The sequence below is a fragment of the Nothobranchius furzeri genome, chromosome 17 (genome assembly GCF_043380555.1).
Source record: "Nothobranchius furzeri strain GRZ-AD chromosome 17, NfurGRZ-RIMD1, whole genome shotgun sequence".
Taxonomy (NCBI): Eukaryota; Metazoa; Chordata; class Actinopteri; order Cyprinodontiformes; family Nothobranchiidae; genus Nothobranchius; species Nothobranchius furzeri.
In genome coordinates, this window is record NC_091757.1 from 28,964,357 (window position 1) to 29,036,445 (window position 72,089).

At 43.7% G+C, this 72,089-nt stretch overlaps 3 long non-coding RNA genes across 4 annotated transcripts; 2 read left to right on the plus strand and 1 right to left on the minus strand.

Annotated features, from left to right (window-relative positions):
- Positions 1–19,109: 19,109 nt before the first annotated feature.
- LOC139063782 (uncharacterized) lies at positions 19,110–19,875 on the plus strand. Its single transcript, XR_011517130.1, has 3 exons — positions 19,110–19,233; positions 19,475–19,581; positions 19,758–19,875. It is a non-coding gene; the product is annotated as an uncharacterized lncRNA (long non-coding RNA).
- An 833-nt stretch (positions 19,876–20,708) lies between these two features.
- LOC139063780 (uncharacterized) lies at positions 20,709–21,714 on the plus strand. Of its 2 annotated transcripts, XR_011517127.1 has the most exons (5): positions 20,709–20,842; positions 20,945–21,045; positions 21,270–21,437; positions 21,506–21,567; positions 21,638–21,714. It is a non-coding gene; the product is annotated as an uncharacterized lncRNA (long non-coding RNA). The 2 variants fall into 2 exon arrangements; XR_011517128.1 differs by lacking the exon at positions 21,506–21,567.
- A 490-nt stretch (positions 21,715–22,204) lies between these two features.
- Positions 22,205–23,494, minus strand: LOC139063781 (uncharacterized). The gene is made up of 4 exons (XR_011517129.1): positions 23,366–23,494; positions 23,018–23,124; positions 22,417–22,525; positions 22,205–22,340 (listed from the first exon to the last, which is right to left on the minus strand). It is a non-coding gene; the product is annotated as an uncharacterized lncRNA (long non-coding RNA).
- Between the last annotated feature and the right edge of the window lie 48,595 nt (positions 23,495–72,089).

Consider the following 72,089-nt stretch of genomic DNA (forward strand, 5'->3'; position numbering starts at 1 on the left):
TGCATGCATACATGTATCCATCCATCCTTCCATCTATCCATCCAACCATGCATGCATGCATGTATCCATCCATCCATCCATCTATCCATCCAACCATGCATGCATGCATGTATCCATCCATCCATCCATGCATGCATCATCCATCCATCCATGCATGCATCATCCATCCATCCATCCATCCATCCATCCATCCATCCATCCATCTATCCATGTGTAGCGGAGGCAAATGGATTATTAATTTGATATTCTGTATCAATATAAAATATTACCTTGCTTGATCTTTATTGTAAATATCAGAAGATTATATGGCTTAATCAGAAGATTCTAGGATTTTTGCTTTATTAAGTAATTATATACACTTCACTTTGATTCAGAAAAGAGTCAGGTTTATAAAAGTAAGAACTTATTTTATTACAATTATAATATGACAAGTGAACCAAGCATTCTCTGTGATTGGATGGAGCTAAATGTGATGAAGGCTATGTGTCAATGTGATGTTGGTCAGAACTTCTGAATCTCAGAAAGCGGCGTCTCCGGATGAAAAAGAATTAGGTTTGCTCTAAACCAGGGGTGTCAAACTCATTTTAGCTCAGGGGCCACATTGAGGGAAATCTAGTCCCAAGTGGGCCGGACTGGTAAATAAAAAAAAAACTTCAGATTGTTTTCTTTGTTTTAATACAATCAATATAAAACAAGGCTGGAGCCTGAGGACAGTGTAGTACAAGTACAACACCTGAAGTGTACTTGAAAATTTGAAAAAAAAAAAAAAAAAAAAACCCCAACAAATTAAAAAAAAAAACATTCCTTAGTGATTCAAAGAGCTTACAGACCACATGGCTAGATCAGTTTCATGCAGCACTTAAAGTATATTTGACTCATTTTACTTTACATCTTTTAGCTTTCACCAGCACATCAATATCAGAAGTCACATCCTGAGAGGCGGCCGACTTCAGGATGTGATTCAAGTTCTTGTGTGAGCCTTGAGCACAGCTTTGTTTTATTTATACTCGTTACAGAGAAATCTTGCTCACAAAGATAAGTTTATTTTCACTCTACATTGTAAAGTATGAAAATAAAGTTTACACAACCATCTCACGGGCTGGATTTAACCCGCTTGCGGTCCGGATACGGCCCACGGGCCGCATGTTTGACACCCCTGCTCTAAACTATGAAGTTGTTATCTTTCATAAACACATCAGACACAATCTGTCATGTCTACTTTACCCGTTTCAGAGAGACCCTCTTGGTGGACCCGAAAGTCACAGGGGTCGGCTGATCGATGGCACTGGAGGGCTGTAGAATACCGTGGTACCGCCTCTTCAGTCCAGAGATGTCTCGGGTCATGACAGCTGGATGGAACCGTGCGTCTGAAGGACTCTAAAGGAGTCTAATAATATCAGCTTTGTTCTGCAGGAACTATTTTGCTGTCTCAGCTTTGTAGGTGCAAAAAGGTTTTGACAACGTGTCAAAATCTTTGATGGTTAAAGAGGTTGCGACAGGTGACTGGCCTGAAGCTTTCTCTAGAACTACTGAATCACTCATGATGATCTAGTTTTAAGGATTTGATTTTATGATTTGCACAGCCATTCAGAGGCTGACAAGTTTGGAGATGTCTTACCAAGGCAACTCAGAAACACACCCTTTTTGATATCTGAAGTCCTGACAGGCAAAAAGGGCAAGTTATGTGTTGTAGTCTTAACTTAACCGTACTTGTTATTGAGTGGATGCAGGTGTGAGGACCTTGTCGTCAAAACATGTTGAACACATGGCAGGTTCTAGTAGACACATAACAGAACATCCATTCAGTGTGCACATATTAATGAATCATTTCATTGTACTATAATTATTATAAGTAGTAATAAACAAATGTTTATTTAATGATTGTTATTGTTTATCTTTCAGACTTGCAGAGTCTGTGAGCCCCAGCTGGTATGAAGGCCTGCTCATTTAAAGGGAACACATGCAACGTTGTGTCTCCTTTCTGACCAGATGTTGAATGTATGGTGAAAGGTCAGATAGGGCCTAAACTGACCATTGCTAGACGTTTCACATGCATGCATCCATCCATCCGTCCATCCATTCATCCATCCATGCATGCATCCATCCATCCATCCATCCATCCATCCATCTATGATAAATGATAAATGACCCGCACTTATATAGCACCTCTCAGAGTAAGGACTCCAAAGCTCTTTATTCCACAGTGTATCATTCACCCATTCACACACACATTCGCACACTGATGGTGATGAGCTACGATGTAGCCACTGCCACCCTGGGGCAAACTGACAGAGGCGAGGCTGCCAAGCGCACATCCATCCATCCATCCATCAGTACAAGCATCCTTCTACAAGACACCTTCACAAGGGTCCATGAAGGAGGGAGTCAGAGGCAATAATCCCTCAATATAGAGTTTGTCTTGACAGCACTTGTTCTGCTTTGGTTTTGCTTAAATGGTTGACCTTTTTCAGCTTCACTAACTGTACCAAATCTCAGAAAAGAGTCAAAGTTACAAAAGGTCACACACTTAGAGTGAACAAATTCAGTTTTTTGACTCTGCATTTTTGCTTTAGGCCTTCATTTGGGTTATTAGCATAATAAAATGTCAATACAAATGTCAATACAGCTAAGTAGCTCTAGATGTTGTGCAGAAGACAGGTCCTGAGCAATAGAGAAAGTGATCCAACCAGACCCTTTAGTTGTGTGTGTGTGTGTGTGTGTGTGTGTGTGTGTGTGTGTGTGTGTGTGTGTGTGTGTGTGTGTGTCTGTGTGTGTGTGTGTGTGTGTGTGTCTGTGTGTGTGTTTGGGTGTGGGGGTGGATAATGCATTGGCCTTGCTCACCTGTCCTGTGTAGAAAAGCCTGACAGATCTACATCACCCTGTAAATTAAAATTCATTGATTCACCCAACTTGACTCACAATGGGGAAGGCTTTTGTTGGTTTAGCGTCTGCGAAACAGCAGAGAACATCTCGGCTAGTGGAAGCTAGATGTTAGTATTAGCAACTCCACCACACGACAGAACTCCTCCTGTTATTTGTGGAGAAAAAACATCAGCATTGCAGAGCAAACAAAGTCAGTGGTAGTCTTGTTGTTGTTAACCAATCAAAGGTGGCATGTCCAAATATCAGGAAAGAAGTCTCCAAATCCTGTCGTCTAAAGCTCCCCTCTGATATGTCTCACTTCTAGTTCCTGAAATTATGAGCTCTTTTCCTCCCGAGAATGACTTAAAGATACATTTTGATGCCAAGTAAAGTGAAAGGATGAAAGGAGGAACATTAAAGCTTAAGAAAACCACTATAAATCTGGCCATGTGGTAAGTAGATTCTGCCGAGATGTCGTTAATGCAAAGTAGTCATTTTAATTACCAATTTTTACAAAGTAAGACAGCTTTATTTACAGAGCCCGTTTCAAACACAAAGGCAATTCAATGTGCTTTAGAATTATCAGGACATGATATGAAAACAGCATAAAAACACAAATTAAAATACACACAATAGAAATAGAGTTTAGAGCTAAAGGAGAAGACACAGTTACAGCGCAGATTACAGTGGAGACGACGCAGCATAAGGAGCAATTCATTTGAGGCAGCAGTAGCTCAACAGGTTGAGCAGGTTGTCTAGTAATCGGAAGGTTGTAGGTTCGATCCCGGCTCTGGACAGAGAATTCTGTTGTTGTGTCCTTGGGCAAGACACTTAACCCACCTTGCCTGCTGGTGGTGGTCAGAGCCTCGCCTCTGTCAGTATGCCCCGGGGCAGCTGTGGCTACATCGTAACTCATCACCATCAGTGTGTGAATCTGTGTGTGAATGGATGATTGATACACTGTAGTGTAAAGCGCTTTGGAGTCCTTACTCTGAGAGGCGCTATACAAGTGCATTTAAAGGCTGATGAATACATTAGGGTTTTAGTTTTGTTGTAAACAACACTAGGGTTGGGGCAGATATGAGGTCAAGGGGAAGCTGATTCCATATGTGAGCAGCATAATAACTAAATGCATCCCCACCTTGTTTTGTTCTGACCCGAGGTTCTACCAGCTGATTGCTTCCAAGGATCCCTATTGGGTTTATATACAGGAATGAGATCAGACATGTATTTTGGTCCCATGCCATTGAGGGATTTATAAACTAGTAGGAGCACTTTGAAATCCATTCTGTAGTTTACTGGTAACCAGTGCAGGGATCTAAGAACAGGAGTGATGTGCTCCATTCTCTTGGTTCTTGTTAAGACTCCAGCAGCAGCCTTCTGAACAAGCTGCAGTTGCTTCACAGCTTTTTTGGGAAGACCAGTTAGGAGACCATTGCAATAGTCCAGCCGACTAGAAATAAAAGCATGAATAAGTTTCTCCAAGTCTGGTCTGGACATGAGACCTCTGACTCTTGATGTTTGATGAAGGTGATAAAACGCTGATTTAGTTATAGCCTTAATATGTCCAGACAAGTTCAGGTCAGAGTCAATGATAACACCAAGATTTCTAACCTGGGACTTTGTCAAGCAAATAACTCTCAAATTATGTGACAGACATAGTCCAAACAAATAATTATTTTTCATTTAAACTGAAATAACATGTGTGATTCAGGGCGTAAGGCAAAGCGGCCAGAAAATAACTTTTATTGCCCCGTTCAGGGACGGAGGCTCCCTTTTCAGTAAATTCCACTCATCTACCCAGCTCTGTTGGTCCTGTTCCACTGTAACACTGTAACACCAATATGTGTTTTAACTGTATTATTTTCCTGCTATTTCAGCTGTTATTTTTTCATTAAGTGTTTTTCTCCCCAGAAGAAGCTACAATGATGTTCTGCTGAGCTGTGGTGACCTCATGGAGGGGGCCATCGGCTTGGACACTGTTGCTAACCACTTAAACATTCTCCCTCTCCTGATAATAACACTTTACTTTCCTTGACGTTGGATGTGCTAATACTAGTTTCCCCGTTTAATTATAGATTCACTAGGATAAATACAATAAAGTTTATTTCTCACCAAATAGAATATTTACTAAGAAATCACAATGTAACCATAGAAACACTACTTGGCATATATGTTCTGTGTGTGTGTGTGTGTGCGTGTGTGTGTGTGTGTGTGTGTGTGTGTGTGTGTGTGTGTGTGCGTTCGCGCTCTGTCTTCTCGATCCCCAGTGAGTCGTGGAGGATGGCTGCTTAAGCCGGGCGTACACTGTGCGACTTTTTCACTCGCAGCGTTCAGCTTCAGCTCAAACTGTACGACTTCCTCGCAGAGCAGATCTCACGAGTCGTGTGCTCACACTGCACGACCCAGTTCTCGCATGCGACCTGACTGCTCACACTGTACGTCTGGTAGCAACACGTCGGCCCTAAAAATATGCTAAAAATAGCCGTTTTTACTCAACACGTCAGACTTTTTTGTCTTGTCTTGCCTGTTGTCCTTCGGGATTGCTGCAGGAGGACACACAGGGATTTATGGGGGTTGGATGAGGAAAACGAAATAATGTAAATCTGTGTTTTGTGATCAGTTTAATTTGACATGAACACGACAAACACGCTTTCTTGACAATCTTTGTGAGTAAAAAAAACGTGTAGAAACAAAAACGAACAGCGTGTGTTATTAGGGAAATAGCGAGCGACCGGCGTTGATGCAGGATTGCGCGCACATGCGCCGTGAGCGGTTCTGATACTTTTTGGATCGTAGCTGCTCACAGCGCTGCTTCAACAGTGCGATACCCTCACGAGGGACGAGCGAAATATTAAACACACCCGAAGTCCCTGCGACCTCACGACTGCTGATCGGCAGCTGGTCACGTGGTGTTAATCGCCTCTCGTAACCCCCTGTACACTACACGACTGCTCGGCGCAAAACTCACCCCGATCTCGTGGATTCTCGCACGACTGGAAAATCGGCTCAAAAAAGTGAAAAAGTCGCACAGTGTACGCCCGGCTTTAGACTGAGCCAGGATTCTCTGGAGGTTTCTTCCTGTTAAAAGGGAGTTTTCCTCTCCACTGTCGCTAAATGCTTGCTTAGTATGAGGATTGCATCAAGTCACTGACACTAGTCAGTGACTTGATGCAATTTGCTGGGTTCCTTATATAGGAAACTTTTCTCTGATTGGCTTAATGAACTGACCTGTATTGGAATATTTATTATGTGACGTGCCTTGAGACGACTCTTGTCGTGATTTGGTGCTATATAAATAAACTTGAATTGAAATGAATTGAATTATGTTGTCACTGATAGTAATTAGATGGCCTCTGGACTTAGATCCCCTAACTTAGCCAGGTCCCCGGGGTGCAGTACTGACCTCTTTCTTCATCACTGACCTCTTCCCAGTAAAAAAGGCAGAAGAGAAAAACTCCCAGGAGTCTGATGCTTAAGTCACCTCAACATCCGCATTAAATGTGTTAGGAGGAGGAAATGAGGGGAGCAGAAGGAGGGGGTGTGGAGGAGGAAAAGAAGGGGCGGTTTGTCATAGGAGTCATCAGTAACTGTCGCCACTGTGCTGCAGGCTTAATTAACTAGCTTGCTCGTTAGCGTAGCTGTCCCCTTTTCTCCCCCTCCCTCTCTACTGGCTGCTCCGAATAGAAACGCCTGATTATTCTGTGCTCCAGTCGCGGCCAATTACAGGCTCCAAATGGAACAACATTAATCAAATCTTTAGTATGGTGGCAAACTTAGAGGTATCAGATTGCAGAAGGGCGCAAAACTAATATGTCACTGTCACTGGCAGTTGCATGGGCATTTAGCAGCTAGCATTATGGAGGTGCTATCACCCAGCTGTAATGGGGAGACTGATCTGGGCCCATTAGCATAACACAGCAGCAGAAATGCAAAGTCTGTCCTCACCCCAAAGTCATTTTTTATCCACCCCACCCTCGTTTTTTTCACCCTGTTCATTCTCCTCAGCTGTCAGACAAGTGAAGAGGCAAGAAGGATAAATTAGTAATAGAAGAGTGCAAAGTGAACAAATAGAGAAAGGGAAATGCGGAGGGGTAATGAAAGGTGAGCAGTAGGAAATGGAAGGGGTAACAGAGAGCGTTCCACCATGAAATCAGAAGAAAGGAAAAGATGTTTTCATCCAGCAGCTGTGGGCTTTGAAAGAAGCGAACACCCAGAACTGATGCTGCCTCTCAGAGAGGACTGTTACGCTGGATTTGGGACGGGACCAATCCACACCCATGGGACCATGACCCAGCAAACTCTTTACTGCCACCTCGGCTTCCCAGGACTCGGCCCAACCATCAAGCCACAGTGAGAGCCAGCCAGAGGACACCGCTGTATAATGGCCTCATTAGGACCAATGATTAAAGCCCAACTGAAATGCGCTAAATGCCTGTGACTCTGAAGTGGCCTTTAAACGGGCATAAATAAACAAGAGTTATGCTAGAGGTTTGGGTGTGCACCCTGGCAGCATAATAAATTACAGGGTAATGATATTAAAAGCACAGAGTCGTTAAGATGCCAAGCGGAGATGCCATAAATCCAGACGTGGGCTCCCACTGGTTGTCCCCAAGCAGAGTAATTAAAGCAGATTTATGAGGTGCATTACATCAGTGCTAGATAGTTCATATATCGGCCTCTTTTATTGGACAGCCTGACAGGCGCCAAAAAATATTGTTTCGAGTTCCCTGGCCCCTCGCAGCTGAGAGGCCTCTCCCAGCACTCCATCTTTTGTTGTGTCAGTTCTGTGTGGTTGTGATGGATAGACCGATCCACTCCTCCGCCGCTCCCCTCGCCTGTTCAGCTCCCCCATCCTTCCTCAATGGGAGACTTGTGGCAGTACCAAATGGCTTTATCGTCACTTGGCAGCTTTTATCACGCCCCCTCTGTCCTTCTCCCCGAGAAGAGACAAAGAGCACAGACTCCAGTGGAAAGCCTCAGATGGACAGCACGGAGGAGAGGATGAAGGGGGAACAAAGAGAGAAAAGGAGGTGAGGGAATTGAAGTCATAAATGCGAAAGAGCTGCATTCTAGTCATACATCCTGAACATCTAAACGGGTCAGACCAACAAGTGGATCTGACGGGAAACCAGATGCTGTACAGGTCACGCAGCAGGACTTGTGCTTTCTCACTTCTGTTCTCAAAAATGTGAATAATTTTGTGAAAATCATTAAAACAAGAACATTTCTCTCCTTTTGTAATCGGGATGAGATTTTCCCATCTCTAGTAAGAATTCATGGGTTTCTCTGGGAAACAAAACTCCAGTGCGCTTGTTTCACCTTAGGGGATTCAGCCGGAGGAGAGAGTAGCTTCACAAGACAAGATCTGGAGTCTTACTTCCTGATATTTGGACATCTCTTCTCTGATTGGCTAACATCAACACAACTCTACCGCTGACTCTGTTTGCTCTGCAGTCACTGTATGGATTTCAACAAACAAACAAACAAACAAACAAACAAACAAACAAACAAACAAACAAACAAACCAAAAAAAATTAAACATTAAAGTGGTTAGATGCAGCCTAAGGTGGCAAATATCGTTGATGCTGTTAATAAAGTGGCTCTATGATGCATGGGGTGGGGGGATTGCTAGCCTGACCAGCCTGGGAACTCTCCCATTCAAATAACCCCACCCCCCGAGAATTCTAACCAAGCCAATCAGTGCTAAGCAACGTACGTCACACAACGCAACGCCGAGTTTCTCATAAACATGGAGACTGAAGCGAAGTTCGCTGCAGCTCTTTCCTCTGTTATAAAAGACTTGGACATGTTTTGAAAACCACAACAAGTAGGAGCACTAAAAGCCTTTCTTCTAAAGAAAGATGTTTGCACCGTTGCCAGACGCCATTTTTGACTACAACTAAAAAACTACAGCGTCACGCGGTACAGTTGGCATTTCTGCCTTTTTTCTGATCGGTCATTTTTGAGCTAGCTAGTCCCGCCCCTCACGTGCCTTTCTGCCTGTGAGTTACCAGACTCTTTCTCTGTGTAGACTTAAACAGAGGGCGAGTCCGGCAGGCCAGGCCACGAGATCGCTGTCTTTTCCAGATCAAAGGGGAACATTTAATGCTACTTAAAGCAAATTTGGAAAACAAATGAGCTGAATTTTTTTTCATGCCTCTTAACATGAAACACAATACATACCTCGTTATCTCTTTTGTGGAGATAAAAAATAAAAATTGTTAAATGGTTCGCTCGCATTTGCCTAAAAACTTCTGCTAATATCACGTTTGAGACCAAAAGCAACTGCTGGACCATCCGGTTGTCGGTCTCACCGAGCTGCTGCACTTCCCTGGGTCCTCCTCTCATCACACTCACATATTTAGCATGAGAACACCACTGGTGTGAGAGGTTCTTCTAACACCAGAGAAGGAGAAACAGCTGGCTGCTACCACTTCAACTTTAGGACAAACTACCAGAGTCTCAAAAAGAAAAACACCAATTGAAGTCACGGACAACAAGAGACGTTTGGACCTAGGGTGTTTCTCAATGTGAAGGCGCCTTGCCTTGCAAGGTAATGTCTTGCCAGACCAGGCGCCTTGCTTACGAGGACACTGTCCTTCCATGGTCAAAGAAAACGGTTAAATGGAACAGACTTGCATCGCATGACCACGGCTTCCACGGCGGTCACGTAACGTCACGTGACACGAGAGACAATGTTATATTTTATACGTATTAGTTTCAATATACATATATAATGAGCCTTTTTACTTTTTAAATTGTGTATATGTGTATTAAATTAAAAATATAAGTGAGTTAATACCCATTAGCCACCAAAGCTGCAACTACTAAGCAACTAACCAACAATAGAAAACTTCTTTGGATCTAAAAAAAACATTTTAAATTAGCTGACTTACTTTTAAACTAGAAAATTGTCGCCGAAATAGCTGCCGGCTTCTGATCCTCCGTCTTTCTGAAAATACCGCGGTGTGTTGTGGGTAATTTTTGACCAAGGCTAAGCTACAAGACACCTCCCGTGTATCCTTGCTCAGCTAGCTAAATGGCTAACAAACGGAGAATACATGCCTCGGTAGAACATGAACATTGGAACACGTCTTGGCGGCTCCTGATGACGTATCTCCCAGGCAACCGGGGCGGGGCCAAGACATCAAGGCAAGGTTGCTTGACATTGAGAAACACCCCTAGAAAAATGGCTCCTGGTGTGTAGCGCTATTTTGTTTCCTCTTGCAACACGGATTCCTGGTTCCGACAGAAGCGTCTCAACAAGGACGATCTCATCCCAGTTTGCTGCTTCCAACAACTGGAATCAGCAAAAATCACTGAAGCTCACTTCATACATTCCTTTATCTACCTTCAATAATTAATTCAGATCAATAGTTTCTGATTAATGTGCCTGCTTATGACTGTTTAAGTCTGTTTTGATTGCTTGTATATATTGTAAATGAGAACAGTCCGTTGTCCTTATGTCTAACAGTTTTATCTTGTTGTTCTTTGGTATAAAACTACTGTGTGTCTGTTCCTGCCTCTTGGCCAGATCTTCGTTGTAAATGAGAATGAGATCTCATTCACTAAGGTAAAATAAAATAAAATAAATGAAATGAGATACTTGAGAGGATGGTGAGTGTTCTGTGACCATGTTTGCGTTCCAAACCTAGCTTGTTCTGTAGATCAGCTTTAATGAAAACATTTCCTTTACCCCAAAATGGCTTTAGGCAGAAAACATTGTTCAGATCAAACAAATATCAGCCCGACGGTCTGATCATCCCCGCTGGAACTGTTTAAGGAAATCCTGACAGGTGCACCTCTGCCCTGTGGTGCAGGTTTGAGTCACAGATGTAATTTGAAGACCTATGAAAATTACATTTGAAAAACGTCATATTTTAACTACAGACATAATTCTCAGTTCAGAGATGGGGGGTGATTGTTGGTTTTGTGTGCGCCATGGTTTACAAGTCTGAAATAGTATCTTAAGATAAACATTTTACCATCTCACCATCTCAAAAATGTGCGTACGCCAGGTCCAAACTATACTTAAAGTTGTGAACATTTTTCTGTCAAGTTTTCCTTTATAAATCACAAAGTCACGTATGCATTTCTCAGGCCCTGTTTGTTGCGTAAGCAATCGTTATAAACGAGGCTCCTGGCTTCTTGTGAAGGCTGCTTAATCATCCACCTTGAAGGCACCAGTGTGTTCAGAGAAATTAGTGAACACACCTCTGCCGCGAATCCTCATGAAAAAGCCATACAGACACATTTGTGTAGCTCTACATGCTGTAATAGCTCAGTTCTTTTAATTTTCTGTACACCTCAATAAAATCACTGTGTTCCTTAACTGGTGATGAACCTTAAATACCCCCACAGGAAACCAGCTCCAAGAGCCAGACAACTTCATCGGTTTGGCTGCATGTAATTTTAATAGCTCCAGTAATTAGATTGCTTTTTTGAAGGAATCAGCTCATAAATCACGCCAGACGGAGTGACATGTACATTTCCCGTTATTAAAAATGTTGCTCTGGCTACAAGTGTGCCTCACATGAGAGGGTGACATCAAGAGGAAACCAGAGACTTGTCTGAGTGAAGGAAAGAAAAATAAACACGATGTTAAAATCTCTGTTATTATCATTCATTTGGGTCTCTACACAAATTAGAGGCTACTCAAACATGGACTTAGTTTTGACTTGGGGGGGGGGGGGGGGGGCACCACCTGCATGAGGACCGGGTGGAGTCATTACAGTAGGTCGTCGTCGTCTTCCTCCGCTTATCCGGGTCCGGGTCGCGGGGGCAGCATCCCAATTAGGGAGCTCCAGGCCGTCCTCTCCCCGGCCTTGTCCACCAGCTCCTCCGGCAGGACCCCAAGGCGTTCCCGGACCAGATTGGAGATGTAACCTCTCCAACGTGTCCTGGGTCGACCCGAGGGCCTTCTGCCGGCAGGACATGCCCGAAACGACTCCCCGGGGAGGCGTCCAGGAGGCATCCTGACCAGATGCCCAAACCACCTCAACTGGCTCCTTTCGATCCGGAGGAGCAGCGGTTCTACTCCGAGTCCCTCCCGAATGTCCGAGCTCCTCACCCTATCTCTAAGGCTGAGCCCGGCCACCCTACGGAGGAAACTCATTTCGGCCGCTTGTATCCGCGATCTCGTTCTTTCGGTCATTACCCAAAGCTCATGACCATAGGTGAGGATTGGGACGTAGATCGACCGGTAAATCGAGAGCCTGGCTTTCTGGCTCAGCTCCCTCTTCCCCACGACAGATCGGCTCAGCGTCCGCATCACTGCAGATGCCGAACCAATCCGCCTGTCGATCTCCCGATCCCTCCTACCCTCACTCGTGAACAAGACCTCGAGATACTTAAACTCCTCCACTTGAGGTAGGACCTCTCCCCCGACCCGGAGGTGGCAAGCCACCCTTTTCCGGTCGAGAACCATGGTCTCAGATTTGGAGGTGCTGATCCTCATCCCAGCCGCTTCACATTCGGCCGCGAACCTACCCAGCAAGAGCTGAAGGTCAGAGCTGGATGAAGCTAGGAGGACCACATCATCCGCAAAAAGCAGAGACGAGATTCTCCTGCCACCAAACTCGACACACTCTACACCACGGCTGCGTCTAGAAATTCTGTCCATAAAAGTGATGAACAGAACCGGTGACAAAGGGCAGCCCTGGCGGAGTCCAACCCTCACTGGGAACAGGTCCGACTTACTACCGGCTATGCGGACCAAACTCACGCTCCTCTGGTAAAGGGACTGAATGGCCCTTAACAAAAAGCCACCCACCCCATACTCCTGGAGCGTCCCCCACAGGGTGCCCCTGGGGACACGGTCATAAGCCTTCTCCAAATCCACAAAGCACATGTGGATTGGTTGGGCAAACTCCCATGCCCCCTCCATCACCCTTGCAAGGGTATAGAGCTGGTCCACAGTTCCACGGCCAGGACGAAAACCACATTGCTCCTCCTCTATCTGAGATTCAACTATCGATCGGACCCTCCTCTCCAGTACCTTGGCGTAGACCTTTCCAGGGAGGCTGAGGAGTGTGATCCCCCTATAGTTGGAACACACCCTCAGGTCACCCTTCTTAAAGATGGGGACCACCACCCCGGTCTGCCACTCCCTAGGAACTGCCCCCGATGACCACGCAATGTTGTAGAGACGTGTCAACCATGACAGCCCTACAACATCCATAGCCTTGAGATACCCAGGACGAACCTCATCCGCCCCCGGGGCTCCGCCGCTGTGTAGTTGTTTGACTACCTCAGCAACTTCTACCCCCGAGATCGGACAGTCCATCCCCAGGCCTCCCAGCTCTGGTTCCTCCTCGGAATGCGCATTGGTGGGATTGAGGAGCTCCTCAAAGTATTCCTTCCACCGTCCGACTATAGCCTCAGTTGACGTCAGCAGCTCCCCATCCCCACTGTAAACAGTGTGAGCGAGTTGCTGCCTTCCTCTCCTGAGGCACCGGACAGTTTGCCAGAACCTCTTTGGAGCCGATCGATAGTCTTTCTCCATGGCCTCACCAAACTCCTCCCACGCCCGAGATTTTGCCTCGGCAACTGCCACTGCTGCACCCCGCTTGGCTATCCGGTACCTGTCTGCTGCCTCCGGAGACCCACAGACCAGCCACGCCCTGTAGGCCTCCTTCTTCAGCCTGACGGCTCCCCGAACCTCTGGTGTCCACCAGCGGGTACGGGGGTTGCCACCACGACTGGCACCGGCCACCTTACGACCACAGCTAGCAACAGCCGCCTCGACAATCGCAGAGTGGAACAAGGCCCACTCGGACTCAATGTCCCCCACTGCTCTCGGGACGTGGTCAAAGCTCTGCCGGAGGTGGGAGTTGAAGACCATCTTGACAGGTTCTTCTGCCAGGCGTTCCCAGCAGACCCTCACTATGCGTTTGGGTCTGCCAGGTCTACGCGGCATCTTCCCTTGCCATCTGATCCAACTCACCACCAGGTGGTGATCAGTTGACAGCTCCGCCCCTCTCTTCACTCGGGTGTCCAAAACATACGGCCGCAGGTCAGATGATACGACTACAAAATCTATCATCGACCTGCGACCTAGGCTGCCCTGGTACCAAGTGTACCGGTGGGCATCCTTATGTTCGAACATGGTGTTCGTTATGGCCAAACTGCGGCTTGCACAGAAGTCCAATAACAAAACACCGCTCGAGTTCAGATTAGGTGGGCCGTTCCTCCCAATCACACCCCTCCAGGTCAAGCTGTCATTGCCCACGTGAGCATTGAAGTCCCCCAGCAGGACAATGGAGTCCCCTGATGGAGCACTATCTAGCACTCGTCCCAGGGACTCCAAAAAGGGTGGGTACTCTGAACTGATATTTGGCCCATAAGCACAAACAACAGTCAGGACCCGTTCCCCGACCCGAAGGCGCAAGGAAGCTACCCTCTTGTCCCCCGGGGTAAACCCCAACACACAGGCAGAGAGTCTCGGGGCTAACAAAAAGCCAACCCCAGCCCTCCGCCTCTCACCCGGAGCAACTCCAGCAAAGTAGAGTGTCCAACCCCTCTCCAGGTCTCGGGTTCCAGAGCCAATGCAATGTGTCGAGGTGAGTCTGACTATATCTAGCCGGTACCGCTCAACCTCTGCCACAAGCTCCGGCTCCTTCCCCGCCAGCGAGGTGACGTTCCATGTCCCAAAAACTAGTTTTCTTGTCCGGGGATTGGACCGCCAAGGCTCCCGCCTTGGTCTGCCACCCGATTCGCATTGCACCGGACCCTTCATGTTCCTGCTGCGGGTGGTGGGTCCACAGTTGGACGAGCCCATGTATCCGGTTCGGGCTGGGCCCGGCCGGGCCCCATGGGCAAAAGCCCGGCCACCAGGCGCTCGCTCACGGGCCCCAACCCCAGGCTTGGCTCCAGGGTGGGACCCCGGTAACCCTCCGGGCCGGGTACTCCGACTCTTCGTTTTAACCGCCATGAAAATGGCGGATTACAGTAGGTAGTAGTACAGTAGGTATACAAAAAAATGTCTAAAGCTACACTGTAAAAAAAGGCAGTAAAATATACAGTAAAACACCATCAAATTCCAACGGTAATGGAGCGTGCAACTAAAAACTTCATTTTACCGTATTACATAGATTCAATAACCGTGTGAGACTGGATAAAACTGTGTTTTTTACTGTAATAAAATGTTGAAATTATAATTATTTTCTGTGAAACTAAATAAATATACATACATTTTACAATTAAAATTTGTAATGTTGAAAATGTCTGAAAACCTTAAATTGTACGGGATCATTCAAGTAAAATTACATCTTTTGGGGTTGTGCACAGAATTCACAGTGGAAATCTGCAGATTTTTAAGCAAACAAAAACATTCATTTTTACAGAAGCAAGATGTTAAAAATAGGGTCCACGGTGGACCGTCCGCCGTAATAATACAACCAGTAAATACCATAAAAAAAGCAATTGTCATCAGTTAAAGACAATACAATTGATAGTAGGCTATTTTTAATTTAAAAAATCTGTACGTCAGTAGGCCTATAGGCTAAAAATTTAGGCCTGCAGTATATCATTGTCAAACTTCTGATAAAAAAAGCAACAGCAAAATATGTTTTAAATATGGTTGCAAAAAATATTGATTATTTTTAAACATCTTTATGTTATGTTTCACGCCTTATTATCAGACCACCTGGGTCCGCCTTAAAGAGCAAGTCACATGAAAATCAACTTCTTTTAGCTGATAACTAGTATAAATTAGCCTCTAATAGTGTTGTAGACAATGAGCATTGTTAATTATCTTCTCTCCTTTAAAGCAAAGTCCCACCTTAACTGCAGCCCCGGCCGCCCCCATGAAGAAGAGGCGAAAGACCTTAGGCAGCTTCCTGAAAGCAGCAAAAAGCAATGAGGAGCCGTCCCAGGCGGAAGATGTTGCCTCAGAGCTACAATCATATCTGCTCCTAAGCACTGACAGCGAGGCGGACCCCTTACCCCCAAATTCCACTACCTCCGCTCCGCTCCGACACGAACGCCGGAGCAAAATCGGTCCCGTTGTAGTCAATCAGAGCAATTCCACTACTGCGGCCGTGCTCCGGCAGTGCGCCGCAGTGCGCCGCCCTCTGTTCAGGCGTCCGGCAAAAATAGAATCGATCCTATTTTTGCCGGACACCGGAGCACCTCCGCAGTAAATGGAAAGAAATCACAACCGACCAACAGGAAAAGGAGCAAGCACAACTTCCGTTTTTCACAATAAATCGATAAACAAAAGGCGTTTTTGTTTCATAAGCACAGGTTTAACAACTTTTAACAACTATCAATGGCGGCTGAAGTTTAAATGCACAAAAGTAAGCCATTAATACAGTTTCCACTATCAAAGTAGTCACACTTTGTTGATCCAAACACCGCTGATCTCTCAACACAAATGATGGGTAGATTAAACAGTTTATTTCGATGCTTCTCCCACACAACGGGTGTTTGATCTAACTTCCGCATTTATTGCTCGGACTGTATCGCAAGATCTCGAAAATCCCGCGCATGCCTGTTTGTGCACCTCAGGTCTCCACACCGGAGCGGAGCCGTTGTAGAGCGGGTACTAGTAAAAACTGAGTTCGGAAGCGAGCGGCTGCGGAAGTCGGGGGCGGAGCGGAGCCAAGCAGAGCGGAGGTAGTGGAATTTGGGGGTAAGTCTGGTGGAAGGAGCACAAGGGAGAATTTCCAAGACTGTCTGTGCTGGCCAAGAAATACCTTTGCATTCCTGCCACAAGTTCCCCTTCTGAAAGGGTGTTGAGCACGGGGGGGGGGGGGGGGGGGGGGGGGGACATTGAAGCATGTCTCCACTCCTCACTGAAGCCTCAAAATGTTGACAGATTGGTGTTCTTGGCAAAAAACCTTTAAGCAGCTGGCTGCATAAAAAATGTACTGTTCTCTGTTGTGATCCTGCCATGGTCAACCATCATGTGGTCATGTTAGATGTAATGTTAATAATTGTGGTTTACATTGTAAGAAACATTCCTATTACCTACCTCTCTCATCACCATTTCACATAGAAGGAATATTGTTCTTATTTGTTGTTAAAACTATACAAAGATGGAGTATTTAAGAAAAAAAAGAGCGAATTTTATTTTTATTTTCAGTTTCAGCTGTTACAAAAGTTTATGTGCAGGTTAAAAGTGCAATAAAAATTTATATTGGAAAAAAAAAATCGTGAGAGAATTGTGATCTCAATTCTAGGGGAAAAAATCGTGATTCTCAATTTATCCACGATCGTGCAGCCCTAATAAGAGCACATGAGGCGAGCAACAACACAGATTATTATTGTACACTGTCCTGGATTTGTTTTCTTTCTGCATCTCATCATTGGTCTGGCTGATTACCTGATAACTCCTGTCATCTGGTTATGACTTTACCTGAAGGACTAAAGCCTGATTCATGCTTCTGCGTCAGTGCAGAGACACGCAACGCCATTATCCGCCCTTGCGGGCCTGCTGGAGAGCTCCGCAAGGACAGACAGAGTCGAGCTTTCTTTTATAAACATCCGTTTGTTGACACGTACAACGCAAGCTTGTGATTGGTCAGGACGCCACTGTCGTCTACACCGTCGCCATTCCGCCCTTAAAAACATAAAGAGAGCCGAGGATAACTAGCGGTAGACACGGAGCAGCTTGAAGAATACCTCACGAAAAAACTCTAAAAACATGAATGTTTAATTCCCCGTGACTGGAGGAGTGAAAAGATGCGCAGCAAGCGTTTTATTTGTGGACGGAAATGACAGGTAACGTGGGTTTAGAGGTGGCGAGCGCATGAAGAGGTGGAGGAGGATGGGAGACAAATTTGTCTGTGTTAAAAAGTCTCATATACAAAAAAAAACACAATATAAACACACTATCTTGGACCGGATACCACAAAACAGCGCTACGCCCTCTGTTGTCCTGGTGGGGAATTGCTTTGCAACACTCCCCAGGAAACGGAGAGGTATGAGGGCAAAACACTTCCGTCAATCCGTGCGTGCCTCTCCCTTTTGGAGCTGATGGAGAAGCATGAATCAGGCTTAACAGTGGAAGGAAAAGGATACACACTCCAGGGGTGGAACTACGAGTGGGGGTGGGGGGGCAGTGGGCCCCTGGCCCCGGCTTGGGAGGGGCCCGGCCATGAGGGGGATGAGAGAGAGGACCTGCACCTCTAATAAAGGCCGTTTCACACGGCAAGAGCCTGCAGAATGTGACAAAATTGCAAATTAAAACTCTCAATTCCGAGAATAATTTTATGTATTTTATGTACTTTGTAACTAAGAATTTCTTTGTAATTAAAGGCAGACATTTTCGCTACCTAAATTAAGATTTTCTGACCTTGTAAGGTCAGAAAATGTTGAACAAATAATTTTAAATTTATGAGGAAAAGTTTAGTTTAGAAAGCAAAAATGTCTGCCTTTTAAGAAATTCGTAGTATTTTTTAATACCTGTCACTTAATTTGCTAGAAAAGACTGAGTCTTGAAAAGGTATTAAAATAAACTTCAAGATTCCTGCATATACCCTGATTCAGTCATTAACTTCAAGTTCTATGATAAATCAATAGGAGACTTGAATACCGTGTTTTCCAACAAATTATGATTGTGATTAGGGCTGTGTTGTCTATGTATCACTTTTACATAAGTAGGTTGAAGAACCGTATTGTTAAAACTTCAGAAATAATTTATCTTTAGATCTGTTTTTGAGAGCATGTTCATTTCTGTGCATTTTGCTCAAGCACTGATCAAACTTTTGAAACTTTATCCATTTTTTCCTGCAGAGGGGATCCTGCTACACCAATATGGGATTAGATTTGTGCCAATAGGATCAAGAAAAACACTTTGGAGAGCAAACAAATTTTAAGACACTGAGAGAAAAAACCTTGGTTTCAAAAGAAAAACTTACGATCTGAATCAGATTCTTAAAATGATCAAGAAAATCACTGTGACGGTCAAACAAAAATTAAGAAATTGACAGAACAAAAATATTGACTAAAGGAAAAAAGCATGTTTCAAAAGTAAAACTTACTATCTGAATAAACTTCTTAAAATGAGTAACAAAGTATGTTTCCTTTTTCTGTTTGCCTCTATGTGTTTTTGTTATCAATTTCCTTAGTTTTGTTCTCGCTGCTCAGAGCTTTGCTCTCACTTCCAGATTTGCACTTACACTGTCTGGCTTTCTCCTTTGCAATCCCTGAGTTTTTGGTTGCAATTCTGACACAACCCTTTCGGGTGGGCGGGACTTCTGAGAAGTCCTCTCCCATAGGACAGTGGTTTCTCTTGAGTGACAGTTCAGTGACCTGGAAGTGATGTAGCATCCAAGACATTTTTTTCCCACCTGGTCAACAACATGAATTTTGAGCCCCAAACAGGTTATTTCTGCTGTCTGTGGTGTCTACTGAGGATCTAAAGTGAGTATTGATAATATATTTTATCTTTTCTTAGTTCATCTGTAAGTTAAGCCACTTTTTAAGTTGGTTTTAACCAGATGCTAGCTCACTAGCTAGCTGCTAAGCAAGCCATTGTGCTAGCCTCAGGACAATGGACTATTGTTCCAGAGAGACGTATTAAAAACTCATCTTAACATATTCATTACTGGGTTCATGGAATTAATTATTGCAGTTTATGTTAATAAGTTTGCTAATTTTTCAGGAACCTGTGGAACATCAGAGACTTTGCAGCTACTGGAGCTAACCTGTGTACTGCTAACTTGCTACAGAGGAAGCAGCAGAAAGCTGAGCTAACAGGCTGTTTTGCAGGTAAATACTCTTTTAGTGGAACTGCAGGATTTTTATGGTATAACTCAGACAGAATCTACATGAGCTATTGTGGGAAGACATTTAAACTACATTTACTTACAGATACATGTATTTTTTTATTCCATGTTACTTGGACGGGCTAAACAAGTTCATAGTTCTGCCTGCTCCTTTTTCAGTGAAACGAATGGATTTTATGATGTAACTCTGACTGAATAATTATCTAAGTGAGTATGTTTGATAATACATTTCTTTCCAGTATACAGATCTGACATTTGTTTGTCAGAACAAGACAAATCAGATTCAATGTGCTTTCTGTCACGTGCTCTGTATTCTCCATGAAAAGAATGTTATCCAGGACAGATAATCAATAATGAGTTAAATACATGCTTTTAATTAATTTTTACATAAAATCTATATTTTTGTCTAAAAGCTATTATTTATTTATTTATTCTTTCTTTTCAGATTGAAAACTGCTGCATTGCATTACAATGGAAGTGCTACACAGCCACATGCATCAACTGCAGCTGGTGAGCTATGACACACCATAGTGTACACAAAGTACACTGCAGACAAGGGATGTAAGAAAATATCAATATGACAATATATCACGATGTATTTTCCCAGTAATATTGTATCGATATTCTCGAACTCTGTCTCTAAAATATCGATATGGCAATATATCGTGATATTTTTCCTGAGATATTACATCCATTTTCAAAAGCAGTGTATCTAATTTTTGGAAGAATTTACATGCAAACATTTGTGTATTTTCTTTGTTTTCGGTGCATTTTAAATGTGGCCCGCTAGTTGGCAGCAGTGTGCATTGGGTTTTGTTTCCACCATTGAAATTTAAATCTCGCTATTATGGTTCAGAAACTCATGTTATATATGTTAAGTATCAGTTTGGACTGTTTATTGAATATTCCAACAATAAATTCTGTCAAAAATACACATCCCTACTACAGACCAATCCCACCTCATGTAGTTCATATGCTGTATAATAAACCCACAGTGATGGTTATGGATAAATATCTGTACTAATGGTAATCTTTTTCCATTGTTTCCAGTTGACAAGCATATGGACCTATTGTTCGAGTCCGTGGTGGTGGATGCTCTATCATATCAGGAGTCGGTGGTGGTGCTCTACCATATCAGGAGTCTGACTAAGTACCTGTGCCTGAACCTCTCTGTGTCTAGTTCAAAAGACCTGAAAGACCTGCTGTAAGCAGGCACAGGATAAGATTTTAAAAGAACCTGTAAGGTGAGCAACACAACACAATATAAATCTTTATTATTATTGTACGCTGTACAGCTAGAATAAACTTGCATGCTCAGAAGCCACGTATGATTACATCGCCTACAGGTTGCCTGATGCTGAACTTCGGGCAGCTGCGTGCTCAGTGGAACAACCGCCTGTGGGAGGAGTCGTTGTGTTGCTGTTAGGAGTTTGGGTCGGAGTCCTGGGTTTGTGTTCCCTTTAATCTCTTCATTAGCCTTGCTAGTCACCATTGCAGAGCACCATGGAGAGGCTTACCTGAAAACTCTTCTCATGGGGCAGGCACATCCTCACACACCTGTAACCCCATCCTTGAATAAAAGCTGGTAGCTGGTCACTCACCAGTGTTTTAACCCATATCTAGCCCATGACTCTGCCGTTTTTCAAACTTACGTTCTCATGTTCTATGCAGATCTATGGGAATTCTTTCCTTGAAGCTCCTGATCACACAACCATACTGGCAGTCGGCTTACCCACTACCTTCTGCTCACCCGCTTGCTACTCATGCTGTCATTCTCCCAGACTTCTGGTTGTTTCTCCACCATTCTGCTGTCTCCCGTCTGCGCTACAATTTCAGACCGTAAGTACCTAAACTTTTCCTTTTGTAAGTCATTCTTTAGTCATTACTAACACTCAATTTTACCTCAGGGCCTTCTGATCTTTAAACACTAAAACCTGTGGCTCCATCTCTGTGGTGTTTCTCAGACTCTGTAAGCTACCTGCACAGTCTAAGAAAACCCTGACCTGTTGCCTCTTACTAACCTCTGCTCTTCCTCGCAGAAGCTCCTGGTTCCTGATCTCCAGCAGTTACCTCTTCAGTCATCCGTCAAACATTTTAATAAACTGTTTTTAGCTCATTTGTCTCCTGAGTTTCTCTGCATGAAGGTCAGGTTGTTGCAAAAATCATGACATCAGCAATTACTTTGCACCACTCTGTTAAACAGCTGATATTAATTTCAAGTGTATCTTTAAAAATACATTGAATGTCAAAGTGAATGAAAGGCATCCATTCAGCTTTCGGTGTCTAATGCAGGATTTTACGGACAGGCACCAAAACAGGAAATTTATAAATAGAGATTTATTTACTAAATCAGGTAAACCGTAATAAAACACTAATGTTTAAAGTCCGGAGGAGGGAGGAAGGCTTTATAGCAGGGGTATTCAATTCTAGTCCTGGATGGCTGGTATCCAGCATGTTTTAGTTGTTTCCCTGCTCCAACACACTTGAATCAGTGGTTGAATTACCTGTGCAGCAGCTCTGCAGAAGCCTGTTAATTATCTGCTGACTGAAATCAGGTGTATTGAAACAGAGTTAAAACTAAAACGTGCTGGATACCGGCCCTCCAGGCCCAGAAGTAAATACTCCTGCTTTATAGGCACAGAGAACTCCCATCAGGATCCTGGAGACGGCACAAGGAGATGACGACATGAGTGTGCCCTCCCAGATCACACCAACACCACCTGACCACAAGGAGGCATGTGTCTGTAAGAAAGAAAAACTGGTGATGTAAGAGATTAAACAAAAACTACGAACAAAATCAATTTTACAGTTGTTTAACCTGCTGAGCATCGTCTCCCCAAAGAGCTGCACAAAGGTGCAACTGGCTCAGAACCAGGGTGCTCCGTTGTGCAGGTAGTCACCTCCTCCTGCTGACACCCGAGGATTACCTACAACAAAGGGAAAACTGATATCAATAAGGAAATAATTAAATCAGAGCTAAAAGTTTAATTTTAGTGTGACGTTTGAGATTGTGGGAAATAAATGTGGACATTATGATTTTCTATTGTGGGGTCAGTACCTTGGGCGTTTCTCTGTAGCAACATTTTGTCTGGCTGACAATGAAGTAAAAAAAGTCACCAGTTGAGGCAGAGTTAGACTACATTACTCCAGCTAAGCTAAATGTAGCTAAAATAGACACTAGTCACCAGACTATGGTTACTATAGATTTACTAGAGAGTTACATCATATAATCCATTCGTTTCACTGAAAAAGGAGCAGGCAGAACTATGAACTTGTTTAGCCCGTCCAAGTAACATGGAATAAAAAAATACATGTATCTGTATGTAAATGTAGTTTAAATGTCTTCCCACAATAGCTCATGTAGATTCTGTCTGAGTTATACCATAAAAATCCTGCAGTTCCACTAAAAGAGTATTTACCTGCAAAACAGCCTGTTAGCTCAGCTTTCTGCTGCTTCCTCTGTAGCAAGTTAGCAGTACACAGGTTAGCTCCAGTAGCTGCAAAGTCTCTGATGTTCCTCAGGTTCCTGAAAAATTAGCAAACTTATTAACATAAACTGCAATAATTAATTCCATGAAACCAGTAATGAATATGTTAAGATGAGTTTTTAATACGTCTCTCTGGAACAATAGTCCATTGTCCTGAGGCTAGCACAATGGCTTGCTTAGCAGCTAGCTAGTGAGCTAGCATCTGGTTAAAACCAACTTAAAAAGTGGCTTAACTTACAGATGAACTAAGAAAAGATAAAATATATTATCAATACTCACTTTAGATCCTCAGTAGACACCACAGACAGCAGAAATAACTTGTTTGGGGCTCAAAATTCATGTTGTTGAACAGGTGGGAAAAAAATGTCTTGGAGGCTACATCACTTCCAGATCACTGAACTGTCACTCAAGAGAAACCACTGTCCTATGGGAGAGGACTTCTCAGAAGTCCCGCCCACCCAAAAGGGTTGTGTCAGAATTGCAACCAAAAACTCAGGGATTGCAAAGGAGAAAGCCAGACAGTTTAAAGAGCAAGTAACGTCTAAATTAACTTTTTTTTGCTGATGAACTGTATAAATGAGTGTCTAATAGTGTTTTAAATGTGTGCATTCTTTATTTTAGCATTTTGGTGCATTTTCTTTAAAAATTAAAAATTCTGTCTAAAAACCACAGTAATGCGCCACCTTCAGCTGAAAACATAGAATTTGAGTCATTTTGAAAAAATTTTAGCCAATGGCTAAAGAGTAAAGTACTACGTAAACCAGTAGAGTACTACGTAGCAGCTCCGTGCCAAAGTTATAAAAGCAACGAGCGTCTCGGCCACGCCCTGTGGCGAGTGGGAGTTGGATTTGCAAGCGAGTGTAGGAGGTCAGCGGTAGTTCAGCATTAGCATATAGCATTAGCATATCCTAGTCTTTAGCATAGCTTTTAGTGTTATAAATACTTATTTAGTGTTAGCTTGGCTGTTGTATATTGTAGTTTAGTTAGTGTTTGGCTGTTAGTGTAATTGGGAAAGTATTTCGGGTTTAGTGTTCCATATCGTCTTAGTATTGGTGAGTAGGTGTAGTGTAGTATGCTTGTGGTGACTCTGGGCATTTTACCCGCGATTCTGCACGCCTCCGTTTGAAGAGGGAGGCTGTGCCCACCGTGGCTCTTCCGCGATTTAGATGCAGCCCACCGACTCTGCTCCCCCACCACGGCGGGCTCCAGTCTGAGGTGAGTCAGCTAAATAAACGTTTTAACATCTTCTAAAGACAATTCCCTACCTAAATGCAAAGTCTGAGAGACGTGGTTCACTTCCTTTAGTCAGTCGGTAATTCTGCAACAGTGTCTCTAACTAACGCTGCACTAGTTGACAGCATTACAGCGTGAAATCCAGCTTGTGACCCGGTTCTGTGAGGAATTCTGTTCAGGAGGTCGCATTTCAGGCTCTCCACATCATATGTGACTGACTTTTACGTTATAACAACGATCACACACTAGGAATGTTATAAAGCGCCTATATAGGAGATTCTTTTGTATATTATCGACTTTATAAACTCCCAACAACAATGTGCTTCTATTTTTTTTTCAGGCTAAATCTACCCAAGACACTGGTTGTCAGACTGATTTAGCTGCAAGAATGCATTTGTCCAGGCTGACGTGAAGCCTTACCTGTAGCAAAGGTGAATTATTTTTAATAATATTCTATGTAAACATTTTATTATTACCTTCTAGTTTTAATTTGTTTTACAGATTATTGTTACACGTGATTTTATGCTCTTTTAAACATTTATAAATGTGCTGCTTCTTTGTTTTTACATAGCCAGCCAGAATGGAGTTCACAGCCGCAGTGTGTCTGGTGACCCACGGGGACCATGATGAAAATTCATCTTCCAGAAGGTCCCAGAGCATCCAGACCCCCTGAAAAGACCAAGATGTAAGGTGTCTGCTGTTGATTCCAGCTTCCACCTCAGTGACAGTGCAAGCTCAGTGAACTGTTCAAGGTAAAAAAAAAAAAATTAAAACATTTCAGAATTTTTAAGATATTAACAATTAAATAAGTATGTGATTACATCATGACATCATGACGGAGGCTACTGATTCTGCCCCTGTGACACTTGGTGGTGACGTGTGAGCTGATTCTCCTGGAAAATAACTTTTACATTAAATATTTTGTTTTTGCTATCAAAAGTAAAGTAACTAATAACCTGCATTATTGCAGGACACTCAGCAAAATATGGACTCTACACCATGAGGCATGCACACATTAATATTCTATAAGAGCACATAAGGTGAGCAACACCACATATTGTACACTGTCCTGAATTTGTTTTCTTTCTGCATCTCATTAGCCTGGCTGATCACCTGATAACTCTGTCATCTGGTTATGACAGCATGAGGATGTCCTCACACACCTGTAACCTATCAGATCATCTGGCAGAATAGAGAGAGAAGAGACAACACCACATCTCCTGTTCCTGGAAAGCCTTCAGCCATCCTTCGATGACTGAGAACCTCCATCAGCTCTGTCTCCTGTCTGCCTACAATTATTATAATAAATATTGTGTTTGACAAGTTTTTTGTGCTGCCAAATATCTCATTTAGATTCCAGTTTTGATATTTTAATGGATATTTATAAATTACATTGAATATCACATTTTTGTTGCATGTTTAACTAGCTCTATTGTGATTAATTAAACTAGCACCTCACTGTTAAAAGCTCGTTCTAATTTCAAGCATGTTTAAGTATTTATGGACATGAACAAAAACAGGAAATATATATATTGAGATTTATTTAATTAATATAACAAATAAGGGGGAAAGAGTCATCGAAAGGCACATTCTTCTGGAAGTTCCTGATCCTGAGGACACCAGCAGAGGAGACCAGCTGCAGACACCAGAGACCAGCTGCAGACACCAGAGGACCTAGAACCGAGAGAGCAGCTGTTATTAGTAAATAAATAAAGAAATCAGGGCAGTTTTAGTGGGCTGAACACATTACAGAATGATTTTCTCATGGGGTATTTTCATAACTTTATATGCAGCAGACTGTAACTTGAGCCCAGGGCTACCGGAGAGCTATCCAGCATGTTTCAGTGGATTTTCCTGCTTTAACAGGTTAGATTAGCTGTTAAGCAGCTCAGCTATTTGTTGCTGATTAAAACCAGGTGTGCTGAAGCAGATAAACCTCTAAAACATGCTGAATACTAGCTTTTTAGGGCCGTGGAGACAAACCCTGCAGCTAATCCAATGCTATGGCTAACGGCTAACTTACCTTTCAGAGGTGATTCTGTTGGGTCGGTTCTGGGAGTTTCAGGCAACTCACAAGCTCAAAACAATAAGACTCAGGTCCGCTTGTCTCCTCCAAATAGACTTGGTCCCTTTCTTCTCGAGTGTCTGTGTAAGGAGGGGGAGAACCATCCTCCACTTCTATCAACTGCTCAGAGTGAAGGGAGCTAGCTTCGTCTAGTTAGCCATCGTCTTCGTCACTGCCGCGGCTCCGCCCTCTCGGTCCTCCAGGCAACGCCTACTAATGTTGCATTTTTTAAAATTGATACGTGGGTGGAGAAGGACTCCGAGGCTCAATTGACCCGCTCTTTAAGTGCAAATCTGGTAGTGAGAGCAAAGCTCTGAGCAGCGAGAACAAAACTAAGGAAATTGATAACAAAAACACATAGAGGCAAACAGAAAAAGGAAACATACTTTGTTACTCATTTTAAGAAGTTGATTCAGATAGTAAGTTTTACTTTTGAAATATGTTTTTTTTCCTTTAGTCAATATTTTTGTTCTGTCAATTTCTTAATTTTTGTTTGACCGTCACAGTGTTTTTCTTGATCATTTTAAGAATCTGATTCAGATCGTAAGTTTTTCTTTTGAAACCAATGTTTTTTCTCTCAATGTCTTAAAATTTGTTTGCTCTCCAAAGTGTTTTTCTTGATCCTATTGGCACAAATCTAATCCCATACACCAAAGTGAACTGATCGACACTGAAGTCTTCCTGCAGAGCATGTATCTTCAACACCATGCCATGAGAAACTCCACTGAGTGGTTTCCTTCACCAAGGCAGCACCCAGTGACCAGTGTTGGGCAAGTTACTTCAAAACTGTAATGCATTATTTATTACTTGTTACCCTCATTTTAAAGTAATTCATTACATTACAATATTACTGATTTTAAAATGTAAGGCATTACACTACTTTTGCATTACTCTAAGTTACTTTCACCAATACAACTTCAATATGGATCTGGTCATGTGACGCTCAGTGAGCTCACGACATATATGTGCAAAGTGATGTGGTGTCTGAGCTAGGATTGCTGTTAAAACAGTCCGATATAATAACAGTGCTTTAAAATGATTGTTTATTAAATAAAAACAACAACAATCTGTACTCTCAGCACGCTGCCATCTTATATTAACTGAGCAGGGAGTGAGGTGGTGGGGGCTCCAAGCCTATATTGCCTTGGTCCCCAAATGCCTTGATACGGCCCTGGATGTGGGACTGACTTCTGGGGTGATCTGATTCTATCACATGTATAAATATTAAATGCTTATATATTATTGCTTTTCACTGGTAAAAATGTGTATTGGGGATAAATCTACTGACTTTTTTCTTTTCAAGCACTTTGTTTTGTTTTCTTGATTTTACTAGAATAATTTCCTGCCCTTTCTCTCTCTAACCTTCCTGCATGCTGCATGTTTTCTCCGTCTTCCAGAAAAACTGTTTCCTAGACTTCCTACTTTCTAACGATCAGCCAGAGGGATCTTCACATGCGCGGCGCTTTAGCAGTAATGAGTTGAAATCACCGGGGTACAGATTATAAACTCAGCTGAGGCAAGGCACGTCAGAAAAGCACAAAATACCAGAGAATATGCACTGATATGAACGATCGCAAGTGAATTATTTTTGTTTTAGTGGAGCGATTTTGTGAATGTTGCAGCGGCCGCGTGCAGGACGCAGCTGGAGTATTTGAGCCGTTGACTGTTGTAAACGCGCAATGAAATGTTCGCGGCGGATAAGATGTGGCTGGCTTGACCGCGGCTCACAAATGACGGCTCACTTGACCGCGGTCCGTTACCGCGTACCGCTGCGTCCTCTGCCCGCAAAGCTGAGTCCATAAATGACGTAATATATGCAGATACTGGATCTTTCTTCGGGTTTCCCGCAATTTGAATTTTTAAGGAACACATCTTGATTCTGGGTTTAAAAATGCATTGTAATTACCGCGTTACTGACAATTGTACCGAGTAAATATTACCATTTTCTTTCCCTGTAATGCCTTACATTACCACATTACAGCAAAAAGCAATGCATTACAGTAATTAATTACTTTTGTACCGCATTACTCCCAACACTGCCAGTGACTCATTACTGCTGATCAGTCAGGGGCAGGTAATTTTGTGTTTCACATTTATTTATTCCTCCACAGATTACCAGCCATAATATATGAACACATGTTGTATTGTCAAGATCTATGCTGTGGGTAGGAATAGAACAAATTGTCACGATCTGCTCCTGCCCCCCTCTGACTGTGACTCTCCCCTGCCTCCTGATTAGTTTTATTGGTCTCACCTGCTCCTTGTTAACCTGCCCATGTGTTCCTCATTTTCCCCTGTGTATTTATACCTCCCGTCTTGTGTGTCAGTGTCGGATCAGTTTGTCGTACCTTGTGTCTTGTTGTTTCCTGCTGTATCCTGCTATTAAATCCATTTTTATGTTATCCGTGCCTGCATTCCTGCCTCCTGGTAAGCTCCACCACACATGGCCCGCCGCCAACCACTCCACATCATGACAGAATGATCCGACCAACCTGGACCTGTGGTGAGCTCCCTGGAGGATGAATTTTTTTGCTTTTTCTCCATTCAGCGGAAGGAGATTCCGACTCGAGGGGTTTCGGCGCATCCTACCTGTTTACGGGGTGGTCGAACTCATTCTCCTCTCCTGCTTTTTGCCCCATCCTGTTTTTCCACGGGTGCTGCGCATACTGGAGTTTTGGTGGAATGACAACCCCTACGCACGCCAACATTCTCTGGCGTGGTAGGGCCGGTCTCCCTGCTCTTTTTCTGCTTCCCTTCACCCAAGCCTCTGCCTGTGACCCAGCTGATCGTAATGTGCACCTGCTCTGACCATTGTCGAGTACCTGCCTGGTTCCTGGTTTCCTTGCGTCGCTGCCTTCAGTTTATCACATCAACTTCCTGGTCCACACCTGCGGGGCCTATGCCTGCAGGTCCTCCATGCTGCAGCCTCTATAGGGTCCCGCCGCTGCAGCCTCTACAGGATCCCGCCGCTGCAGCCTCTACAGGGTCCCGCCGCTGCAGCCTCTACAGTGTCCTGCCGCTGCAGCCTCTACAGGGTTGCGCCTGCTACAGACTCTACAGGGTCCCGCGCCTGCTGCTGTCGAGTTCCAGTGTCCCGTGCATGCTGCTGTCGAGTTTCAGTGTCCCAAGTTCCCGAGTTTCAGTGTCCCGAGTTCCTGAGTGTCAGTGTCCCGAGTTCCCTAGTTTCAGTGTCCCGAGTTCCCGAGTTTCAGTGTCCCGAGTTCCCAAGTGTCAGTGTCCCGAGTTCCCGAGTTTCAGTGTCCCGAGTTCCCGAGTTTCAGAGTCCCAGAGTCCCCAGTGTGTTCCAGAGTCTCCCGAGTTATGTGGGTTTTGTGGGCGTCTGGTATCCGGGGGTGGGGTGGGGGGTGGGTGGGTGGGTGGGGGGGGGGGGGGGTGTACTGTCACAATCTGCTCCTGCCCCCCTCTGACTGTGACTCTCCCCTGCCTCCTGATTAGTTTTATTGGTCTCACCTGCCCCTTGTTAACCTGCCCATGTGTTCCTGATTTTCCCCTGTGTATTTACACCTCCCGTCTTGTATGTGCATGTGTCGGATCATTGTTAGTTTGTCGTACGTTGTGTCTTGTTGTTTCACACACACACACACGTAGACAAAACAGATACAGGCAGACCACGAGAGCAGCCATGAACGGCGCTCATTTCATTTAGATGAAAAGGGGATTACATGAGGATAAATTAGGGGAGGGGAAAAAAGGCATTCCAGAGTTACTCCCAACAGGGCACAGCTTTCCTATGCAAAAAACACCTCAAACATATAAGCACAAACATCAACAGTTCACAACATGAGACTCCAACCCGCCGGGTTTAAACAGCATCTGTCTGCATTCCTTCGTGGGGGGTTTAGTTGCTTGCAGCTCAAGGCTACCAGGGCGTCAGATTCAGATAACAAGAATTTGTTTGGGTCAGGCTGAGATAACTTTTCTCTCTGCCTTCAGTCTTTAAACTGATCATTTCCAGTCCTTCAGTGAAGCCAATTTTGGTTTTTAAACTTATCCATACCGTCCGGTGACTCTCTCTGAGATGACATCCATTTTGCGCACTAATACCAGTATCGCAGCTAGAACATTGTCCAGCTTACGGTTCACCTCGAGTAACGTCCCAGTCTGAGAAGTCTCCACACCGACGGTGCTTTCCGCGGGTTAGGATCGCCCTCCAATTGCTCCCGTCTTCCCAAATTTCCAGAAAACCAGATATCCTCTGACCCCAATAAGGAGAAATCCAGTGATCATCAGACCAAATAACCACACATCTTCAATGTCCTCAATGGACAGCTGGCAGAGGCATATGATCTTCCACTCCTTCCATGAATCCAAAATATATCCCACCGTGTGCGTCCCCTGTGGACATGTGGGAGCCCCCTGCTCCGTTCTCATTTTTGAAAAAATCTTATGGATCGCATTGAATGACCAGTTTATCAAATGTTAGTAAAAATAGAGTTTACAGAAGAAATGCAGAGAAGCGCTCCGTGGGCAGACAGGACAAAGAGCCTTGGGAAAAAAAGGTAAGGGAGCGAAAGAGGGAAGCATCTGTACTCCTCGAGTGCCAGAGAAAACACAACACATATGTAAAAGGAAAACACTTTATTGATGTGACTATACATTTACTCTAGTCACACGTGGCAAACATGGTAATATTTGATTTAAATGACACACGTGATGTTTTTTCCTCGGTGTGTAATATATCTGCTAAATGTATATTTGTGACAAATGATTTACAGCGTTAACTTTAGGGTCATGTGACCGCCACAAATGTTAAAACTCACAGCTGCTCAGCAAAAACAAAGTCCTGGAGTCCCTAAACATCCAGACTTTGGAGAAGAACATGAAAATGACGCATAAATGATGAAAACTTTAATAAAATATGTGGAGAAACAAGAGCCAAAGCAGACTTCGGGCATTGTCGTGGAAACATGTAAACTCTGAGCATTCTAACTAAATAGCGCCGTGTATTATTAACAGCTCATGGTCTCATTTTAGTTCTGATATCTTTGTAGTCCTTGTAGGCATGAATGAATCATTATTGTTCCATCTGGATGAACAACGAGGCTCTTCCAGTCTCATTTATCTAGCATCAATTAATGAGGGCTGCCTAGGGACGCATGTGACCCTTGATTGCCGATAGGAGATTGAATCCACCTGATAATCATTTGTGGAGCCAGCAAAACCTGGAGGGGATGGGAGCTGAGCACTTTGTCAAGCAGGATTTATCAAGAGATCCCCGATCTTCTAAATTTGCGTTCTGGTGTACCCCCTGACAGCTAACTAGATAAAAAGCTTGTCCTGTTCACAACGTGGAGTGACAGCGGAAATGACCAATCACAGGTTAGCAAGTATCAGCAGAGCCAATAGATGAGCTTATGGACGGTTCTAATGGGAAACAGGCTTCAACACAAGTGGTTGTTTTCTGCTTGGTCCTAGTGCTCAACCGCTGTTTGTTTAATATAGTGTAATATTGTTTTTGGATGGTAAACAGGGCAGGGGACAAAAAATTCCTTTAGAAAAAGTGTGTGTGTGCGTGTGTGGGGTCCCCCCCCCCCCCCCACACACACACACCCAAACTACGTCCATGCACTCAGATCAACCTGAAGCTTTCTTTATCCACAGTGGAGTCTATGAGTTCAGCCCATCAACCAGTCAGGACGAACTCCTCTGGGAACAACCATGACCCATCTGTGACCTACAGTTTAACCACAACTTGCAGTCTGAAAATATTTTCTTCTATCTTTTTGTTTCTTGTTGACTCTATTTCCTGCAGGAAGTCCTAAATAACACAACGCTGTAACACACCTGCACAGAACCAACACTTTACCGTTAACAAGAAGCTGGAAAAGTACATTCAGTAGAGGGTTAACCACAAGACACACACACACACACACACACACACACACACACTGCAGTCAAACGTATTTATGTGGACATTTACGTGCACACACCTTCCTGCTTTGTGTGCCCTTTTCTCCACAGGTGCTCCCCAGAGCTCCTCTACCTAACCACCAGTGAGTCGATGAAACTTTGATATGACCCACATCTCTGTCCCACTAAATTAACTGCTGTGACAACTGTTCCTCCCTGGACTCCATAGGGGTGCATCTGCGCGCGCGTGTGTGTGTGTGTGTGTGTGTGTTTAGCTGTTAAGGGGGAGGAGAGCTTGCCCTTTAAAATAATAGGTCAGGGCTGTTTTATTGAGAACACAGCACAGTTCTCATTAATTATAATATCCACTGATCATTTATCAGAACCATGTGGTTTTGGGCTTGCTGCAGCAAACGGGTTTGTGCTTGTACGTGGTTCCTAGCCCAACTCAGGTGAAGGAACAAGGATCAGCCTCAGAGGGTTTGCGCTGCACTGCTTTTGACCTACTCACTAACTGTGAGGAAATGAGTCATATTAATAATGATGTTATATTTGACTTTTCTAATATTTAATAATATTAAACAAATACATTTAGACCTGCTCTTCCACAGCTCACATGATGAGAAAATCCAAATAAAGAAAACCCATTTAAAACCACCCAGGCAGCAGTTGAAACTTTGTGGCTGCTTCGAGTACAAAAAGTGATTTTGAATGAACTATCAGCTAATTACAAACAGGTGAACAGGTGAGCAGCTTTCATCATCATCATTGGGAAATGATAGATTGTGGTCAGTCAATAGCTTTCTGCTCATAAACTCAACATTTTTTGCAAAGACACTTTTAGTTGATACTTAGCTCAAAGTTACGTAACCATTGCCTTGCCTCACCTTCACAGAACCATGAGTTCCTCTTTGCCGTTTGACCGCTACAGGGGTTCTTCGGTCTTCTGCATCATGAATTGTTTTCTTAGGGTAGAACAAAACTAACAATGCTGCTTGGCCACAAACAGGAAGTGTGTTTGCAGACTCGAGGTAACCAGCAGTCAAGCGTGGCTGGGGTAGCACCATGCTGTGACATGAGTGTAGTTTACACACCCTGGTGGATTTTTGGGCTGTTTCTAAGAGAATATAAATAAAAACACAAAAACCTTTCGCACTCATGGTCAAGGATGTTGTGAAGCCATTTATTGTGAATAAGATGTGCAAACTCATTTTAAATCACTAAAAAAATACAACACTTAATGTTTACACGCTGCAGTGATTTTGGCCAGAAGCATGCACACAACTTGACACGTGGGCTGCTGAAAGGTAATCATCCTCACCTGTGATCTGTTCCCTTGCATCAGTGTGTAATTATGAAAGGTGTGTGAGTTTTTGGCCTCCTCACAAACCCTTGCATCTCCATCCAGAGTCTGATGTTTGCAGTTTCTACATTATGGGGCAAAATACTTGCCACAGGATCTACGAGAAAAGATGATTGAACTCTATAAAACAGAGAAGGGATATAAAAAGAGATAAAAATACTGATAATGCCAATCAGCAGTGTTACAGCTCTGATAAAGAAGTGGACAATTAGTATTCTGTTGAATCCAAACCACGGTCAGGTAGACCAACAAAACGTTCTGCAGCAACTTGCAGAAAAATTGTTAGCAATGCAAAGAAAAACTCTCAAATACATTTTGCTGATATTCAGGACTCCCTCAAAGAAACTGATGTATCCAGGAGCACAGTAAGGATGCACTTGAAGAGAAACGAGCTACAAGGCCAAGCAGCCAGAAGAAAGCCATTACTATGCAAAGGACACAAAGCATCTGGCTTTTCACCATGCCAATGTTTCTGGAACAAAATGAAACATTTTGGCCACAACCATAAACTTTATGTTTGGAGAGTAGTCAACATGACCTATGGTGAAAAGCGCACCATTCCTACTGTCAAATATAGAGGTGGTTTGCTGATGTTTGGGGTGTGTGTGAGTTACCAAGGCACGGGAAACCTGGTCAGAACGGATGACAAAGTGAACGCAGCAGCTTAAAGAAAAATACTGGAGGAGAGTTTGTGTCCATTCGCCTGAAAGCTGCACATGGGTCACGCTTGGATGTTCCACTAAGACAAAAGGCCAAGTGAACCTGCCACTGGCTCCAGTAGAATGAAGTGAAGGTTCTGGAGGGGTCATCTCAACCTCCTGACCTCAGTATCATGTAACTACTGTGGGGAGAGCCCAAACGTGCTGTCAGGACAGACAGACCATGAGACTGGAGGCTTTTTGACAAGAAGAGTGGTCTGGTTTAGCATTAGATTATATATAAAACCTAAAGGGTTCTAAAGGGGCGACACAAGCTCAGTGCCTGAATTAGTTCATTGAACGATCATTAATGAATTTGTTCACATATTTAATGAATGTGAACTGAACTTATATTTTGTCTGATGAATGTTAAAGTGAGCTGGCTTATTCTGACATTCATGAATGGTTTATACATGGAGCTCTCTCTCCTTATGAGAGCTCCGGATTTCCTTGGAGCAAAAGCCACGGCTAAAAACATTCTGCTAACCAGCAGCCGAAATCACACGCATCTACTTCCAGAACATGAGTCCCCAACCCATAAAAAAACGAATGAGAGTCTATGAGAGGACAAAGTTATTCTGATCCTGTTTGATATGTTCCATAGATTTCACATATGATGTCTGTGAAGTTTAAAGACACATTCTGATGCCAGGAATGTGCTTATTTTTGAACGGGGGCTAAAGTTATTTTAGGTATTGTGTGAAAAGATGCATGGGACTACAAATGTTTGTCTTACCAAATTAAAAACCAGACATGGAGAAGGGAACATTAGTTTGGCGAGCTTTGAATCCTTCTTCCAGGACGACAGAAGGAGCATTAAAGGTGAAGAAAACCACCATAAATCTGGCCATGCTGGGCTGCGTGGTGGCACAGTTGTTAGCACTGTTGCCTTGCAGCAAGAAGGTTGCAGGTTCGAAACTAGGCTGCGGCCTTTCTGCGTGGGTTCTCCGATTTCCCCCACAGATCCCAACATGCCCTATAGGAACAACTGTACGTGGCTTTGGATAAAAGCATCTGCCAAATAAATAAACATAAACATAGCAGCAGGGGCGGACTGGGACAATAAGTCAGGCCGGGAACTTTGAAACCATCCCAGGCCACCGCCCAATTCACGCTAAACACTAAAAGTGTGTCAGGTTGGGCGCCTACTGTAAAAGTGTAAAACAACTAAATTAAAACTTCACATGTGCCCTGATGCTTTCCTCTCAAATATAAATATCTGTGCTCTGCTGCTATAATCTGTGCTTATTTTGCATAAACTGAAATTCTATTTTATTCTGTTAAACGTGCCTCCTGCACAGTGGATGAAATAGGCCAGACACCATCATCCACCTGAATTTAAGACTAACAGGTACCAGACTACATGTCTGGGTCAAGAGAATCACACCACAAGCAGAGACATAAAAAAGTGTGTGCGTGTGTGTGTGTGTGTGTGTGTGTGTGTGTGTGTGTGTGTGTGTGTGTGTGTGTGTGTGTGTGTGTGTGTGTGTGTGTGTGTATGGCGGGTGTTGTTGGGGGGGTCTCACCATTGCTAAATGATGCATCATTAGTGTCATTTAGGTTTACAACGTAGTAGGCACAGATTAAATGGACAGCCTCAACAATGGAAGAAGACTTTCGCAGATGCACACATCTCTGACATCTCTGAGTTTTGCTCATAATATTCATATAAACACCAATAATAACACTAGGTGTTTAAGGGCTATGATCCAAAGACAATATAAGCAAGAGGTGAAGGTTTATGCATTTAACAAGAAATTTCATAAATGATCATCAGGGCTGATGTGAAATCTAATCCAGATCAGTCCAGGTCAGAATTATCAGCAGCAGCTGGATGTTTATGGCCACAAATTCTCAAGTGAAGCAAACTCCTTTTATGTCTTGTGTTTGCTCACAATCCACATTTCCGTTTAGAAACCATTTCTCCTCCATGGATGTACCTGCCTGTCAGAGCGTTTAACCACTGGTTGGTCAGCTGATGCTGCTGTCAGTCATTGTGGGAATGCGTACAGTGTGGGGAAACAGTTTTAATTTCTCTGCTCCACCTGAGCTGATGGTGATGCGCAGTGCGCCTCACGGCAGTGATGTACCTTTTGTGCAAAATGCGGCCCTTCATGGAGCTCGTACCAGACTGGATGACTGATGTTAGAGGACACACAGATATCATTTCAAAAATCTCTGAGATTTCGACTAATGAATACCTGGAAAATTTACTAGTATGCACTGTACCCTAGAAAAAGTACTGACATGCTGAAAGGTTATATTTAGAAGTAGCGACGGTGCTGGTACTGGTCCAATGCACTGCTAAAGGATGAGTCTGATGATCTGATCGTCAGAACCTGATCATCATGATCTGTTCCTGACAGCCGCTGTTTCTCCCTCCCCAACCCACCCCACGTGCCCAGCATTGCGCACTGCACAATAATTAAACTGGCCCAAAAACTCCACCTTAAATCGGTTCTCCCAACATGATCACATACAGGCCAGCCTGGACATGCATCTGTGGCCAGAGCGTTCTTTTTCCATCTCTCCTGTTCTGCTCCACCTTTCCTGGTCCGTCTAGGTCCATTTTGCCTCTTTCTGCAGTGATGTCATGCAACGTCTGATTTACTATAATTTTATTTACAAATGTTTGTAAGCTTATAAATCTCAAAGTACACGACAGACATTAAAACACATAATAACTTTTGATTTAAATTAAAGAACAAAAACGGTGCAGTTCAGGGCATAAGGCAAAGCGAACTAAAAGAGCTGTTAGAGTTCCAGTCACTTCCATCCGAAGAACCATGAGCCGACCGGAAGGGCAGGAGCCTTAGGATCCTCGTAGGTAGTAGCAGCTAATGCAGGGCTTACGCATCAACGTCTATGCTCGACAGGCCTTGTGGGGCGTTTCATTGACTTCAGAAGTAAAAACAACTACACTGATTTTAGATGCACACTTACTAGTTTGTCTTGTAAGATAAACTTGTTTCCACCACAGCTGCTGTTGTCGTTATGAAGAGGTTTTCTATGGAACTTTATAAAAATATTCTCTGACTTCGAGAATCGTTCCAGTTGATTTTTCTGGATGCTGAACACAAGTGGAACGCACCAGGGAAAGCATCAGATCTGGAAACGCTAGTCACAGAGCCACACCTGTGACTTATTTATCCATTTGCTTTTGTTTTTTTACCATTGTTGCACTTTATGATCCAGGTTCTTCTTTTCTTTAAGCAAATAGAAAATTATTCACAACATTTGAAAAGCGACTTAATTCATGTTTTATGTCTAAACTTTCCCACAGGGTCATTTTGGTATTTTATTTTGTTCTAATGATTTGTTTTTACACAAAAATGGCTTTACAACAACACCGATCATGAGTGAAAAGAATGATTTTGTGTTTTCATTCATATTTAATGACAATTACCCTAAAAGCACATTACATTTGATTGCAGAAATAATTAATCAGGATACCAAAGAGCTGCTGGAATGGCTTTTCAAAAGGCTTGACTGCAATCTAATAGAAAATTTGTGTGCTGTGCCCAACAGCTAGGTTTATGCAGGAGGCTAACCATTTAAATAAATCCTATCATTTCTGTCAAGAATTGAATAAAGAAAATATCCATTCAGAAGCATGCCAGAACCTTGTTGGTAGATTCAAAAATGGTCGTTCAACAAAAATTTGTTCTGGATTAGGGTCAGGGTTGGTCTCATGAAAATATTTTAATAATATACTGTATCTACATATGCATGTGTGTGTGTGTGTGTGTGTGTGTGTGTGTGTGTGTGTGAATGATGTTTCAGAACAATGGTTGTTTGTTTTTATCAATGTACATAATGTGAAGTGAGTAACCCCAAAAACAGCTCTGTGCCCAGTTCTGTCAGGTTGGATGGTAAACGTTGGTAGACAGCCATCCAGGTCTCTCCAGAGATGCTAAACCGAGTTTAAATCAGGCTTCTGGCTGGGCCACAACAATCACAGAGCTGCTTTGAAGCAACTCCTTTGTTATTTTTGCTGTGTGCTTAAAGCCATTGTCATGTTCATGGATATGTATACAAACACTAGATGCCTCGTCCCCACTGTTCGCCAATGGGATGCAACGTAGGAACGTGGCGGCCATCTTACCTCAGACAGCTGCCTTTCTTGACTTTGGGGTGTATGGTGCATGTACAATTTAAATAACTCTAACTTGCTCAATTTTCAACTGATTTTCAAAAGGTTTGACTTGTTATAAACGCCAGAGATGTGTCTATGAAATAGGATGGTAAGCTACAGTAACTTAAAGTATACATAGCCTATTATTATATTAAATAGATCTATGTATATCTATCTATCTATCTATCTATCTATCTATCTATCTATCTATCTATCTATCTATCTATCTATCTATCTATCTATCTATCTATCTATCTATCTATCTATCTATCTATCATCTATCTATCATCTATCTATCTATCTGTCTGTCTGTCTGTCTGTCTGTCTGTCTGTCTGTCTGTCTGTCTGTCTGTCTGTCTGTCTGTCTGTGTGTGTGTGTGTGTGTGTGTGTGTGTGTGTGTGTGTGTGTGTGTGTGTGTGTGTGTGTGTGTGTGTGTATGTATGTTGGGGTTATTCGTAAATGAATAATTTCAAATCAAACCAAATCAAATCAAAGCTTTATTTATAAAGCGCCTTCAGCTACCCTGTCAGGAAGCCCAAGGCGCTCTAAGCTTTTACTTACTTTTTGGATTCTTCAATAAATTCTGTAAATATGAAAATATTTACTGATTTATTTCTTAATTAAGATATCCTTGGATAACTTCGGGGCACCACCCCTTTAATAGGGGAAAATGAATCCAAAACCTCTGGTTAGTCTGTCTGAAGTTCGTAAAATCCGTTTAGGAGCAGAGATTTTCAGCCAACACACAAACTCGCTTGAGACAAAGCTGAATTGAATAACATTTATTAACTGAATTTTCAACAATGAAATAATGAGAAATATTATATATGTGAAATAATCTGAGGTGGGGTAATCAAAATGGTGTTCAAGGTGTGTGTGTGTGTGTGTGTGTGTGTGTGTGTGTGTGTGTGTGTGTGTGTGTGTGTGTGTGTGTGTGTGTGTGTGTGTGTGTGTGTGTGTGTGTGTGTGTGTGTGTGTGTGTATAAAGGGGTTCTTTGTTCTGCTGACCACCAGATCAGCTCTGTGGAATGTGTAGGAGTATAAGCTGAGAGCTGACTTTCTCCTCAGATACAGTCAAAAGGAATTAGCTTGCACTTTAAACTCAAATCACAGTAAACTTAACTTCAAAACTTCAAAAAGATAAATAAACAACAAAAGATCACTCATAAATGAATATCTCTGATAGTTTATCAGCCTGGCCACAGCATAAACTATTTAAGACATTCATAATAATTGAACAAAACAGCTTACTCTTTAAGATGCTCCTATGGCGTTTTTGATACGAAGACGAGAGAACCGTCTGATAATTTGAAGCAATAGCGCAGTTTTATTGCTTGTTCTGAACTATAAGAAGAACGGAAGAACAGAGAGATAGAAAAAAAACTTTGAACGAACGAAAACAGCGAGGCGTCCCCAGATGTTCCAATCGTCGTTCTCCGTTGATTTGATGGTTTACGTTGCTTTCCAGCCAGGCCTCGCCTGAGTCCTGAGCCGTAACAGCGAGCGTGTCTTCACCGCCAGTTGGACTGGACAAAAGAACGATAAGTTTTGCTTTTCGCTGTAATTTATAGCAAACTCCATGCAGGCTTTCATGTGTTTCACACTGAGGAGAGGCTTCAGATGGGCCACTCTATCATAAAGCCCTGACTGGTGGAGGGCTGCAGTGATGGCTGACTTTCTACAACTTTCTCCCATCTTCTGACTGCATCTCTGGAGCTCAGCCACAGTGATCTTTGGGTTCTTCTTTACCTCTCTCACCAGGGCTCTTCTCCCCCGGTAGCCCAGTTTGGCTGGACAGCCTGCTCTAGGAAGGGTTCTGGTCATCCCAAACGTCTTTCATTTAAGGATTATGGAGGACACGGTGCTCTTAGGAACCTTTAGTGCAGCAGAGATGTTTTGTAACCTTGGCCAGATCTGCACCTTGCCACAATTCTGTCTCTGAGCTCTTCAGGCAGTTCCTTTGACCTCATGATTCTCATTTGCTCTGACAAGCATTCTTCTTCTTCTTCTTCTTCTTCTTCTTCTTCTTCTTCTTCTTCTTCTTCTTCTTCTTCTTCTTCTTCTTCTTCTTCCTTTGTTAGGCAGACTAGACACCTATTTGTTGTATAGCTGCCACAGCAACCTTTAGTTCACATCCAACAATGTTCACAACCTCGCATACACACCTACTTGACGTAAATAAGTCATCAGCACGCCCACACACCATCCGTCCTCCATCCTCAATATGGTTTGCAGACTAAAAACCCCCCACTCCCACAAAACCAAATGAGTGATCGGAACATTCCAGCAAAACATGTTTTACCATTTCCAGCACCCCACATTGGCACAGACCGTCAGCGTGCTTCCCTGCTATCAGGAGACCCCCCCAGAAGACAGCTATGGCCCAATCTCAGCCTCGTCAAGAACACGGAGTCTCTCCTCCTGCTAGCACGGGCAACCCCAGGAACCCCCACCCGATGCTGCAGATCATAAAAAGTCCTTCCAGTAACCCCAACATCTCACAAGGCCTGCCACAGGTCAAACACCACCTGACCCACCGCCGAGCAACATTCACACGCTCCCAACCCCACCTCCACATCCACCTCACAACTCAACAGCACCCCCTTAGCCAAAGTAATGACCCTCCACTCCCACATGAGCAGGAACCCACACAAAAAAGACTTCACACCCCAAAGCAAGCACTTCGTGCAACATCACCCTGATCCTCACCAGCAAGTCAGGCAGAGACCTGGATCATCCCCCCCACCAACGCCTCAAGATTAGCAGCAGAGTCAGAGCAAACCACACATCTTGTCGGCCGATGTTCCGCCACCCGCTGCAAGGCCCGCAATATCGCAATAAACTCTGCCGCAGATACGGAACAACAGTCTGTCATGCAACGACCTAAACCAAACCCCAAAAGAGGGACTCCCAACCCCACTGCCACTCTACCACTCTCATGATCCTTGGAGCCATCAGTATTGAGGTGCATGGACGAACCCCACGCCACCCTCAAAAACTCCATAAAAGCCCCGCCCCCCTGCCGCCCTGTGGTCGAGTCATAAAAGAAAAGTGCACTTCAGGAAACAACAGTAGCCAGGGCGAAACCTCAGGCCAAACCAAATGGGACTGTAGGAGAAAAACATACATATGTATTTGGGTGCTTTTAAAGCTTGATATACTACCCTATACTTTGACCAATATGATGTGAATTTCCATATAAATATGGAAATCCAGTCTGATTGGTCTTTGAATGTTTAACCAGAAGATTTAGAATTCTTTGTTTATTCAGGGATTGTCAGACATTTCGTATTAATTCAAGAAGAGAGTCAAGTTTATAAAGAGTAAGAAATTTATTTTCTAAACAATTAAAAACATGACAACTAGGACAACTTTATGTGATGATTGAATCTAAGTGGATGGAAGGTGAGGTGTGATGATGCGTGAATGTGATGTTATCGGAACCTTCGTATCTGGATAAACTGAGTTCTGAGTGGGAGTGAATTTGGTCTGCTATAAACTATAGTGATGGTTTATAAAACCACATCAGACGCAATCTGTGAGCCTACGTACCCTTCGTCGGAGACCCCCATGGTAGATCCGGGCTGTCAGGTAGTCGAATGGAACTTAAAGGTACCAAAGTCCGTGGGAGAAACCGCAGTACAACCAGACCGGTCTTGAGATGTCTGCAGGTCATCACAGTTGTTTGCGTCTTAAGCCGGGCGTACACTGTGCGACTTTTTCACTTTTTTGAGCCGATTTTCCAGTCGTGCGAGAAGCCACGACATCGGGGCGAGTTTTGCGCCGAGCGGTCGTGTAGTGTACAGGGGGTTACGAGAGGCGATTAACACCACGTGACCAGCCGCCGATCAGCAGTCGTGAGGTCGCAGGGACTTCTGGTGTGTTTAATATTTCGCTCGTCCCTCGTGAGGGTATCGCACTGTTGAAGCGGCGCTGCGAGCAGCTGCGAGCAGCTACGATCCAAAAAGTATCAGAACCGCTCACGGCGCATGCGCGCGCGATCCTGCATCAACGCTGGCCGGTCGCTCGCTATTTCCCTAATAACACACGCTGTTCGTTTTTGTTTCTACACGTTTTTTTTACTCACAAAGATTGTCAAGAAAGCGTGTTTGTCGTGTTCATGTCAAATTAAACTGATCACAAAACACAGATTTACTTTCTTTATTTCGTTTCCTCATCCAACCCCCATAAATCCCTGTGTGTCCTCCTGCAGCACTCCCGAAGGACAACAGGCAAGACAAAAAAGTCTGACGTGTTGAGTAAAAACTGCTATTTTTAGCACATTTTTAGGGCCGACGTGTTGCTACCAGACGTACAGTGTGAGCAGTCAGGTCGCATGCGAGAACTGGGTCGTGCAGTGTGAGCACACGACTCGTGAGATCTGCTCTGCGAGGAAGTCGTACAGTTTGAGCTGAAGCTGAACGCTGCGAGTGAAAAAGTCGCACAGTGTACGCCCGGCTTTAGGAATAACTCTTAAGGAGTTGAAGTTGGTTCAGCTTTATCCTGAAGGAACTGTTTGCGGTCAGCTGTAGCATGCATCAGGTTTTTGACTGCTTGTCAAAGATGTGATTGGAGCAGAGTTTCCCTCCGATGGCCAGTCAGAGTTAGGCTCAACTGATTCACTCAGGGACTGATGCTGTTTTTAATAGTGGCCATATCTTGGTTTATTGATAAATCAGAACTTGCCCTGTAAAGGGGTTTTGCCACCAAACTCAGATACACACCTCCCTCAGATGTGAAGATGCTGAATTTGTGGATAAGAAAATATCTATGTGCAGTGACGTTAATTATAACTTGCGTCATTGAGATATGGAGAGTGTGTCTTGTCCAGTCCATGTGCTGATTAAATATATGGATTATATATTAATTTCATCCTTGTTAAAGCAAGCATTACTGATCAAAGCATCAAAATGTTTCATTGTAATATTAAAATTCATTTCAACTTCATTGAATTACGCACAGATTATTCAAACATCAATATTATTATACATATAACATTTGTTCATTCAATCATATTATTATTTAATGATTATTTAACTTATGAGTTGTAAAAGTTCCTCTTTCATGAGAGTGAGCAATCATGCGGTCTTACCAAAAGAAGGCTTTGTTTGGGAACATAGGCTGACATCTTGGTCCCATGAAATGTCAACAAGGGCTTCAGAATCTTCTGGGCTTTAGAAGGCAGGATGGAAACTCCACTCAAATAGTGGAATTAGGTCTGTAGGTGACCGGACATTGTGTCGGTCAATATGTTGGTGAAAACTGACCATTTCTGGATGTCACAGGACCGAACAGACCATTCGAGGAAGTCCTGCCCCAGTGCCCGATTCCTCAGCCGATCAGGAAAGCCGCCCCTAGCCACCCGCCCCCCTTTTTCAATTTCCCAGTGACCGACCGACAACTTATGACAGGGGCTATCTGCTCCCATACCCTTGACCCTCATCAGATAGTGTAGCCCCAGTTTAGTGCGGTGGAACTCCAACGGCATTTCACCCATCTCAACGAGGAGGGCAGCCACAGGGGTAGACCGAAATGCCCTTCTACTCACCTGCAAGGCAGCTGTCTGCAGCACATTGAGCAGCTTCAGGGTAGTAGGCACCGCCGATCCATACATAAGACACCCATAGTCCAAGGACAATCTAATCATGCCCTGATACACCTGCAGCAAGGTGTCCCTGGATGCCCCCCAATCACTACCAGCCAGACAACGCAAGACATTCAGCACATGGCCACATCTGGCTACCAAATAGCGCATATGCTTCCCCCTGACAAGCATTGTGAGCTGTACGGTCTTATATAGACAGGTGTGTAGCTTTCCTAATCAAGCCCAGTTAGTAGAATCAAACACAGCTGCTCCAATGAAGGTGTAGGACCATCTCAAGATGGTCAGAAGAAAGGGAAAACTCCTGAGTTAAATATATACAGGTCCTTCTCAAAAAATTAGCACTTTTTTCTGTAATGTACTGATAAACATTAGACTTTCATTAGATTAATTCAACTGTGCTGCTCTGGGTGGCTGCATGTTGGAGAAGCTCTGTTGACTATATGTAAGTTTTGCCTTTTCTTGGACATTTTTTCTTCTAGTTTCTCAAGAAAAACTGTATTTTTTTGGACATTTTACTTTTCTGTTTCTGGTGCTGTGAAGCTTAGAGGATTTTTACAGCAATTTTTTCACCTTTTTCACTTTTTGAGCATTTGTTATGATGTGTAACCATGGCAACAAGCTGGTTTACAATCGGGAGCAGCTGATTAACATTGGAAAGGCTGAAATAATACCTCAACTGAAGCCACAAATCCCAAATGAGCTAAAACACAAGAAGCATGGGTGCAGAGCGGGAGCAAAACGGAGACAGAGAGAGAGGAAATTCAAACTATCTCTTCCATCGATCATAATGGGCAATGTGAGATCACTGGCCAACAAGATGGAGGAACTCCAAGCCCTTTCAAATACTCAGCCAGAGTTTCGGCAGTGCAGTGTTATGTGTTTCACTGAAATGTGGCTGCAGGACCATATCCGCGATTCCAGTGTCTCTCTGCCAGGATTCCTGACTGTACGAGCAGACAGATCTGAAGAGGAGTGGGAAAAGAAAAGGAGGTGGAGTGGCAGTGCTTGTCAACAGCAGATGGTGCCTTCCAGGTCATGTTTCAGTGAAATGTTTCTCTCTGCAGCCCAGATGTTGAACTCTTGGCAGTAAGTTGTCGCCCATATTATTTGCCAAGAGAGTTCACCAGTGTTGTCTTGGCAACCGTTTATATTCCACCTTCAGCCATTGCTGAAAATGCAGGTGATGAACCATGAGGCTCAGGGGGAACCATGTTGAAACCCTACGTTTCCTGGCCATCCCCTCTCCTAACATCTCTGTCATTTTGGGGATCACATGGTTCTGCACTCACAATCCACAACTGGATTGGCTTAATGGGGAGATTTTGGGATGGTCTGACCTGTGTATGTCCCAATGTTTGTCTAATGCCTCTCCTAGTCTCCTACGTCCACCTGACTCATCAGAAACCTACCCGGACCTCTCAAAAGCCCCTATAGAGTACCATAACCTCAAGGAAGCTTTTAACAATCACCGTGCTACCAGGTTACCACCTCATCGCCTCTATGATTGTACCATTGATTTATTGCCTGGTACTTCACCCCCTTGAGGGTGTCTGTTTTCCCTATCTCTTACAGAGCAAGAAGCCATAAGGAGATACATCTGCCAGTCCCTACAGTCAGGAATCATCTGTCCCTCCGGCTGGTGCTGGATTTTTCTTCGTTGGAAAGAGGGATGGTTCTTTATGACCCTGTTTCGACTACAGAGGACTAACATTACGGTAAAGAACTGCTATCCTCTCCCTCTTATCAACTCTGCTTTCGACTCCCTTCAAGGTTCCCACCAAGCTTGATTTGCGCAACGCTAACCATCTGGTGCGCATTCGAGAAGGGGATGAGTGGAAGACCGCTTTTAACACCCCAAACGGACATTATGAATACCTGGTCATGCGCTTTGGCCTCACCAATGACCCTGCTGTTTTCCAGGCCCTCATCAATGACGTTTTACGTGACATGGTGGGGAAATTTGTGTTTTTTTACCTAGATGATGTCCTTGTGTTCTCTCCCGATCTGGACACCCACAGAAAACACGTCAGAGCAGTCATCCTCAGGTTGCTGCAAAACAACCTCTTTATAAAAGCAGAGAAATGTGAGTTTCACAAGGCCTCCATGTCCTTCCTGGGATTTATACTCTCCCCCAGTCAGTTCTCCATGGACCCCATCAAGGTGACCGCAGTGGTTGACTGCCCCACTCCGACAGACAGAAAACAGCTCCAACCTTTCCTGGGGTTTGCTCATTTCTACCGGCGATTCATCAAGGGTTACAGCAGGATTGCTGCATCTCTTCATGCCCTCACCTCTAACAAGGTCAGTTATGTGTGGAATGATCATGCTAACCAGGCATTTCTCAAGCTCAAAGAACTGTTCACAACCGCTCCAGTCCTCCACTCCCTGGATCCTTCATGCCAGTTCATTGTAGAGGTGGATTCCTCAGCTGTTGGTGTAGGTGCCATTTTAAGTCAGCGCAGCTCTGACGACAAGGTTCACCCATGTGCTTTCTTTTCTAAAACCCTATCACCAGCTGAACGAAACTACGACGTGGGCAACCAGGAACTGTTGGCGGTTAAGCTCGCCCTGGAGGAGTGGAGGCATTGGCTTGAAAGGGCTATCACACCTTTTCTGGTCTGGACTGACCATAAAAACCTGGAGTATCTACAAACACGACTGTGACTGGTGTGTCTCCCCTTTTCACCGTTTTTGGTTATCAACCCCCTGTGTTTTCCATTCAAGAGTCCCTGGCCCATGCCCCCTCTGCCTATGCCGCCGCCTTCAGATGTCGCTGTGCCTGGTGGTCCGCTAGGCGCCGTCTCCTCCAAGCCTCTGCAGTATATGCCCGCTCTGCCAAAAGGCGGCACAATCCGGCTCCCACGTATGGGGCAGGTCAGAAGGTCTGGCTGTCGACGGCTGATGTCCCACTCAGGGTGGACTGCAGGAAGTTAGTTCCTCATTTCATTGGTCCCTTCCCCATTTCCAAGGTCATCAACCCTGCTGCTGTTCGCCTCTGCCTTCCCCGGGCCTTTAGGGTCCATCCCTCTTTCCATGTGTCCAAGGTGAAACCTGTGGTGTCCTCATCTCTCGTGCCCTCCTCTGGACCCCCTCCGCCCGCCCGGCTCCTTCCTGGTGGTCCGGTCTGGGCTGTGCGGCGGATCCTCCGTTTCTGGCGCCGGGGCCGTGGGCTTCAGTACCTGGTGGATTGGGCTGGTTTTGGTCCTGAGGAGCGGTCCTGGGTCCCCGCCCGCGCCCCGATTAAAGTGTCTTATTGTGTCTGGTGTTTTCACGGGTCCTCCAGTCCAGGCTGTTACAGAGAAATTTCAAAAATTCAGTTTTTCTGTTGATATTGGGTGCTGTGTGTACATTAATGAGGAAAACAATGAATTTAACAGATTTAAACAAATAGCTACAATATAACAGAGTGAAAACTTAATGGGGATCTGACTACTTTTTGTGCCCACTATAAGAGACAAAAGGATGTGAGGGCACCTACATCCACAGAACATCTGTGGTTGGTTCTCCAAGATGTTTGGAACAACCTACAAGCCCAGTTCATGCCACAGTTGTGTTCAAGTACCTAGAAGATCTGATGCTGTTTTGAAGGCAATGGTGGTCACACCAAAAACTATGGATGATGGAGCTCCGCAGCTGATCTTTCTGATCCAACATGGAGTGCTGTGATCACTCAGTACTCTTGGTTAGGCTTCTCCAACCATCTGTTCTGAGCTTCATTTTGCTCTTTGCAGAGGTTATTTTATGTTATCTGCTTGTGCAGAATTCAGTAACATGCATCTGAAGAGTGGCTTGCCTCTGTCCCGGTCTGTGTCTGAACAGGGAAGGAATGAGAATGAGAACAAACAGTGGTGTGCAACCAAGAGGAGCACAGCCACTCCATCACTGGGATGGGACTTGTCATGTCTCTCTTCTTCTGACTCCAGCATGCTCCCTCTCTCTGCACACCCCTCTCAGTAAGTAGGGTGGGTTGTAAAGTTAATTTCTGTCTAATTTATCAACCACCCTCAAAAGCCCCGCACAGCCATTAGCTGTGCACACTGATTCTGCACCATGGCCATTCTCATCTGTTGTCTTTTACAGCAAGAAAACTGCATCAATTAATTAAAAGCTGAATGACTTTGTGCCCTGAGGTAGGGTGAGCTGGGACTGGCAGGATTAAGGTTGGTTTATGCTTGACGCGTCCGCGAGGTCCGCACGGCTCCGCGCAGAAAAGTTGCGTCATTTTGCGTCATTTTAACAACCACGCCCCTCCACCGCGCCTCCGCACGGCCCAGAATTTCCGCAACGCGCACCTCGGAAAATTTCTAACCACACGGACGGACGGACGCGGAAAAACATGGCGGACCGGCAAGAACTAGTATGGCAGAGGTTCGTAAATACAGACATTTGTATGATTCAGCTCTCAGAGATCGCCGTGATCAACATGTTGTTAATAATTCTTGGAGAGAAATAGCTCACACTGTCGGAAAAGACGAGAACGCTGTTAAAAATGCTGGAATGCCATGTTGTAAACAGTAATTTCTACTTCTACTATGGTGTAGTGTTGGGTGCATGCCGTAGAGCTCCATGCTGCCCCGTTCAGTTTAGGAGAATATTGGCTCACCGCAGAGACAAGCCGCACGAACCATAAACGCTGCGAGTTGTGAAGCGCGTTCCATCCGCGAGCCGCATCACCGCGCAGAAAGTGAATGCGTCAAGCATAAACCAAGCTTTAGGGAGGGGTGAGGAAGTTGAGGTGTTTCAGCGCCAGTTGAACCATTTTGTAAGGGCTCGGATTTGAAATCATAAAAGCATTAAACGTTCCCACAGCAGCCATTTGGAGGTTGGCAGATTTAAAACAAATTCATCATAAATAGTTTTGTGGGTACTGACCAACCAGATGACCAGCAGCGTGTCCCAACAGGTGCTTCAGGCTCAATGCCCTTGTAAGGACACACTGAGGAGCACACTCCTGGGCTGTTTACTCTGAGTCGAGCAGCTGCACAGCACATTTATAAAGCCCTCATAAGTACACTACACATGGATATGAGTTCCCGCGCCACCACTCCCAGCTTTATGATTAATGAGCAGCACTTGGAGCCGCATGTGCTGCCGCCTCGCAGCTCCAACATATCTTTCCGACCAGAACATTTTGTATCCTGTGTAAAAAATGAGCTCCTCTGTGTCATTCATTACAGCGCTCCACAGCCAGAGCTCTCCCATGCATAATCCTGTTCACTAAGCCTCGTGTCATGCTTGTACGCCGTGTGGGTGTCCACGTCAATTTGCATCAAACTCACATATCAAGACAACTATCTGGTGAAATGCATGAGAAAAGAATGACTTGGATGTGAATTGGGGTCATTACAAAGGGAGACGAGTCTATAGAGGAACATCTGACAGCCAGAGTGAAGATTTTTTTTTTTTGCATTCTTGCAGCAAACACTCTGAAAAGAAAGCCCTGGCCTAGCAGGAAGGCAAGCACTTTTCTGCTGTGCAGGCACAGCGTTATGACAATAGGCAAGTAATCATTGTTCTCCCTCTGTTAGTTATTGCTGTAATTTGGTCCATTGTAGAGCGGAGTCCATTTGTCTGACGATGCAGACCACAGTCAGTCATCTGAATCGACATGCTCATGCTGGGGTAAGCAGCCTGACTCCTCATCCAAACACAGCACACGCTTGTGCACCCTGATACACACACACACACACACACACTCCTGCTACCCATCTCAAGGGCACGTTTCAGTAAAGCAGTCGTCTGATGGATTGAAGGCAGAGACGGCAGCACAGGCAAATCCCCTAATGTGGCCTAAGTGAGGCTGCCGTGCTCTCATCGCTCTCCACAGACGATGTAAATTAGATTGTCAGGCACAGTCACTTCCCCGCTCTCCATGCCGCTAACAAGAGCCAGCCACCACAAGTCAACAAGGAGAGGAGGAGCACCTGGGTTAACACACAAACATACGTATAAACAGATGCATTCACACACAGCTTATGGAGCAAAGACAACGCTGCTCAGCCGTTCTGACGCTTCCTGCTGATCCTCAAGAGGCTGCGGAGGTCTGTGAATGTTGTCAGACATATACGCTAACTTCCATCAGTACTAAACCTCCCACAGCTGACGGCAAATGTCTCAAGGCTAAACTAAGGATGAGTGATTTAGTGTTAGCGTTTGCCCTGGTGGACTGCTCGCTCTCGTCGCCAATCCTTCTCAAGGTGTTTACTGGAAATGTCCTTCCTGTGTCTTGCTCCTCGTGCAGCTGTTTTTTGTCACATTTGTTCCAAGTGCTTGTCAGCACACAGCTGTTTGATCTTCTCCACATTTGTGTTCACACAACAAACCTTTGTTTCTATGGAAAGCCCGTTCCTTTAGGCTGCTTGAGCATTCCTCGAAATTCCTCTGGAACATGGTGACACCTTGTAAAGTGCTGCACACACCCAGAAAGATGTTGACAAGATGGTGTAGCTTCTACAGAAATAGCAAAGGAAAAAGCTATAAACAGGCTGTAAATGTTCCTCTAACAAACAGCTCGACAGCACCTACTACAGAGCTACAAACCCTAAACGGAGACACTTATGCAGTCATGCAGCCATAATTGGACACATTTATAAGGTGTGATGTACACAAGACAAACAGCCGATTTTCCCACAAACACTTCAAGCCCACGAGCAATGCTGCTTGCAGGCTAACGTGCACAGAAACCGCTTGGCCTCCTCTCCATCAAACATTTCCTCCCAGAGACGGCTAAAAAAGTGTTTCCCGATGCTGACAGGGAGAATGGATGGCCTCCATTACGCCTGGCTACAAACACATTCCGCCAGGATGAAGGGGCTGTAAATTATCTTGTGAGCGCTCAGCACAGGCCACAATCGAGCCCCCCATCCCACTTTTAATGGGGTTGGCCCGTCCGCAGCTTGAAAAGCACTAAATCACACACCCCGTATCCAAACATACACTGTCATCTGTGTGTATACAGCATGTGTGTGTGTGCCTCAGAAACAGAGCGGTTTTGTTGAATCAAGCACCTGGGAACGAGTCCTTAAACTCATCACCTGGGAACAAGTCGGATCTAACAAAGGCATTCCCTGTAACCAGCACCCGGCTGGCTGCTCTGCTCTCTTGTGGCTGGGCACCACAGACTCCTGCTGCCTTACAGAACAGTGTGACGGGCTGCACGCTGACAGGTCTAATGATGTGAAGCTGGAGGGTGTAACTATAGAAACAGCAGCACTATGTCGGGTCAAATTCAGTTCACATGACACAAGCGTTGTTGGCAGCTGGTAAACCATCAAATAGGCCGAGACTTTGCCCCGTGGTGTGCTGAAATGCTAAGCGTTTGCGCGTAAATCATTACATTCAAATAGAAAACAGTCAGGAAACATTTTGTTCTCACTAGGTAAAGCCCCCCCCCCCCCCCCCCCCCCCCCGCCCCCGGTCTCACCCTGCACCGCTCACACATGCGTGCCCTCTTTTTTGGCAGTTGCTGACAAAAGCCCCAGAGGAAAAGTCCTCCAACTGTAACCACGGTTCTGTCTAGTTTTTATGATGCTCCAGCCACAGGTTGAACCCCATCGCCTGGTCTCAAACTGCTCACACACCTGAGAGCTGCTTTGTGACTGAAATGCTCGTGAGTTTGTTTAATTCAGATCAAAACCGTGTTTTGATAATGACATAACTGTGTCATACATATATAAATATAAATATATATATATATATATATATATATATATATATATATATATATATATATACATATATATATATACATATATATATATGTATGTATATATATATACATATATATATACATACAAAATGATTTTCTTCTATTAATATCTGATCTTAAAGCCAGATGAGACATAAAAACGTCTCATTTTGAAATATGGACTCAAAGTTGTATTTTTTTACAGTATATTTATTTTTTAAATATAAACATAATTGGGTTTTCTTGTCCAGTGCTTGTGTGATTATACAGAAACACAAACTATTATTATGCTAGTAGCAGAGGTGTGGACTCGAGTCAGACTTGAGTCATTATTTTAATGACTTCTGACTTGACTTGATAAAATCTATAAAGACGTATGACGTGACTCGGACTTGAACGCCAATGACTTGCGGCTTGAATCGACTTGCATCTGTTGACTTGATGATGACTTGAGCATATTTGATGTTTTAGAACAAAAGTGGCACGGCATGGACAAAAATCATAAATCATTCTTCATTCTGGGTTTGATGTACAGCTAAATGCAGCAGCTCTTTGTTTATTGTCAGTTTCAGTTGAACTTTCTGCTGGTTTGAGCAAATAAAAGAAGCTTTAAGAAGCTTTATTTCTGGAATTTAATTATTGTCATTGTCATTAAATTGAAGTTGGACAGATGACTTGATTATGACTTGAATATTCAAAGTTAAGGACTTGACTTGGACTTCCACATCATTGACTTTGGACTCAACTTGGACTTCGTTGTCTTTGACTTGGACTTGATTCGAGACATGACTGGAAAGACTTTTGTCTTATTTGGGTCTTGCAAAGCAGTGACTTGGTCACACCTCTGCTAGGTAACATTAGAGAGATCTACAAAATAAAAGCTCTGCTAAGACAAGTCTAACAAGCTGCTTAAAACTTAACCTACCAAGACAAATTTCTGTCTTTAAGGAAATAATGCTGAGCAGGTTTAACTACCAAAAGGTCCATTTACCCCCCCCCATTGACTCATTTGATGGGGCAACCAGCTGCAGGGTCCCACCTGAGCTGAAATGGGTGCTGACAGGGGGAAACAGGTCAGCCATGCTCTCAGAGCCCAAAAGAAAAAGAGGAGGTGACAGGAGTGTGTTGAAGAGGAATAGAAGTATTTTCATTTCAGCCCTCATGAGTGACGGGGAGCACAGCTCTGATCCATCGACTCAGGTTCAGGCAGACGGGTGGAGGAGAGACCCAACAGCCAACACAATTTACCAACCTTGGAAATAAATATAGCAGGAGTCAAAATATCCAGTTATTAACACGATTCAATGATTTACAGATTAAAAAAAAATAACTGATGTTTACTATGAGTTTGTGTAACCCCATTTAAATCCCTCTTTGTGTGTGTGTGTGTGTGTTTTATGCCTTTAGAAATTTGACTTTATATTTTCTGCAGACCAGAGAACACACTCACCCTTTAGCATGTCAAATGCTCATCATGAGCTCCATATCTCAGTGATAGCATGGTCTTTTATGATTTAAGCTGCAGCAATAGCAGGAATACATCATCAGTGTGTTTTGTGTGTTTATTTTAGTGAGCTTCACCCTTCAGTGCTCAGAGACCTGCAGCTGGTATTCATCAACTGTCCTTAGATCCATCAACAAATACGAGCTGATCCACTCTTCCACTGCTCTCATCAGCTTGACCCAGTTTTACTCCTCCCTCTTTCTCCCTCAGCTGTAAAGCTGTTTTTAACCTGCCAGACAACAGCTTCTATAGTTTTTATAATTTAGTTTGTATTCATGTGTCTGAATTGTATGAATTGTAAGACAAAGAAACAATTTCAGCCTAAATGAACGAATTGTAAATGGGTTTGACCCAACAGAATGACTCATGTGTGTATCCAGCTCAGTGTTTGTTATTCTGTGTCCTCTCTTTGCTTTCCTCCAGCTGTGGCACCATAAACTGGCCAGCAGTCGTCTCTTTCCTGTCAGCACCATTGCCCTATTTACTGTGCAACCAATCATCTGCCTGAAAGGAATGGTAGGTTTATTAGGCTGCACTAAAACAATCCAGCCCTCAGCTTTCTGGAGCCAAGCTCAGAGAGAGAGCCAGTTCTCCACTTGTTAGAGTCTGCTGACACAGTCAGTGTGTGTCCGTGTGTGAGCTTACACCAGGTGGGCAAACCGAGATGGCCAGCTGGCGAACACACACACACACACACAGGCACACACACGCACTCACTCTGACCCACACACACACATACTCACTCTGACATGCACGCACACACACACTCACACAGACACACACACACACTCACACACACACACAGGCACACACACGCACTCACTCTGACCCACACACACACATACTCACTCTGACATGCACGCACACACACACACACACAGACACACAGAAGTTATTTTTCAGCTAAATGTTAAATTACTCGCGCTTGTACAACGCTCAGAGGAGTCAGAGGACTTCAAAGTGCTTTACACCACAGTCAGTCATTCACCCATTCACACGCTGGTGATTTACATTGTGACCACAGCTGCCCTGGGTCACACTGACATAAATAAGGCCGTCATATTCAGGCTCCACTGGTCATCACCAGCAGGCAAGGGGGTATAATCTCCAAGTTTAGGTCCTCCACCACATCCCTCACCCCTGGTGTCCCACAAGGTTCTGTGCTGGGGCGTCTGCTCTTCCTCCTCTATCTGCTTCCTCTTCAACACATCCTGAGCTCCTTCAAAGGAATCTCCTACCATGTTTATGCATCTTTATGCAGATGACATCTCCGCTATAAGAATACACAACAATCTCCTTTAAGCCCCATGAGATGTCTAAGCTGCAGCTGTTACACACCTGCTTAGACTCTATCAAAACCTGGATGGCTGGGAGCTTTCTACAGCTGAATGAAGATAAGACTGACATCCACATCTGTGCCCCAGACAAGAGGGTTCCCAAAGTCAGAGACTCTCTTGGTCAGCTTGCTTCCCACACCAAACCTTCCGTCAGGAATCTTGGCGTGACCTTTGACCCAGCTCTCACCCTGGATTCTCATGTCAGTTCTCTTGTTCACTCTTCCTTCTTCCATCTCAGGAACATTGCTAAGCTGAGTCCCATTCTGTCTCACTCTGAACTTGAGACAGTTATCCACACCTTCATCTCCTCACGCTTAGACTACTGTGACTCTCTTTTCACGTGTCTGAGCAGAACCTCCCTGAACCGTCTACAGGTGGTTCAGAATGCCTGTGCTCGGCTTCTGACCAAGTCCTCCAAACACACCCACATCACCCCGCTTCTCCTCCAGCTTCACTGGCTGCCAGTTAACTTCAGAGTTCACTTCATGATCATGGATCTGGTGATCTTCTTAGTGCCTGCACCCCCAGCAGGTCCCTGAGGTCCAGTGACCAAAGCCTACTGGTTGTGCAGCACCAGGCTAAAGACCAAAGGTGACAGATCATTTGCTGCTGTGGCCCCCAGACTTTGGAACTCTCTCCCCCTGAGCCTGAGAACAGTGGACTCAGTGGTCTCCTTTAAAAAGCAGCTGAAGACTCACTTGTTCAAGCTGGTTTTTGTATGACCTTCATCACCACTCTCCTTATTCTGCTCTTTACCTACTTCGCCTTTCCCGGGATCAACTGATTTCCCTCTCTCCAATTCATTTTCTCTCTCCCTTTCCTTACAATTTTTAAATCACAATATTTAATTTCAAACATATTTTAATATTTTTTTTTAAATCTTTTTATACTTTAACTTACTTTTTGCTTTTTTTGTGAAACTCATGATTTTTATCTTGAGAGGTGCTATATAAAAGATTGTTTGTTTGTTTGTTTGTTTGTTTGTTTGTTTCTTTCTTTCTTTCTTTCTTTCTTTCTTTCTTTCTTTCTTTCTTTCTTTCTGGACACAACATGCTGATGACTTGACATTATTTGTGGCGGAAAGGAATTTGGAGGAATAAAATTCAATATTGAAAAATGAATTAAGGTTAGTAGAAGGTTGGATCAATGAAAACAAGTTAGTCATTAATGTTGAGAAGACTAAATGCATGTTTATGGCATCATCTCATTTGTTGAGAGCACCTGCATTGAATTTAAGTATGAGGGAAATGCCCATAAAGCAAGTAAAATAAGTTAGGTTGCTTGGTCTAATAATTGACCAAACGTTGAGCTGGAATAGTCAAGTGAAATAGATTTTAATTGAAATGGGGAAGAACATGGCAATGGTTAGGAATGGTAAAAAAATTATTCCATATTTAAGTAGAAAATAGTTGGTTGAATCAAGTTTTATATGTCACTTGGACTACTGTGCAGTAATTTGGACTGCTGCTACAGAAGCTAACAAATTAATTACAGGTAGCACAAAATAAGGCAGCTCGGTTGATTCTGAACTGTTCATTTAGAATGAGCTGTGAGGATATGCAAACTGAACTGCATGGATGTGTGTAAGCTGTCATGACTCCCATGCTTTCACCCTCCTCTGCCTCTGCTGCCTCCTCATCAAGCCCTCAGCCACTTCATTCATCTCACCTGTCCCTGTAATCAGCTCATTACACACACCTGCTCCCTCTGCTATATATTCACCAGCCAGCCACCAGTGCCCTGCCAGATTATTGAATGCTCTTTGCCAGTAGATCTTCCAGCCTTTCACCCTGGACCTCGTTTTCACGCCTGACCCCTGCCTAGGGCTCTGCCTGCCATCACGACCCTCGCCTGTCTTTCGCCTGTTCCCTAGCCTGTTCCGTTTACCTGCTTTGCCTCATTCTGGTTTTTGACCCACACCTTCTCTCCGACTCTGACTCCTGCCTGGCCTTCCTCGGGTACGCCACATCTAATAAAGACTTTTTATTGAACTTTTACTGTGTTTGGTGTCATCACGGGTCTTCCAAGTTCTGGGCGTGACATAAGCAGTATTTTTAAAGTTTTTACTTTTAACATATTAGGAATATTATAAACACCAGACATTTTTTTTACAGTTTATCTCAATTGCTAAAGCACAATTCCTGAAACCTTGCTCCCTTTTCTCAAAACATTAAACACAAAACCTCAGCTTCAAGCACAGTTTACAAAACCTCTCATTCCTCTTGCAAAATCAAACTTTCACCTCAAAACAGTTTTAGCTGTGCTCAAAATCAAACACTACTCTCAAATCATAAACAAAATACTCAAAATGACATACGCCATCAAGCAGTCAGTAAACAATACACCAAAAAATAGAAAGCACAATGTTCAGGGCCATGCAATTTGTCTATTGTACCATATTCAGCCTGCAGTCCAGTGTTCAATGACAGTGGAAAAAAGTACATAAAATGAAAAAGATCAAAGGACTAAACATGTTATCAATGGGCCTCTTCTTGTCTGTGGGCTGGGTCAGGCCACAGCACTTCATCGACATCACATGCAATATTTTCCCTCCTGAGGCTCAAACTGGGTTGCACTCTAAGGCCTAGTCCACACGTAGCCGGTTTTTTTTAAACAAATATCCGCCCCTCCAAAAACTTGCATCCACACCACCTCGTTTAAAAAAAAAACTGTCCACACGTACCCGGATAAATACGTTGTTAAGGACATGCCAGACCTGTAGGTGGCAGTACTTCCCCCGTTCTTAACCTCGTCCTTCGTCTGTGGTCTTCCGCAAGGAGCAGTAATTCCACTTGCAAAAACAAACAAGCAAAAAGTGCTTGGGCAATTGATAAAGCGAGCGCAGCTCTGAGGGCATCCATGCTGTCGGCTAGTGTAAACACAGGTCGCACACGTGATGTCAGCATTTTTTTTGTCGCGGAAAGTGATGTTGCGGACCTTAAAACTCCGGTTTTGTCCGTCCACACGCAGACACCCAAAACGTAGAAAATGCAGATCTTCACTTTGGCCAGAGTTTTTAAAAAGATCCGTTTTCATGTGAAAAAACTCCGTTTTCGTGTGGATGACAGGCCAAAACGTAGAAAAATATCTACGTTTTGGCAGATCCCCGGCTACGTGTGGACAGGGCCCCAGTCCTGCTTCCCTCAGCCCATGGACAACAACATGGTCTATGATTGATGCTCAGATTTCATTGGATATTTCCACTCTTTGTCTTGCTTTCTCTTTCTTGCCCTCCTCCTCACCCCCACCTCGCATACTTGTCGTCTCACACGAATTCTTCTATCCATTGTCACACTTTCTGATTCCCACCTTCAACAACCTGTTTGCTCTCTGAACCTGCTTATATTGGTTGTCACATCATTTGAAACTAGTGAAATCTATTTTGACTAATTGTGTTCAATCAATTACATTTGTGCTCTTGTTATGGGTAAATGTGTGCCACTTGTGTTTACCGTTATGGATGACATGTACATTAGAGTACAGGATGTGTTTTAAGAATGAGAATTAGTTTAGAGTTTTGCTAAACCGTGTGAAATTGTTTAAGGGTTTGACAACAGGCTCAACAGTTAGCTTAGAGTTCAAGCAACTGAGAACTTTCTTCAGTCAATGGATTTTAGTGTTATAGCCATTGAGAAAAACCGTAATCAGCTGGCGTTCTAAAGATGTTCACCAACATGCTACGCGTCAAGCTGATGGTTGTTTCATGTTGCCAGCTAGTCGAACAAATTTTCAGTGGTGGAATGGAATGGTTTACCACAGTTCTTGAGGGGTCAGTTACAAAGGAATGATTTTTGTAAGACATTAAGATTATTTATTTATACCCGTATGACATGAGTTGGAAGAAGATGTGAATTTTATGTTTTATTGACTTTATGGTTTAATTGTTTATTTAATTGTCTATTGTGTGTGGATAAATTGTGTTTTATGTTGCTGTGAGATGTATTTGTTGGCAGAGTTGCTTTGGTTGTGGCACTAGAACTTCAGTGAGGATGAATAAGAAATCAGACATAGTCTTCTTTCTGACAGATGACTCCACCACTGCACCTCCATCAAGCGGTAAGCTTGTTCATTTGTGACAGATAGTACGTAGGTGGACCCTTACACCGTCCTTTTATTGTGACGTTAATTCATTCATAATAAATAACACCTGTGGACACTCAATCCAACAGTATTATATTTTGTTGTTGTATTGTTGTGTATTCTTATAGTGGAGATGAATATTGTAGATGAAAATGGATTTTTTGCTTCTGAGCCCAGTGTTGATAAATTTCTTATGTTTATTTGATGATGATGTGACCCCAGGAATAATAGCAACTGTTTTAACAGCGGCTAATGGGGATCTTAATAAAAACAAACACACAAACAACAACAGACGCAGACAGAACCCGGGTGTGAATCGGCAGATGTATGGGGAAAACTCCAAACTGGTCCCATCAGACCGGCCTGCCAATCTGAAATAGCAAGTGGGATATTCTGGCCACAGGTGCGATAGAGGCCGGGTAGCCTTTCATTAGACCTGTAAAGGACCATTTTAGCACATACTGACTCAATAAAATGATTTGAAAATATCAAAATGTTGCAAAATATCTCTTTAATACCAGAGATCAAGACTTCACACTTGAAAAATTGTGAGCCATAGTGGGGTCTCAGCTTCACCTTCAAGACCCTGTGATCTAACATCTACAACAGTGCTGCCCCTACATAACAACAGGAAATAACCAATGATGGTTATTTCCTGTTGTTGTTCCCACCGCTCATGTTTAGGTGGGTGGTCTGCGTTATTAAAGCATCTGCAGGAAACACAGAACCGCTTAGAAAAGTAGCTTTAACTTCAAGGATGAAGGTCACTGATGCTTCTGCCTTGATGCTGCTTTTGTCGTCTTCCTCTTCAGCTGTAATTTAATTTGTGCTTTTAGTTCAGTTCATGCATTGTTAGCAAGCATTGTGAACAATGTCAAACATGTTGACCATAACAAGATGAATCACCAAATGACTTAGGGAAAGGGGTATCTGACAGAAATCAAGCGACAGTTTGATGTGATCAGAGCTGAGAGACACAACACAGGGTCTTCACGAGCTGAAACTTCATGTGAGATTAAATTTAGGATTCGATCAAAATAAACTCCATCTTTCATTCATTCCTCAACATAAAATGATCTGAGTTTATTATTCTGCAGAGGGATGACTAAGAAATGCTTGACCTTTAATTTGAAACATTTCCAGTTATTGTTGCATTGATTCATAGAACATGTTTGGTCACAATGTGTTGACATTTTGGCATTTGCGTAAAATCAGAGCTTTGAAAGTGACAAGTGATGAAGCATGTCACTTTTTTTTACCGTGTCCTGTCCAGCTTTGAAGCTCTCAGAATTGATGTCTGAATGCTAAAGACAAGTCTTACAGTTTGTCTCTAACAGGTGGAGCGTATATGCATGCACGCGCTTGTGAATGTAAGGTTTCTGTATAGGAGTGTCCAATAGTAAGTGAGGGGCCACAGATCTGCCCCCAAGGGCGTGCAGAAGATGGAGGAGTTCCAAGCCTCAGAGATCCTGAGGTCTTCATGCTCTGGGGAGACCTAAGGATCTGAGACTGCCACTGGAAAGATTATGAGGTTGTTTCCACTTTGGTCTAGCTCCTGTAGCTGGAGGTATCCTGTAGCTGGAGGTGTCCTGCTGGAGGTGCCCTGTAGCTGGAGGTGTCCTGCTGGAGGTGCCCTGTAGCTGGAGGTGTCCTGCTGTAAGTGTCCTGTGGCTGTAAGTGTCCTGCTGGAGGTGGCCTGCAGCTGGAGTTGTCCTGTAGCTGGAGGTGTCCTGCTGGAAGTGTCCTGTAGCTGGAGGTGTCCTGCTGTAAGTGTCCTGTGGCTGTAAGTGTCCTGCTGGAGGTGGCCTGCGGCTGGAGTTGTCCTGTAGCTGGAGGTGTCCTGCTGGAGGTGGCCTGCAGCTAGAGTTGTTCTGTAGCTGGAAGTGGCCTGCTGGAGGTGTCCTGCTGGAGGTGTCCTATAGCTGGAGGTGCCCTGCTGGACAGGGGCGTCGGACTGGGGGGGGGGGAAAGGGTACCGTTTACCCAGGGCCCACTGCAGGGAGGGGCCCTGAGACAGCTTTGAATAAAAATGTTTTATTGTTGTTGTTTTTTCCCCCCAACTTACTTAATATCTTAATAAACTTCCCTTTACCTGGATAAAGAGGTTAAGAAACAGAATTTCGCCTTAAAAATAATAACTGAATAATCTCTGAGGAATCTATCACCCCTTAAAAATGTGCAAAGTGGTTTAGTCCACACCAGCGGCCAGGGGCTGCACGGCCGCATGTACAGCTATGAGACATCACAGATGCCGACAGCCAGAGCTGGAGGCAGGAGAGTCAGTCATGTCATTTTCCCAAGAAAGGGAAATCTGGCTTCCAGAAAAGAAAAGAAAAGAAAAGAAGGAGAAGGAGAAAAAGTTAATTGAACAGAAGCAAGTATTGACTAGGTTCTTCAAGAAGGAAGGTGAGCAACAGCCAGCAGCAGCAGAACACAGTTTTAGCTGATATTAGCTAGCTCTCAGAAGCTGCATTCATGTTAGGTGTTCAGTGTTAAACGCCTTTAGTTTCACCATCAAGATCAAATATAAATTAATTAGTGTTATCAGTGAAAACACTAATTAATATATATATAAATATTAATCAGAATTATTATCGCGGGCGGCCGCCGCCAATTAATTGGCGGTCCTCGCAGTAAAAACAGGTTCACTCTGTGTGGATATTTCAGCTCCTTCCCAGTCATGGACCAGGACAAACTTGGTATCGATGGATTTGTGGTAATCTCAGGAACGTGAAGCTGCCACTGTTTTTCGTATAGCATGATGACACTGGTGTTAGAGGATTGTTATTGACTTGTTTAGATATTTTAAGCCTATTTTAAATTTCTTTATATTTGATCTTGAAAACGGACAATCTTATAATTTGGCTGATAATGCAGGGATTATAAAATTTAGAGTACATTACATTCACAGAGAGAACCTGGTTTATTTCATGTCATATGTATTTAATATATCAAGATATATCAGTATTAGCAAAGCTTAACATCATGAACCATGACAGACATGACTGAAGAGCAGATGAAGATATCATGCCAGGCACTGATGAGAAAATATTACAAGGATCTCACAGCTGAATTTGAGAATGAGATGCTACACCTGAGAACAATATATGGTGCCACAGTTCCACACATTCGGTCTCCTCTTGAGCTGCTTAATGCCATACAGGATGCAATTACAGAGCATTTTTGGAGAAGTTTGTATTGGACTGAGGATATTTTGCACACTACCTGTGACTGTTGCTGGGGGTGAACGGGCTTCTAGCAAACTGAAACTGGTGAAAAATTATTTGAGATCAACAATGTCCCAGGATAGACTGAACAGCCTAGCTCTTCTTTCTGTTGAAAGCCAATTAGTCAAAGGATTGGACTTTAAAGATCTCATAAGTGATTTTGCTAACATGAAGACCCGTCAGTGGGCATTTACTGGAAAATAAATCCCAGGATTTTTGTTTGAATACATTGTTGGCAAATAAAAATAATTATATGTGAAGTCTGGGCATTTCACTTTTATTATGCTGGCATTTGTATTTGCTCAATATAGAGGTTAAACTAAGATCATATTTATTATAGTGTCTTATAGCATGACAAAAAATGTGTAAGAGAGGTATTAAGTAATTGAGCATGGGGGCCCACCTAGAAGACTTGTACCTAGGACCCAGAATTTGGTGCTACGCCCCTGCTGCTGGAGGTGTCCTATAGCTGGAGGTGTCCTGCTGGAGGTGTCCTGTAGCTGGAAGTGGCCTGCTGGAGGTGTCCTGCTGGAGGTGTCCTATAGCTGGAAGTGGCCTGCTGGAGGTGTCCTGCTGGAGGTGTCCTATAGCTGGAGGTGTCCTTCTGGAGGTGTCCTGTAGCTGGAAGTGGCCTGCTGGAGGTGTCCTATAGCTGGAGGTGTCCTGCTGGAGGTGTCCTGTAGCTGGAAGTGTCTTGTAGCTGCATGTGTCAATCAAACTCAATCAATCAAACTTTATTTGTACAGCACTTTTCATAGAATAGAAATTGCAGCTCAAAGTGCTAAACAGATTAAAATGACCCAATAAAACCCATACTCCCATCCCTTCCCCACAAATATAAAAACAATTGTGACAGTTACACCCTGCACCCCACAACCCATTTGCCTGAAGCTGCATATGTCCTGTAGCTGGAGGTGTCCTGTAGCTGCATGTGTCCTGCTGGCGGTGTCTTGTAGCTGCAGGTGACCTGTGGCTGGAGGTATCATGTAGCTGCAGGTGTCCAGCTGGCGGTGTCTTGTAGCTGCAGGTGACCTGTGGCTGGAGGTGTCCTGTAGCTGCAGGTGTCCTGTTGGAGGTGTCCTGAAGCTGCAGGTGTCCTGTAGCTGTAGGTGTACTGTAGCTGGAGGCGTCCTGTAGCTGCAGGTGTCCTACTGGAGGTGTCCTGTAGCTGGGGATGTCCTGCTGGAAATATCCTGTAGCTGGAGGAGTCCTATAGCTGCAGGTGTCTTGTAACTAGAGGTGTTCTATAGTTGCAGGTATCCTGCTGGAGATGTCCTGTAGCTGGAGGTGTCCTGTAGCTGTAGGTGTACTGTAGCTGGAGGCGTCCTGTAGCTGCAGGTGTCCTGCTGGAGGGTTCCTGTTGCTGCAGGTATTCTGTAGCTGGAGGAGTCCTGAAGCTGGATTTTCCAGTAGACAGGTGTCTGGCTGCCATTTGGATCCTGTCTGCCTTGATCACTGACCTGCTGGACAAATGTTCACCTTAAAGAGCAAGTAATATCTAAATTAACTTTTTGTTTTTTGCTGATGAACTGTATAAATGAGTGTCTAATAGTGTTTTAAATGTGTGTATTCATTATTTTAGCATTTTGGTGCATTTTCTTTAAAAATTAAAAATTCTGCCTAAATACCACAGTATTGCGCCACCCTCAGCTTAAAACATAGAGTTTGAGTCATTTTGAATACACTTTAGCCAATGGCTAAAGAGAAAGATACTACGTAAACCAGTAGAGTACTACATAGCAGCTCTGTGTCAAAGTTATAAAAGCATAGAGCGTCTCGGTCACGCCTTGTGGCGAGTTGAGAGTTGGATTTGCAAGCGAGTGTAGGACGGTTAGCAGTAGTTCAGCATTAGCATATAGCATTAGCGTATCCTAATCTTTAGCATAGCTTTTAGTGTTCTACATACTTATTTAGTGTTAGCTTGGCTGTTGGATATTGTAGTTTAGTCAGTGTTTGGCTGTTAGTGTTATTAGGAAAGTAGTTCAGGTTTAGTGCTCCATATCGTGTTAGTATGGTGAGAAGGTGTAGTGTAGTGGGTTCGGTGGCTCTGTGGGGTTGCACTCCTTTCTGCTGGACTTAAAAATTAGGCGCCAGTGATTAAGCGCTATTGGTGTACTGGAAAACAGTCAGCTCCCGCCTGGTGCTGTAGTTTGCAACCAGCATTTTACCCGTGATTCCTTCGCCAACATGGAGTTTGAACTGGGTTATTCTGCAGGTCTCCATTTGAAGAGGGAGGCCGTGCCCACCGTGGCTCTTCCGCGATTTAGATGCAGCCCACCAACTCTGCTCCCCCACCATGGCGGGCTCCAGTCTGAGGTGAATAAGCTAAATAAAAAAAATGACTTTGACAGCAGAAACCAGAACAGAGGTGAAGGTCGTTGTCTTCTAAAAACTCATTGGATCAAAGTTCAGGAAAGTTGACCTCCATCTGTTCCTTTTTTTTTCTTTCGCTGCCCCTCTGGTAATGCCACACTGACACACCCCGCCATCATCTGACATGTTCACCAGCATGACAGGCCAGTCAACATGTATCCTTGCATGACATTTGCAGATTTTCATCCTGTTTGTGTGCCCTCACTAATGAGCACCCACACACACCCACCCACCCACCCACACACACACACACACACACACACACACACACACACACACACACACACACACACACACACACACACACACACACACACACACACAAACACACACACACACACAAACACACACACACACACACACACACACACACACGGGGCTGAAATCTTGGAGGTATTTGGGCACGTCTCTCTGATGTGCAAAGAAGTTTGTTGGCTTGCCAGCCAGGATCACATCAACAAGACAGGCTTCTTTGTGGAGGTCTCTCTCTCTCTCTCTCTCTCTCTCTCTCTCTCTCTCTCTCTCTCTCTCTCTCTCTCTCTCTCTCTCTCTCTCTCTCTCTCTCTCTCTCTCTCTCTCTCTCTCTCTCTCTCTCTCTCTCTCTGTCTCTCTCTCTCTCTCTCTCTCTCACACACACACACACACACACACACACACACACACACACACACACACACACACACACACACACACACACACACACACACACACATTCACAGGTAATTATAATTAAAAGCTGGAGACTCTCCATCAAATGCAAATTCCCCTCTTGAATCAAAAACATTGATGAAGGATCGGTCCACACTGATTGAGGTTCAAGCTCAACCATGCAGAAAAAAGTGTCTCCATCCCTTGTCCCATGTGATCCTTAGCCACCACCATCATTGTTTGTGCTCACAGGCAGATAACAGGTAAGAATCTTTCTGCACTTAAGGACGCTGTCTTACAGGGACAGAGTTCAAAACAAAGACAGCCAGGTATGGCAAGCCAAATGAGCATTTATTCTGATATCAGGATATCAGCCAGAATTGTCATGAACATGTAAGCCATTTCTGTCCACTAGTTAACTAGTTAGCCATGTTTGTGTCAACTAGTTAAATAGTGACAGCCTAAATGTCAACTAGTTAACTAGTAAGGCCTAAATTCTCTCTAGTTAACTAGTTAAAATGTTTCATATCTTACTAGTTAACTAGTATTGCTCAGTGTGTTCACTAGTTAACTAGTGGACAGATCAATGTCCACTAGTTAACTAGTTAAAACACATTTAGTTTTTACTAGTCAACTAGTAAGGTACAAAAACTCGTACTAGCTGACTACTGAATGTAAAAATCCCACTTGTTAACTTTGCCCAATTTGGCCAGCCGCTTGAGCATTAATTCTGATATCTTGTCAACAGGTCAACTAGTTAACTAGTGAGGGTAAAACTGTACACGCTAGTTAACTAGTGAACACATTTTGACCTTCACTAGTTAACTAGTTGACACAAAAATGGCTCATTAGTTAACTAGTAAAGGCCAAAATGCATACCAGTCAGCTAGTTGAAGGTATTTGTGTCTCACTAGTTAACTAGTCAGGGTCAAAATGAGCCCACCAGTTAACTAGTGGGAGACGGAAATGTTCACTAGTTAACTAGTGAACACATTTTGGCTTCACTAGTTAACTAGGTGACACAAAATCGCTCACTAGTTAACTAGTAAAGGCCAAAATGCATACCAGTCAGCTAGTTGAAGGTTTTTGTGTCTCACTAGTTAACTAGTGAGCAAATCCACACCCTACTAGTTAACTAGTTGGCGTTTTGGGGCCCACTAGTTAACTAGTGAGCATATCTGCACTTTACAAGTTAACTAGTGATGCTTTTTTGCACCTTACTAGTTAACTAGTGGGTGCTTTAGGGCACACTAGTTAACTAGTGAGCACATCTGCACCTCACTAGTTAACTAGTGAGCAAATCCGCACATCACTAGTTAACTAGTGAGCATATCTGTGCCTCACTAGTTAACTAGTGAGCAAATCCGCACCCTACTAGTTAACTTGTTGACATTTTGGGGCCCACTAGTTAACTAGTGAGCATATCTGCACTTTACAAGTTAACTAGTGATGCTTTTTTGCACCTTACTAGTTAACTAGTGGGCGCTTTAGGGCGCACTAGTTAACTAGTGAGCAAATCTGCACCTCACTAGTTAACTAGTGAGCATATCTGCACCTTACTAGTTAACTTGTGGGCGATTTGGGGCCCACTAGTGAACTAGTGACACTTATTTTGCACCTCACTAGTTAACTAGTGGACATTTGTACCCTCTCTAGTTAACTAGTGAGCAGTTCTGCCTTCACAAGTTTACATGTAAGTGTCACACTGAAGCCACTACTAGTTCACTAGCTGAGGTTCCTCTGGCCAGCATGTTAACTTGTGTGCCGCATGCAAATGTTTGGGGTGGGATTTTACGAAATTCCGCACTGTGATTGGTTGTCATATTTTATTTTGACACAGGGAGCCAATAGAGAGTCTTAATTTGAGAAATTCTCCGCCTCCTGATTAGAATTCTGCGCAACTAGCTAGCTAGTGTGAATGTAGACTTGAACTAGTTTACTAGTATACATTTATGTCCTCACTAGTTAACTAGTTTGGACAATGGATGCATCAACTAGGTAACTAGTGAGCCTGCTGCCATCAACTAGCTAGCTAGTGAGCCATTAATGGTTCACTAGTTAACTAGTGGCACTGACCTACTCCAACTAGTTAACTAGTTAGGAGTTAAGCCTTCACTAGTTAACTAGTGGGCACATTTTGGCCATCAATAGTTAACTGGTGAGACACAAAAAACCTACAACTAGCTGACTGGTATGCACTTTGGCCTTTACTAGTTAACTAGTGAGCCATTTATGTGACAACTAGTTAACTAGTGAAGCCAAAATGTGTTCACTAGTTAACTAGTGCACATTTATGTCTACCACAAGTTAACTAGTGTGCACATTTTGGCCATCACTAGTTAACTAGTGAGACACAAAAACCTTCAACTAGCTGACTGGTATGCATTTTGGTCTTTACTAGTTAACTAGTGAGCCATTTATGTGTCAACTAGTTAACTAGTGAAGCCAAAATATGTTCACTAGTTAACTAGTGCGCATTTATGTCTACCACAAGTTAACTAGTGTGCACATTTTGACCCTCACTAGTTAACTAGTGAGACAAATACCTTCAAGTAGCTGACTGCTATGCATTTCTGCTTTTACTAGTTAACTAGTGAGCAGTTTTTGTGTCAACTAGTTAACTACAGAAGCCTAAATGTGTTCACTAGTTAACTAGTGCGCATTTCTGCTGTCACTAGTTAACTAGTGGGCACATTTTCACCCTCGATATTTAACTAGTTGACACAAACATGTCTAACTAGTTAACTAGTGGACAGAAATGGCTTACATGTTCATGACAATTCTGGCTGATATCCTGATATCAGAATAAATGCTCATTTGGCTTGCCATAGCCAGGTATTTGGTTGAAGCCAAGCCAGAGGCGTGAATGTCAGTGAGGGCTGTTCATTCTGTCTGTCTGTTCACCTGTGTGTGACTCTGTGAGTGTGTGTGTGTGTGTGTGTGTGTGTGTGTGTGTGTGTGTGTGTGTGTGTGTGTGTGTGTGTGTGTGTGTGTGCTCAGCCTGGAGTTGATCCAGACAATCACTCACACTTTACTCTAGGAGAGGGCGTCGGACAGATTTTATTAAAACACTGTCAGAGAGAGAGAGAGAGAGTGTGTGTGTGTGTGTGTGTGTGTGTGTGTGAGTGTGTGTGTGTGTGTGTGTGTGTGTGTGTGTGTGTGTGTGTGTGTGTGTGTGTGTGTGTGTGTGTGTGCGTGTGTGCGTGTGCGTGCGTGTGTGTGTGCGTGTGTGCATGTGCGTGTGTGTACGTCTGCCTTAGGCTCAGAAGAGATATCATCTTTCCTTTGACATGCTCTTTCATCTTGCCTTTTTGACAGACACTATTTTGGTTGCCTGTTATTTCTCTTTGCGCGGGCCCTTCCACCAGGCTGATGTAATGTGTTCAGCAGCACCTCAGACGCTCTCTCAGTGAGTGCTTGACCAAATATTCAATAACATGCTAACTTTGGGATTTAAAATGAAATAATTCAAAATGTTCTACCATTTTAATTCTTGCAATATTACACAATCATTTACAATTAATATTATGATATTAGGGCATTGGAGGTATTGCCTTAGTCAGCTAACACACCTGTAAATTATACTCCTCCACCTTTTAATACAAGAATTTAATTAATATTAATGATAGAGCTATCGCTGATTTGGTCAACTAAATGAACCACCAACTTCCTAAAATACACTAACATCCATCCCAGCTTATCTACACAGGGCTATAAGGGGCTGGTGCCTGTCTCCAGCAGTCTTCAGGCAAACAGGGTACATGCAGTGTGTCGCAAACAATATGTATTTAGTGCCATGTTTGAAGCTGAGTGACTAAGTTACCAACACACACACACACACACACTATATTTGAAACAGAGTGAGTTACATTGGTTTTGTGTTTGGATGCTATGATTAAGAGCAGCAGCTGTAATCGGGTTGACTCCATTCAACTTGGTCCAGGGATATTTAGCTTTTTATCGGGGTACATTTAAAGATCAGCTTCATTAATTTGCAGTGGCTTCTAGTAGGAATGCATGCCTTCAAGTCATTCTTGGTGAGGGGAGCTCAGTTGGGCCTATTTCAGAAACTAGAGGTGAGCCAGAGCAGAGCTGAGCTTCAGACAGCAGGATTTGGGTCTTACTTCCTGATAGTTGGACATCTGTGACTAATTTATTGGTTCATGATGCTATTTTTTCTGATCATTGTCCTATTTAGTTAGAAGTTTTAGTTTCGTTTGTACCTGTTTTTAGCAGTGTCCAGTCTAACAATAGAAGAAATTTGAATTCCTCTACTGTTGAGTTGTTTGCGACTGAGTTTCATAACCTGCGTCTGTCTGCTGACGTCTGTATTCATGAACACTTTCCTACTACAGAGCTGATGGAGAGATTTAATGAGTCCTGTCTCCTTGTTTTAGATCAGACTGCCCCTTTTAGATCTTGTCGACATCAATTGAAGCGTGAGAATGATGGTACACATGCAATCCGTAGAAAATGCAGGAAATGTGAGCGGAACTGGAAAATATGACGTAGGCATCATTTGAAGACCTGAGGTCTGCATGGCGCTCTTATCAAATGACTGTAAAAAAGGCTAAATCTACTTTTTATCTGACATCATTAGCTCTAATGAGCATAACCCTAGAGTAGAGTGGATTTTAAATCCTTCATGTGTTGGGGTCCGGAAGTTTCTTTGATTAATGCTGAGGGGTTTTTGAATTATTTTATAGGCAAGACTGAAGTCGTTCGAGCTCGAATTCCACAGCAATTCTGCTTTATTGATGATGTTGCCTGTTTTGTTTTGACTTCTTTGGATTCTTTTAATTCTTTGTCCCCAGATATGTTGGGTGAAATTGATGCTGTTATGAAAATGTGGTTAATAATGTAATTAACTCTAGTTTGTATTCTGGTTTATCAAGAAACAAGTTCTTGATGTTTCTGTATTATCGAATTATCGGCCTATTTCTACACTTCCATTTCTTTCTAAGGGTCTCGAGAAGGTCATTTTTAAGAAGTTGTTAAACTATCTTGATTATTTTTGAGCTAAGCATAGCACGGATACTGCGCTTGTAAGAGTGTTTAATGATACTTACACTCACACTGATGCGGACGAGTCAGTCTTTTTATTGCTCCTTCATTTGACTGCGGCCTATGATACTCTTGATCGTGTTATTCTTCTTGATCATCTTGAGAAGTGTGTTGGTATCACTGGCTCAGCACTCCATTGCATGAGTTCCTGTCAGATAGGTATGTGACCATTAGGAATGGAAGTATTAGCTTGAGTGATGCTTTTCTTAAATATGGGGTCCCTCAGGGCTCTGTACTCGGCCCTCTGCTTTTTAATCCATACTCACTCCCACTTGGTGCTGTTTTTAAGAAATATGGCCCCTGACTTTCAATTTTATGCAGATGACTGCCAGGCCTATGCCCACACTAAAGTGTATTGCTAGGTTTTTATGCAGATGACTGCCAGGCCTATGCCCACACTAAAGTGTATTGCTAGGTTGCAGCTAGTTCCAAATGCTGCAGCCCATCTTCTGACTGACACTCGTAGATTTGATCACATCACTCCAGTTCTGCACTGGGTCCCGGTTAGACTCTGTGTGCAATTTAAGATTTTGGCTCTGGCTTATAAATGTTTAAATGGCCTTGCACCTCTCTATCTCTCTGAGCTTTTCATGCATTGTGTTCCATCTAGTGGACTGAGGTTGGCTGCGAGGCTACGGAGAAGAGGTTTTAGGTCTTTCTCAGTGGTGGTACCTACTCCTTGAAACACGTTGCCAGTCACCATTAGACAGGCATCATCTGTTGCTTTTTTTTTTTTTAAATGACTGAAGACGTATTTTTACTCCAAAACTTTTAACACCTTGGGCTGACAGGGTGGTCCTGTTTTATATGACTCTGTGTCAGATTTTATTTTTGTGCTTATCTTATGTTTTTTTAATTGATTGTTGTCATTTTATTGTATTTTCATTTTTTCTGTTAAGCACTTTGGGCAACATTGCTGAATTTAAAGTGCTATACGAATGAACCTTGATGATTGATTTGTTTGTTCTCTGGTTAGCGAACAGCAACACATCTTTACCACTGACTCTGTTGATGTTTTATCTCCACAAAGAACACAGGCCTGAAGGAGTTCTGCTGTGTGGTGGAGTTGCTAATACTAAAAGATAGCTTCTGCTAGCCAAGCCATTCTCTGGATTCCTGGACGCTAAACGAACATCAACCTTCCCCGTCGTGAGTCAAGATGGGTGAGTCCAGGAAAGTTAAGTGACAGTGTGACATATCTGTCAGGCTTTTCTAGTCCTAGAGTTTCACCATCTATTTTGTATCAGAAGCTAATGCAGGAGATAGGTGTAGGAGACTATTTTCATAATCAGCCTGCATGAAACACTAAGAGGGACAGATTATAATAAACAATAATATAATGAAAAAAAAATTTCTGTGAAATGTACCTTTAATCAGTTATGTATAATCATAAATCCCAAAATAAAAAAATAAACGAATGAAAAATGAATAAAGTTGAAAACACACCAATCAGTAATTTTTGTATTTTTTTTTTTACATAAAATAAAAATAAAAATGGTGACCGTGAGACGACAGGTATCTACAGAAAGAAGCATCACAGGTGTTCTTTTCCCATTAATGATTAAGTGTTCATTGTCACATGGAGACGAGGCACACACAGAAGGATTAGTGATTGGAGAGCTGAGACGAAGCTCTCCAGCCCTCCCTCTGGAGCTGCTCACTCCCATCAGCAGGTCATACGTTTTTAATCACGCTGAAATGATTTATTTAAATGTCAGCGTATGTGTCACCTCGCTTCCTTTCATTTTTCAGCATGTTTGTGTTCTTTTCTGCATGATAAATGTATCTTTAGACAAGCCCAATATGACTAATTAACTTTGAAATATCAGAACCAGATGTGGAGCTGAAGGAAGTTTTTACCAGGCAGCCAAGGACTCACCTCCTACCTTCCTCCTCCTCCTCTCACAGCCCCCTCCTTCCTTCTCCTGCTCGCAGCGCTTTTTGAATCCTCCTCTTCCTCCCAGGCCGGAGCCGTCTCACAGAGGACAAACACGTTGCACCAGGTCATAAATCTGGCTGTGTGAAGCTAACCTGCACATGCCCTGCGTTTACCTCCTCCTCCTTTACCCCTCTGTGACACTCAGCACCTCCACCTAATTTATTCTCCTCCCT